General features: G+C 42.7%; 3 protein-coding genes across 3 annotated transcripts; 1 reads left to right on the top strand and 2 right to left on the bottom strand.

Moving 5' to 3' along the window:
• Positions 1–28,503: 28,503 nt before the first annotated feature.
• Positions 28,504–31,069, bottom strand: LOC136495544 (two-component response regulator ORR42-like). The gene is made up of 3 exons (XM_066491448.1): positions 30,954–31,069; positions 28,884–29,103; positions 28,504–28,689 (listed from the first exon to the last, which is right to left on the bottom strand). Exons 1-3 carry the CDS (start codon positions 31,067–31,069, stop codon positions 28,504–28,506), a joined length of 522 nt encoding a protein of 173 aa, XP_066347545.1.
• Positions 31,070–36,440: 5,371 nt separating this feature from the next.
• LOC136495545 (protein FAR1-RELATED SEQUENCE 5-like) lies at positions 36,441–36,881 on the top strand. The gene has a single exon (XM_066491449.1). It carries the CDS (start codon positions 36,441–36,443, stop codon positions 36,879–36,881), a length of 441 nt encoding a protein of 146 aa, XP_066347546.1.
• A 6,042-nt stretch (positions 36,882–42,923) lies between these two features.
• On the bottom strand, positions 42,924–46,874 carry LOC136497944 (thylakoid lumenal 15.0 kDa protein 2, chloroplastic-like). The gene is made up of 6 exons (XM_066493845.1): positions 46,587–46,874; positions 45,889–45,992; positions 45,375–45,465; positions 44,551–44,619; positions 43,862–43,971; positions 42,924–43,312 (listed from the first exon to the last, which is right to left on the bottom strand). Exons 1-6 carry the CDS (start codon positions 46,852–46,854, stop codon positions 43,220–43,222), a joined length of 735 nt encoding a protein of 244 aa, XP_066349942.1. The 5' UTR covers positions 46,855–46,874; the 3' UTR covers positions 42,924–43,219.
• Between the last annotated feature and the right edge of the window lie 25,215 nt (positions 46,875–72,089).

Here is a 72,089-nt window from a genome sequence, read left to right on the forward strand (position 1 = left end):
TGGGCCGGGTTGGGCCTGTCTGGCCCGAACACATGTCGGGCAGGTAGGCTATCCATGTGGTGCTATTGGGTTCTAGATGGGCTAGGTCTGGACTGTGCATGTGGGAGCAGCTCATGGTGGATCGATAGGCGCTGGTCCATGGACCGCGCACTGGGTTCGTGGTGGACCATGTTTAGTGCCCTTTTTGCCCTCACTTGTGCATGTGGATCAGGCTCATGTTGCTGCTTCACTTCGGGGCTTTGGTCTATGGCGCTGGTCCATGGTGGGCTAACACGTGCGGTCCCACTAGACCGAAGGCCGGGTTGGGCCGGAATGGAGCAGCGCCATGGCGAGCGTGGCGGGCACAGGGCGGTGGCGCTGATGTTCCCGAGCGCCATCGACCTAGCAAGGCAGGGCCTTGGCCATGTACGTAGTTGCGTGCATGTGCGTGTCTAGGGGGCTCGCGGGCGCAGACCGGCCTGGAGCAGAGGACGATGGAGCGGCTTGGCATGGCCGTGGTAGTTCTACAGGCTCGAGGCGAGGGGGTCATGGCTACTAGCATGGCGAGGCACCGCGGACTCCAAGAAGGCTCTGGGGTCAAGCCGGCATCAAAGGCTAGGACAGGCAGGCATCAAAAGCATGAACAAGGGTGGGGGCTTGGGAGTCCAGTGCTCACTGTCGGGCTTAGCGTGGCCACGGCCGAGGACAAGGCGCAGAGCAGAGGCTCGAGGTGGACGTCGTGAGGTGGTGCAGCTGTGTGGACGTCGTGGGGTCCTTGGGCTCGACCAGTGGTGGTTGTCGTGGATGCGCTTGTGTCGCAGGTGGGGAAGGTGTAGGGGATCGTGGTCGGAGTCGCCATGGCCAGGGGCTCCGGCGAGGCAGGGATGGGCTCCTGCCGGTGGCTCGGTCACGACGCGGAGCAGGGAGACGGTGCTACCGTGGTGCACCTTCAGCATGGCGAGGCAACTGGTGGCGCGTCGAAAGGTGGCTGCTCACATGGCGGAAGAGGGAGAGGGATGGTGGCGGCGGTTGCGAATTGGAGGAGAAGGGGCAGCCGGTTGTGGCATCTTTATAGGGCGAGCGGCTAGGGCTATAGGTACTGTGGACAGTGATCCTCGGCTTCCATGCAGAGAAGGGGCACGTGGCGTGCATCATGCAGCGTGGAACACAGGGCAGTGTCAGGTGTGAGCTTGCGTGCGGTGTGCGTGCAGGGCGCGTGCGCGTGTGTCCGAGCGAGCAGCGGCGGTGTCTGGATGCCAGGGCGCGTGCACCCTAGGGTTGGAGTGGGGGCTTTGGCTGCTGGCCAGGCAAGGCCAAAGGGAGCAGGGCCGCTGCCTTAGCTGGGCTAGCAGAGAGAGTAGGTCGTGCGCGCGCGTGGGCTAGAGGGGAGAAGCTAGGCCAAGCTAGGCTGCTGCGCCAGTTGGGCCAAGAGAAGGGGTGAGCAGGTTGGGCCTCCAACGCAAGTGGGAGAGGATGGCTGGGAGGTGAGGTGGTCATGGGCCGAGGAGGCGAGCTGGGCCGACTCTGTTGCTTGGGCTGGTTTGGCCATTTCCTTTTTCTCCTCCCTGTTCTATCCCTTTCTATTTCTATTTTCTACCTTCTAAATAAACCAAGGGAGAAATGTGGGGTCCAGTCAAGGGTTGGCAATTCACAGGCATTGAGTTGATAAAGATAGTTGGTTGATTATAGAATTTAGGTCAAGGGGTTCGAAACTAAAGAGATGAATTGAGGGAGAGAGAGGTAGAAGGATTCAAAAAGATTTGCTATGGACTTGTGCTCTCCAACACAAAACCCTAAACCAAAATAAGGAACTCTAGCAAGCTCCTACAAGCAACACTATATGTATGCAACAATTTATTTATAAATTGTTCTTTGTTTGACCTAGCATCTACATGCTTCACATATTGCAGGAAATTTTTTTAAAAAGTTCATATTTTTGGCTTCTCCAAAAACCCAGGTTGTTACAATAAGGATGAACTTAAAGGTGCAACTCCAATTGGTATCATGCTTCAAAGGTTTACTCTATACACCTTAGCATCATTTGGTAGTAATTACTCTCCCACAATTCGAATCTATGCATATGTGTGAGCTTCAAACCAAACACTCTAGCACATATGTAGGGGGAGCTAATACTACCATTTCGGGTTTGTGGTACTTGTCCAAAATCATTTACACGTGGTAAAATTGCTTGGGCAAGCAACATGAATCCAAAAGAGCTTAATTTCAATATCTTTGTAGAGTTGTCATCAATTACCAAAAAGGGGGAGATTGAAAGGTCCTTGATTAGTTTTGGTAATTGAGTGACAACCCTAGGTGGACTAATTGTGTTTATGTGAGATACACAGGTGATTAGTCCATAGGTATATGTGTGTGAGCAACATATGCCATGGAAGTGGAAATGACACAGAGATGTTGCAAAGCTCACACATGTGATGATGAAGGAGTTTATTGCACATGAGACATGACATTGAGTCATGTGATCAAGGTGGAGAAGATAAAGACATGACTTGGCTCGATGAACCGGTTGCAAGCATGAAGGGCAAGTTGAGTGATGACTTGGTGCCGATGGACTGAGGCAACGATGAAGAGCAAGTGTAATCAAGATCGATGAACTAATATGATCATGTGAAGATATGAAGTGGATCATATTATTGTTGATCATGTTGGTGCATATGTTGCATCGACATTGGAAGAGATGGAATAGAATGCACAAGGCAAAGGTATAACCTAGGGCATTTTATTTCACCGATCATAGGTGTGTAGAGAAGTTGACGACCGGGTTGAGGATAGATGGCCGTACTATCAAGAGGGGCAAACTTGTTTGCATATCGGTCATCTAGTGCCACTTGAGTGATCTAACTTTGCATCATCGCTAGAATCGAGTGGCATGGCATGTTGAGTGGCTAATCCTTTGAAAAATGTTTGAGAAAAGTTAACACACATACACATCATGGTGTACACTTGGTGGTGTTGGCACATTTGCAAAGGAGAAGAAGTTGGAGTTGATGTGGATCAACTTAGTAAAGAAACAGAGGCGAGAAGGTGTCACTATGAGTGACCGAATGCTGGCCTCAGCATGACTGGTGCATCCAGTCAGTGGCAGCAGTTGAGCACGTGGTCTCGGTCTTGTGACTGGATGCTAGCGCGAAGAGTGACCAAATGCGCAGGGCCTACGTCTAATCAGGCTAACATTTGCTGATCCAGGCAGGCATGAGAAGCCAGTGAGGACTAGACCCTAAGATGCGTCCGGTCACCTGTGATCAGACATGACCGGTCGCAAAACAGAGGCTCGAGGAGCTCTCTGGAAACAACCAGACTCAGGCGTTGCAGCATTCAGTCATCCTTGTTGTGTTGCATTTGGTCATCGTGTGACTGCGTGAAGTTACCGTTGAGATCGAGCGGCTCTAGTTGAACATAGAGCAACACATGGATGGTGTAGCACGACCGGACGCTGGCAAGGTGCATTTGGTCGATCTAACCGGCATATCCGGTCATCCCAAAAAAATCCAGTGAAGGGGTAACGGCTATTTTAGTCTGTGGGAATATAAATAGAAGTATTGGTCGGCCTTTGGCTAGAAGTTGAGCACACTAGAGCCTTGGTGGCTTATGTGGTTGTGCTTGGGAGCCCTCTAACTCACTTGAGCTCGATAGTGCTCATCTAATCGAGTGAGTGAGTGATTCTAGTGCGATTGCACCATGAGGTTGCATCGAGTGGTACTTGGAGGTTGTCTTGCAAGATGGTGGTGCTTGTTACTCTTGGAGGTTGCCACCTCCTAGACAGCTTGGTGGTGGTCTCCATCGAAGCCCGCAAGAAGCTTGTGCGGTGCTCCGGAGAAGAGCTTTGTGAGGGGCATTGTGCTCGCCCCGTGAGAGCCACGAAGAGTAACTCTAGTAGAGCGAGATGCGAAGGGCGACAAGTGATCCAGCCAAGTCAAGTGCTAGAGCTTGTGGTAAGCACTCCACGTGGGAGAGTGTGACTTGCGGGTCACCACTAGCAAGAGGACCGGTGGCAACCTTGAAGCTTGTCTCAATGGGGACATACAGTGTTGGCAAGCACGTGAACCCCAGGAAAAATATCACTGTGTCAACATTATTCTTCCCGTTGGTTTGTAATCCCCTTACACAAGCTTGTAATTACTTGCATATACATTGTGCTTGTGTTATTGCTCTTGTAATTAGTCAGCTTTTGTAGCTCACTAGTTACCTTCTTGCTTGTGTAGCATAGAAGTAGCTCCCTTGCGTGGCTAATTTGGTTTGTGTAACCTTATTAGTCACATTGCTTAGTTTGTATAGCTAAGTATTTAGTGCTCTGTAATTTGGCATTGGTTACCTTGTTATTGAGCATTGCTAGTGAGCTTAGGATCTTTGTGCTTTTGCTTACAAGAATTGTGTAGGAGCTCCACGGTGTGCAAAATACTAGTGGCATAGGTTTGTGTGACCTTGCTCCTAGAATTGGATAGGTGAGCTCTAGCTAGACTAGCACCTTTGTTGCCTAATTAGGATCTTTATAAGGTGGTTGTGAACTTTGATAGAGGGGTGTAGTCTTGGCTAGACCGATTGTTGTAATTCCGCATTTGTTTCGGTTAGCCGGCATGATTAAATTTAGAAAGGACTATTCAACCCCCCCTCTAGTCTGCCATCTCGACCTTTCAGAAAGGTCCCATAGGTACACGTGACATGTGAGCCATTGGGTCCCACAGGTCGGATGGTCCCACAGGTACATGTGACACGCAAGTCATCAGGTCCCATAGGTCGAATGTAGATGGAGAACGGTCCTAGAGGTACACGTGACACGTAAGCCATCGGGTCCCACAGGTCAGATGTTGAAGGGTCCCATAGGTACACATTGGATAGAGAAAGGACCGAGCAAAGACTTTTATGATGAATTGCAAGTGTCACGGATGAGTAACTGTTGGTCCCATAGGTACACGTCGGATGGAGAAGGGTCCCATAGGTACACGTCGCATGGAGATATAATCAAGCGGAGACTTTTATGATGAATTGCAAGCATCACAGATGAGTAACTATAGGTCCCATAGGTACACATTGGATGGAGAAAGTACCATGTGGAGATCTATGATGAAGCTGTTCATTATAGATCGAATATTGTTCATCATAGATGTGTAATTAGTTTAATGACGAAGCCCTATTCATCACAGTTTTAAACTAGATCATCACAGATGAGTCACGCAAGTGATCTGTGATGAAACCCTACGCTCTTCTATGATGTTTTTTGTGATGGTGCCTGATTTCATCATAGAAAGGGAGGGTTGTAGGATCGTCACCACTGATCTATGATGAAACGGAAATATTCATCATAAAAAGCGATCTTCTATGACGATTTCGGATTCGTCATTAAGATTTTTGTCTTAGAAGTGGATATTTCTAGTAGTGAAAATCTCTCACGCTTGACGGCAAACCAGTGCTCAGAGATCTCCCCATGTATCTTAAACTTAGTTCTAACTCAACCATATAACTTGTATGATCATTAACTATTCTTTGTACGGCTATATTTGAACATGCCAGCTCCACGTAGGAATATTCTTTTATTCTTTATTTTCCTTTTATCCTTGAGGTTGGCTTAGACATGTGTCCACTATCCTTGATATACCATTTTTACCCCTATCATGAACTATTGGTCCACTATGCAAGTATGTAATCTTGTTCATGCTCATGCTAGACTCTCATACCTTGCTTTCCTTTGGAAAAATCTAAATAACGATACCTTGAATACTTTCGGGTGAAATGCTACAACGATAGATCCGTGCGCTTGCAGATATTTTCTATAATCATTAAGAACTATCGTAGTTGGTGCTTCTTGGTGGTGTCGCTAAGGTTAATTCAATCTTAGTGATGGTGTTCAAAAATACCACCACACTTGGTGATTGCGCTAAGAAATGCCAACCAGCATTTCTGGCGCCATTGCCGAGGATGGACTTAAAACCACCACACTTGGTGATTGCGCTAAGAAATGCCAGCCAGCATTTCTGGCGCCATTGCCAAGGAGGGCATAGGTTAAAAATCTAGTAGGACATGATCATGAGCACATGCATGTAATGGTAGCCATAGTTTATGTAGGCTAATTCTACTTGTTTTCTCCCTATTATGGATGAAAACAGGATAGTGTATGAGTGGTTTTGATCTGCTGAACAACTACACCGATAATTCGGAGGCACTCCTAAGGAAGAGCCGGTCCCATACCACTTCTTCTTCTGCTACTCTGCCAATAGTTGAACCAGTCACCCTCGTACCATCCTCTACTACCAAAATGGCCAAGTCACTCCATGACTACTCCACCCCCAGTGTTGACAATGCGCCCATTGGGCCTGCTGTCAACATGGGTACTAGAAACTTTGAGCTGCGCACTAGCCTCATCATGATGGTATAGGCAAACCAATTTTGTGGTTTGCCAAGCAAGGAGGCAAGTGCACACTTGCTACACTTCCTAGAGCTGGGCGACACCATAGTCATCAAAGATGTCGCACCAGCCAGCATCAAGCTCCATCTATTTCCCTTCTCCCTAGTGGGGAAGATGAAGCAGTGATTCTATAAAGAGAAGGAAGCTGTCAGTACGTGAGACAAACATTCCGTGGCATTCCTTGTGAAGTCTTTCCCCATGGGCAAAACCAATGCCCTAAGGGGAAAATTTTCAAACTTCTAGCAAAATCACATGGAATCCATCCCAGAGGCATGGGAGAGGCTCTAGTGTGGTAGAACCTCCTAAATTATAGGGCCCACATGCACCTGTCACTGTCCAAAGACCTTTGACGACTATGCATATGTTCCCAGTAAATTCAGAAGACTGTCGGGTGTCCACGGGGAACCCCGAATCATCCACGATTTTCTGAGCAGGATCCCATTACAGAGTCATTGCAGTATTACAACAGTTTATTTATTAATATACATCAGAGTAAAATAGCAGAAGTCTTACAATAACTTATTTTACAAAACAGTTATTTCAAACCTTATAAACTAAGTACGATGATTATTACAAACCATAGTAGTGGAGTGGCATAAGTAACATAAAATATAACACACAAAGGAAATACCCTGCCCAAGGGTCACACATTTACTTATCATCATTGACCTGAATAATAGTCCTGCAGCACGGTCCAAGACAGACCTGCCCATGAGGCTCACCTACAATAAGGGTTAATGAACCCTAAGTACAAAAGTACTCAACAAGACTTAACCGAAATATAAACGGAGTATACTTAAGAATGCAGGCTCGGGGATTCAAGGTAGGGCTTTAGCAAGACTCAAAGTTCTTTTGCGTAAAAGCTCTTTAAAAAGATTCATTCAACATTTAATTCTTCATAAAGACCATATATGAATCTGCCATGATCCGTAATGAGATCATGAACTTCATATCAAAACTCTTTCTCAAATCTTCCTCAAGTTTCATTTATTAACTACGATGATGAACAATGAGTTGAGTCTCCATAACCGAGGAGCAACGACGATTCGAACTGATTATAACCCAGCTGGGGATTCCCAACCACACGACATATGCAGGTCCCCGACCTACATATACCAACCTACCCTTAGATCCTCTAAAACAAGAACGGATCCATGCCATCCGAGAATATAGTACTCCACCAATCCAGCCCATTGCCATATGGGTACACGCTACTCTCGCCATCTCTCCACTCCCAGTGCGTGAGTAGCCATTCTTGTAATAGAATAGCCAAGTTAAGGCTTACCGGAGTATGTGATCAGTACTACAAAGTCTCACCTCATGCAATTCAACAATGGACGTGTCTTAATTGACTTAGGGCGGAAAGAACCCGCTCACAAGACCTCCATGTCTTATGGCTCCCATACACCGAGTCCACCAGGTCTAGATTTATTACTCCACATGCTCATATCTCATGATCACATAAATAACTAGTCATATCCAAGGAACCATTTATATCTCATAGGTGACCGGTGATCACTCGACTTGTACCGTTCTAAGCATGGCTAAGCATAAATAAGCATTCTCGAATTGAAATGGATAACAAGGTTGATATTGAAAAACAAGGTTGGTATTACACCAATTAGGTTTTCACTCAACTCCTAATCACTTAATGCAGTATTGAAAAGCAAAAGCGATATAAATTTGTAAAATACAAGGTAGGTTTAAATGCATTCGGGGCTTGCCTTGGTTGACAGAAAAGTCAAGTTCCGTAGATGTTCCACAATTATCAAACCCGACCTCAATAGACAGATTAACTTACTCAACAACTTGATTGACTACCATGTTCTCGCTTTCGTTCACTACACGTAGTAACAATGCCATGTTTAATATGATGCGCGATATGAAACATGATGCTTGACAATGGATGCAAAAATTAATAACTTGAATACAACTTTCCTTCGTGGTACAGTTACAAACAACAACTAATTAAACAATTTCATAAATTCAAACACCTACTTTAAATATCAAGAATTATTCTATTCTAATGATCCAAGGTCATCACTCAATCAAAAATTCAAACAAAACCTAAGTCATTAAGGTTTACTATTTGCTTTTATGAATTAATTATTTAATTAAAAGATATGAAATAAATCAATTTTTCTCCAAATGAACTCAAAATTTTAATGAAGGCTTATCACATGATAACTAAGTGGCAAAACAATTTTCATAATTTTTGGATAAATAATAAAGCCTAGAAAAATCAAGGAAGCTCATTTATTAATTAATTAGAGCAATTTTTATCACATTCAAAATTTACTTAAAATCAACATTTCATATTTTTCCTAAATAGTTTACATCTCAGAGAGGTCACACACAAAAATTCAAAATTTTTGGAGCTCTAATTAATTCTACACAAAATAAACAAAATCAGTACATTTATTAAATTAACAAAACACAAATTAAATGGAAAACAGGCCTCGGGTCCTATTCGGCCCAACTCGGCCCAGCGAAGCAACAGGCTGGCCTAGTGTGACCTACCTCGGCCTGGCTTGGTCACTTTGCAGACAAGCCCTCGGTTCATTTTAGAATTAAGCCGCAGTACTTCAACACTATTTGACACTATTCAAATGAATCACAAGATTCACAGTTAGGCCCTTGCCTTAGTTCTTATTGCTGCACGGAATCCTTGGTCGCGAATCAGAACATAGCACGAGTTGGGTGGCTCGATCCCGGCCAGTGAAGACTCACCAGTGGCAATTGGAGGGGTGGTCGAGCGACGGGTGGCGAGGCGAGCCTGAGGGTGGCCTCAGCTCGGCAGGTCATGGCCCGTGATAGCCTGGCCACACGAGCCCATGGCTTAGCGGTGGAGTGGCACGACGGTAGGGCACGGAATGGCTACAATAGCCTCAGAAAGGTGAAGATAGGGTTCGTAGGAGATCAAGCATGCTCACCACAACATGATTGATCAACTGATAGAAGCCGAGACGCGCTGGAGCTCCCTGCCAACGACGGCGGCGTTCATGGCGGCCCGCACCGACATCGCGACAACGTTCTGGCAAACACTGTGGTTAAACGATCAACCAGTAAGCATTACAGCTTTATGGTGCCAAGGGGAGTACAAAACAACAAAGAGAAGAGCAAGAACTTAGCCCGAGATGGTTGGCCACGTTGAGATGGAGCTCGGCGGCCATGGCAGCTTGACCACAATGAAATTCGAGCGCTCCAGCAATAAAGACCAACAACTTTGCTTTAAGGTTCAAACCCAAATTCCAATTGGTTTAGAAAGTAAAATTTTGAAATTCAAAATAGTTTGGAAATTATGGATTGAGACTCAAACAATGTGCATTGTTCATTCATTTAATTGAGAATTCAAATTAGTTGTTAGCTATTTTTGAGGAATTATCTAGTAATTAATCCTATTCCAAACTATCCAACCAACTTCACCATTTCAAAATACAAGTTTTGTACTAATTCATAGAATCAAATTTGCCAACTTTGATTTAAGAAAATTGATTTGAAAATTCCCCAAATAATGAACTTTCCAACATTTGAATCAATGACTTAGGCAAATTAACAATTTGTAGAACTTGATATTAGATTCAAATTTGAAACTCACCATTTAACATATTTAACTAAATTTCACAATCCAACTTTGGTACTATGGTGAAGTATACACTTTGCACTCGACAACTTGCATACACCAAACTTTTAACTGTTGAAGAATTTCTTGCTCCATAAATTCACTAAATTTGTAATGATTGAAAGATTCCTTGCTCCATAAAAATAACAAAACACTTAAATGGATGTCTTTTGGTAACATTACAAGAAATTATGTCACCACTCCTATGCAACATGTACATGGTACAATTTGAATCATGAGATGCTTATATTCCATGATGCTTGATGATTATGCATGATAATGACCATGATTAAAGTTTTATTAAGTGCTAAACATCTGGGATGTTACATCTAGGATTACATCTAGACCTGCCCGCACCACGGAATCGAGAATTGGCTCGTGCTCCAGAATTTCTATGTAGGGCTTACGCCCATGTCAAAGGGGCATATAGATGCCGCTGCTAGAGGAGCGTTTCTCTCCCTCACCATCAATAGTGCCACAGCACTCATCGAGAAGATGTGGCAAACCAAAGCTGGAGAGAGGAATGCAAACAACAAAAAGGCATGCATACCATGAAGGAGATGGATTTGCTTGCCACAAAAATAGACTTGTTACTCTCAAGACTAAACGCAAGGGCCCATAAAAAAGAAGTAATGAAGGCCACCGTTCAGGCCACGGATTCACAAATGACTTCCAAAGTCTATGGCAAAGTTGGACACTCAGGGAACAACTGCCCCAAGACCCATGAAGAAGCATCATACATCAACAATGGGTTCTAAGAAGGAAACAATAACGGGTGGAACAATCAGTCCCGCCCACAAGGAGGAAATTCGAACTTTAACTCAAATTTCAATTTGAATCTACCTTCCTGGAAAGGTTGGGTCCTTGGCCAAGCAAAAATAAATGAAAACCTTACTAGAAAGCTTTCATATAATGATAAAACGATAGAAAATATTAATTCAAAACTTGAAAATTTAGCCTCCTCTATGAAAAACCAATTAAATTTTAATAAAATGATAGAAGCCTAAATTGCTCAAATTACTACCGCTACACCTATCAACCATTCGGGGAAAATCCTGAGGCAACCCGAGAATTCCCCCAAATTTGTTCATGCAACTGTAGAGCAATGAAGAAGGGGAAGTCTTGCTGATGGACTATAAATGTCGAGCCCTTACCGAAGGTAAATCGGTAGTTATCTTTTAAAAATTCAAAATTTCAAAAAAATTCAAAATTTAAAATTTGCTTCAAAATAAACTTTTTAGAAAAATAAAATAAAAATAATTTTTGATAGTATAGATTTTTCTGTTATCATTTCTCATTTTTTAAAATATTTATGAAAATTCAAAACATTATAAAAGTTTTGTGCAAAATCAATTTAGGGAGCAAAATTTTGAAACCGAGGGAAGCACCAACGACTATCTCACCTAGAGAGCCGTTAGAAGCAGCCATCCAAAGGGGGCCCGAGCGGGCCCACATCTGGTGCGGGCACACCAAGGGTGCGGCTACACCCTGCCTAGCATCGATGCGGCTGCTACTGCTCCAATGGCTAGGAGCCGTTGCTCCCACCCCCTCTCGACTGGTGCCCGGAGCTATAAATCCTGAGAGCTCAAGTGTGAACCCTCACCCACTCTCTACTCTCCATTTTCACTCCCTCTCACCCTCACTTGCTCCACCACTTGCAAAAATATTTTCCACAAAGCTCAAGTATAAGAAAATTCTGCACAAATTTCCCAAGCTCATCACCTCCAAGCCAAGCTCATGGGTTGTTCGATTTGTTTTCACTAACATAACCCCATTTGTGAGTTTTGTTGTTGTCTTTTTTTGCCATGGGCAAGTTCGGGAGGAAGCTCGCCGATGCTTTCAAGAAGGCCATGGGAGTGAGCTCGAGTCAGTCCCACAGAAGCTCAAGTGCACGCTACACTGAGCCTAAAGAGAGCCTGATGCATGAAGAAGAAGAAACTGAGCCAACGAAAGAGCAAGAAGAAGAGCAAGAGCAAGAACAACCGATGGAGGAAGGCGACGATGATCCACACCTTGATTTGGAGGGAGCCTAGGAGATGCAGAGGGAGCCTAGGAGATGCAAGCATACAACCTCATCAAGAATCGTGAGTTTGTCCACACGCCGGCATATGACCCCGACCTCCTCCAAAAGATAGGTATGGACACTAAATTTGCCACCATCTGGAAAGCCGTTGGATGGGAGAATGCTACTCTCATTGATGATTTTGGTTCCCGCCTCTTAACAATTCAATTATTATGCTCTTTGCAAGAAGTTGAGGATGGGATTACTTTTTGTCTTTTTGAGAAAAAATATTATCTTACATGGAGAAATCTCAGCTCTCACTTAGGCTTTAGTTCAAAATACTCAATTGACTTGGATCATGCTCTTAGAGGTTTTAATCGTCATGAAATTTGAAGAATGATTTCTAGTCAAAATGTAGTTGGCAAGTTTCAACCTCAAAATATGAATATTCATCATCCTACTTTGAGGTTCATGCATCGTTGGATTGTCATGACTTTGTTTGCTTGGCAAGACATAAGATTTTTTTATCATGCCGAATTGCAAATTCTTTATGCGATGCTTAAAAAGATTAAAATTGCTCCTATGAAAGAAATGTTTAAACATTAGATAGAAACTTTCAAGGCCTCTACATCTATCTCTTGCATGTCCCTTGTGACTCGTATTGCCGCTAATATTGGTTGATTGGATGGACAAGATGTGACATACATCTCTACTCCACGCATTGATATTAATGAGCACTATTTAATGCAAGGGCATCATTTGAAATATGATGATGCAGGGAACCTTGTATTTTTTTCTAGGATGTACAAATGAGATCCTGCTCCCTAATCTGAGATTCTCTTTGTATAAATCCCCATCACTCACCTTCACTCTTGTCGAACAAGAGGAAGCACGTAGGAGTTCTATTTCTCGTAGGGGAACAAGAAGTAGGGCTAGGGACGAAGTTGGTAGCTCTCAACAACCACCGACACCGACAACACTTGTGCCTTAGGCATACCATACGGAGTGGTTCCTGGCCATGCAGACACCCAGGTTCACCCTTGGGTATCACCCAAGATAGGACACACCCCACAACCACACGAGGCCGGTGGATCAGGATGGCACAAGGCCAATGATGTGGCATGGGTGCATCACTCATCCAACTCTGAGTGGCTACCACCACCCGTCCATCCATGATAGTCCACTTTGGATCGTCAAGAGTTGGATGGCATCAACACTAGCCTCAGAGGATTGAAAATCTGCACAGGTGAAATTCAAAATACACAACACTCATGTGCAAGATACGAGACAGTGGCACCTACAGCAGCAACAATAGTCATGAACATTAGCGTGCCACTGAGACAACAACAGGAAGCACAGGCGGCCACCTAGCGGTCCATGGGATACAATCCCGGACCATAGGCCTGGAGCTAGCTTGGGGGAGGACCCCGCAGAAGTACCCTTGTATCTTTTAAATTTCACACTTAATTTTCGCATTTCTTTATTATTAGCATATAAAAAACACAAAAATCTAAAAATTTAAAAATACCAAAAAAATAAAATATGATAAAAATACCAAAAATATTTATTCCACTCTCATATGTGTTTTAAGGAATGTTTAGTTTCTCCTAAGTTGAAATAATGAATAGTTGCTCTGTCTATAATTCATCTGTGCCTAGGTTATAACTTAGTATTCCCCAAGATTTAAGTTTGTTGGCTAAGAATGTCTCATCCTAAAACTTAAAAACTTGTGGGTTGCAAATGCATGTTCCTTTTCTAAGTTGTTGTGAGTTATGATATGGTACAAATAGAATATACTATGACTTTGTTCTAAGAGAAACTTGACATCTGGGGTTTTATTTTTAAAAAAAATGCAAAAATTCAAAGTTCCTCAATGCTTATGAATACCTACCAAGGCCATATGACATGATATTCAAATTCAAAACCTTAGTCATATGCTACTTGCTGAGCATTGAGCTTTGTCAAATTGTTGTGACCCTTGTTGAGATCCTCGTCATGCACCCATGATCAAGACACACGTACACCCACAAATAAACTACTACCTCTTACATTGAGAGTTACGTAAAAACATGCCTTTTTGTTCACCAAATAATTACTCTGTTCACTTTATCATGTGTCTCTCTCTCAAAATTTTCATCTACCAAAAAGAATAGTATAGGCTATGCTAAAAAAAGAGAAAGAGAGAAAAGAAAAAAAGAATATCCATGCCAAAAGGCATGAGAGAAAAAAATGCATGCCAAAGAGCATGAAGAAAAGAAAAGAAAATAAAGAAAGAAATAAAGATAGCCCATACATTCAAATAAAAGGCATTCATTCAAAAAGAGAGATTCATGATTCAAAGGAGTACCAAAAATATTTAGAATTAGGAAGTTATAAAAATTCCACACACTTGCATGTCTTGATCAAAGTATATGACTTGCATCTCCTTGAGGTCCGGTTTTTGACTTATCAAAATATGTGATGCAAGTATGCCCCACTGTTGGTATTTATTAACTTGTCACTTGTTTAGTAGCCACCTATTATAAACCTATATCTCCTAACTTTACTTTACTAGGTTGTCATCCCTAGTGACGATGCTAGAGATGTGTGTTGGTACTACATAGCATTACTACTAGAATAATATTAAGTAGTTCTTTAATAATTTATGTGACTAGGAAGAATATATAAATATATGAATGAAAAGCATTTGCAAGCGCACAGATAATTATATCAATGTAGCACTTTACCTGGGAGTATTCTAGGTATCGTTATTTATATTTTTACCACATGGAAGGTTTAGCATGGACATATATTGATAACTTATACTATCAATGGAGAAGTAAACCATAACCAATATTCTACTCATAACATGGGTAAGTCAAAGGATAAGATATATATATGATAAGTATTGATGAAAATCACTCAGGGTACTCCTTTCTATGGCATTAGCATGGTCAGGTGGAATATTAGAGGAATAATTCCTAAGTCATTCTTAATTACAAGTCAAAGCATACATTGATTAGTGCAATTACACCTAGTAGTCATGGCTAAGGTTATCTTTATATCTACACATAAGGGATATTACTAAGGTAGATCAAGAACAGAGCTTGTTCTTCCATTGTAACCAGACCCTACTTGCACCTATATTCGGGGAGTGCACTACAAAGGACTCAATGAGAGTGTCACATCCGTGATCTATCACATGACCTAGAATATATGGTGTATCCATAGGTAAACAACGTATAAGCACCACGCTTACACAATGTCAACCAATCACCCCGTGTACTTTATAGTGAGTGCTATATGAACTTATGCATAAACATAATGATAAAACTAGCTATACTAAGTATATAATCAAAGTAGATGTTGAACATTATAACAAAGAACATGAATAAGATGAATACTAATATTGTCATAACAATTGTAACTAGCATATAAAAATAATGGAGGTACAAAAGAGAGGGGGTACAAAGATTATATCAAACCATGCTCTTCACACGATCGGGAATCCAAGCGAAGTCTGCTTGCCTCCCTCTAGACCTAGCCTAAATAGCTATGCCCTAGAATATGGTGGAGCTCTAAGGATGATTAGGGTTTCTATCTTCTCAAATGACTTATGCAATATATGCCTCAGGGGGTGGTAGGGGTTAGTATATATAGGCTGATGCATCCAACGTGAGCCCTTGGATCAAACGGACTTAAAGGACAGCGTAGATGCAACCTAGGAGATGGTGGAGAATCGACATAACAATGGGGGCTAACATGTGGGCCCTAGGGGCTGACCGGCCTGTAGGTGGGGCCGTCTGGCCCCATGTGGTGGCGTATCGTCCTCCAGTTCAGTATGGAGTCCTCTCGAGTCTTCTAGAACCTTCTTGTGTCCATTTCGCTATAGATAAGCACAATTAAATCTGACATCTTGGTGCACCTTGATGGTTTTCTGGATAAAACTTGCGGAAAATATAGATTCATCAAAACTTATAGAATTTATTAGTTTAAACCCCTAGACCTTCATTGGTGATAATATTTATGCCCTTATGCATGTTATATTGATGGTTTATAATGGTTGTTAACTACCGTCAATACCCACTTTTCATACCTACCTAAAACTCCACTCAATAGCCTTAGTGGTGGGATATGAAAAAGAAGGCAAATCTCAAATGCCTTTGGTGAGGTTTCATACACATTGAGCGATCGAGAGAATCATTCGAGGAACTTATATTTGTTTTACAAAATTCATAAAACCTCTGGATAGATGGTTAATCAAGGAATGAATGATTGGTGATTCTGTTATAACCGTTCTATCTTGCAACCGCCCAAGAACAAGGAAAAGCTATATGACCCATGGGGATCAAGATAAAGGGTGGATAAAAATGCCGACTTATTTAAATTATGGAAGAATACTTTGTTATAGGAATGGCACTTATGAAATATATTTGGCATAGTAGCAACTCCTGATCAATAACTAAGTACTTAGCTATTTGCTCGGGATGAGCAAAGGTTAAGCTTGGGGGATTTGTTGGTGGTCACTAACGATCATATCCGACCACAATTAAAGTCCAAAATGGGAGAAATAAACAATCTTTTGACACATATGCCTTTACTATTAACATAGTTCCACTTGTATTGGAGAAAACATGTTTCGCAGGACACACATTCAAATACAAGTGGAAAATAAACAAAACCAAGCAAAAGGCGCAAATTAGAAAGCGTAATGCATAAATGTGCAAAGGGAATAAATGGAAAAGCCCATCCAAAGGCCAATTCTAGGCCGAGCACCGACTTGGGGAGGATCTAGGCCCACCGAGGTACCGACCACACGAAGGCAGTCATGGGACAGCCCCACCAGTGTGTAGGCACACTAGGGGTGCGGCTGCACCCCTGCCACTGCCACCTAGGCCCGGTTTCCACTGGTGGTTGCATGCTGCCATGCTACGTCGGTTTTGGCTGGTTTCCTAATTTATTGAGGCAAAACTGACCATGCCTCACTATATAAGAAGAGGAGGTGCTCACCATTCAAGACACACCATCTGGAGCTACACACCTCACCTCTCTCTACTTGTACTCTTTTAGCTTTAAATAGTAGTTTGGAGCTAGCAAGAGCTATCAAGGAGGGCTTGGCTCCTTGGAAGAAAAGAGAGAAAGCTTGGTATGAATACAAAGAGAATTTCTTCCAAAGTCATGCTCTCATATCATTTATATAGTAGTGCATATGAACTAGAGTATAGTTGTCTTGTTATAATCCTAATATATGAACTAGCATATAGTTTGTGTGTTATGATCTTAACATGCTCAACTTCATGCTTAATCATTCATATGGTTTGTATGAGTAGAAGTAGGGTTAAGCTGAGGTGGTGGTTTGTCTTTCCATCGGGTTTGCCCATATCCTTTACCTGTCAATCCATAGGGTAGGGGACCCAGGAGGATATGGGTAGTTTCTTTGTACACGGGCATGGTGCTCGGGTGCATGGGAACCTTCAGATATGACAGTGCCCCATGGTTGAGGGGTAGGTGGTGACAGCCCTGTTAGTCCCTTGTAATCCCCCACATTTCGGTATTATGTAGGAGTTTTAAAGTCTCTCGCGCTTGCTGGCAGACTGGTGCTTGGAGATCTCCCCGTCCACCTTAAACTTAGTTCTAACTCTAATCATATAACTTGTATGATCACTAACTGTTCTTTGTATGGCTATATTTGAACATGCTGGCTCCACGTCGAAATATTCTTTTATTCTTTGTTTTCCTTTTATCCTTGAGGTTGGCTCAGATGTGTGTCCACTATCCTTGATATACCATTTTTACCCCTATCATGAACTATTGGTCCACTATGCAAGTATGTAATCTTGTTCATGCTCATGCTAGACTCTCATACCTTGCCCTCCTTTGAGAAAATATAAATAACGATACCCTGAATACTTCCAAGTGAAATGCTACAATGATAGAACCGTATGATTTGGGATATTTTTTGTAACCATTTAGAACTATCATAGTAGGTGTTTCTTGGCAGCGTCGCTAAGGTTAACTCAATCTTAGTGATGGTGTTAAGAAATACCAACATGCATTTCTGGCACCGTTGTCGAGGATGGACTTAAAACCTCCACACTTGGTGATTGTGCTAAGAAATGCCAACACCAACTCATGAGTGGCCACAGCTAGGTTGGCGCTTGGCATCAACTCGATGTCATGGCCGCCAAGCTAGATAAATTCATGATCAAGATTATGGGTTATATGTGGATTAGCTCTCGGGTTGACTAGATCACCCCCGCTAGCGCTAGCTATAGCGGCAGTGGCATTTGCTTCGTCGAGATGGTGCCTAGCACGATCGGTGTTCCTCACTCCCCTAGCATTGTGCTTGGAATTGGTTTCCCCATTAAGGGTGGTGCTATTGTGGCTGACCATGAACAGCTCCCTAATAAAACACCTAGGCGGTGTAGAGCTAACGATGGTGGTCCTAGAAGAATCTTCTGAGGAATCTGGCTTTCCTCTAGGATGGTGAGCAAGGAATCATCTGGGAGCTAGCAGATGTGCGCCATGTTTACCAGTGGTGCGCATAGATTGGCCTTAGGTAGATCAGACTCGGTGAGTTGCTACACGGCACTCTGATGAACAGCCACCGCATTGACTAGCCCAAAGGAATGGGCCTTCATGGTACCCTCCATTGGGGCTTCCCAACCAGCCTTAGGAAAATCAAATCTAGGGAGTGGTCAATGCTAGACTATATGCCCTCCAGAGTGGCCATGATGATCAAGTCTTCATGTTGGCACCTCGGATGGCTTGAACGAGTGGGGTGCTTAGTGCTGACTGTCTGATGGTGTTGAAGTGGTGGAAATTTGTCGCTCGTGGGAGATCAATCTAAGACTGACTCCACAAGGGACAAATAATCTACTAAGCCTTTGTTGACCCGATCGATAGATGCGATCAGATCATCATTAGCAAAGGGCTTCCTTGGCTAGCGAGGCACCAATGGGTGAGCTCATGGCAAGGAAGATGACCCTAGAATAGATTCTAAGATCAGATCTGCTAGTGCAGGTGCTAGGACGATCGGCGTAGGATTATCCTGCACTGCCTCCATGATCTCCCCTTCACCATTTGCGTTGATGACCCAGGAGACAAATTCAACTATGAAGGACTAGTTGGGCTTGGGGGAGAATGGAGAGCTTGGAAGATGCACCATCTGGTTCACCATGGGAATAGCACGCACACCCCTACCTAGCGCGCCAACTGTCAATGAGGTATCACTGATAGTCCACTGAGGGTATACCCACGATGGTAGATTGTGTTGTAGAGGTGCGCATGATCAACTAGATGGTAATAGAGACAAAAGATTTAGATAGGTTCAGGCCATCAAGATGATGTAAAACTCTATGTCCTATGTTTTGTTGGTTTCTCTTGATTGGATATAACCCTAAGCTAAGCCTAGGATTTGTATCAAGATCTAGATGGCGATTAGGGGACCTCTGCCCCTCCTTATATACTCTAGAGGGGTAGGGTTACAAGGAAAGTATCCTAATTGGCTATATGGTAGGTATTCTATTTAGATTACAAAATCTATAAGAGTCCTAGCAAATCATATCTTCTATCATCTTGTGGTACCTAGGGGTATATCCCCCACACCTATGCACCCTCCCCCCTCCCCCATAGATGGTTGACACCTAGATCTATAACCAAATCAACTGGCACTGAGCACCCCAACGTGACCCCAGTTGTGTGTCCACGTGTGGAGCCATGGTGATGTGAACATATCCCTCTGATGAGACATACAATCTTCTTAGTAGGCCACATTTCAACCATCCATGATAGGATGCATGGGAGAGCAAATGGACCTAGGGTCCATCCAATTTATTTTTGCTTCCAGTAATTACCCACCACCTTCAAGCCTAGCTCCATTTGTTGCTTGGGGACATTTATTTTTGTGTTATCCACAACCTGTATTGGACCTATTCATTTTTCTATGAAGGAATGATGACTTATATGAAATCCTGGCATAGTACATCACCAAATTACACATAAAAATCTAAAATAAAAAATATATAATATTCAATCTAGATTCTTTCATTGTGTTCTTCCCCAATGGCTTCCCTCGAATGTTGGAGCCAAAGTGCAGTCCTTATGTCGAATCCAATGATCAACCCCAAAACATTAGACATGCCACAAGATCTGACACTTCAGAACTATTACAAAATGCATCTAAATAGCTAAAAGAATATTGGCAGTTACATCGTCGGGTAGGACATAGGATGTAGATTTATCACCTCGAGACCTTGATTTCCTCTCTGCGACCATCGATGATGAGATCGATGACCCTGAGTTGTTGTCCTCATAGGGGCTCCTAAAAGCATCCCTCCCCTTATAGATAAAGGTCACAAATTGGCCGTCTACCTATGAAGTCGACGCCTGCAACGGCGATCTCATCGTGGCAATCACCGAAGTCATCATAGGACACATGATCCTGACCGAAAATCATCTGATTTCACCGGAAATTTATTTGGACTCAACCCTAAGACACTAGAAAATTGTGGGAATGAAAGCCCTAGTTTAGTTTTGGCTAATTGATGAAACCTAAGTGTACTAACCATTACTCTAAGTGTATATGAGATAGGTTGGTACACACCAAGGGGTGGAGCTAGATGATGGTGTCCATGGTGATGAAGATGGACAAAGATGAGAATTAAGTGCTCCAACTTGGAAAAGAAAAAAGAGAAAAACAAAAATGGGCTCAAGGCAAAGGTATGAGTAGGGCCATTTTTGTTTTGCCAATCAAGACACCATAGAGGGTGTGATTGGGTTTAGGATAGATAGCCATACTATGAAGAGGGGAACATCATGGTTAAGACGGTTATCAAGTGCCACTAGGAGAATTCATACATGCATATGCATTAAGACCTAGTGTGCTAACTTTTAACCCTTGAAAATGCTTTCAAAAATGCTAACACACATGCACAAATGGTGAGACACTTTGTTGTTGGCACATGGAAGCAAGGATTGAAAGAAGAAGTTGTTTTGGAGAAGTTAAAGGGACCGGACCCTAGGGTTTTGGGTGGTCCAAACCATCATTGATGGGTCTGAAACCATACCCAAGGCTGGCGCAGGGGAAACCCTAGCTTTGGACCCCATAACGCAGGGCATCCGAACCAATCGGGCTTGGTCCGGTTGGTCTGCCCTGGCCATGTGGCGCTCGGTGATGGTTCGAACCCAGTCCGGTTGCTGGTCTGGACCAATTCCATAGTCAAAGAATTATTTATTGTGAATAGAGGGGAGCTAAAACACTTTGGACTCAGTGGGGCTTGGTCCGGACCATGGGTCTAGACTAGGTCTAGAGCTATTTTGAGGGTTCTGGACCTCTCTATATAGGTCCTTACTCTAGTGCGCATCAGTCTGGACTAGGACTATTGAGTCTAGTCCAGACGCTCTAACACAGAGACGTTGCGCGCGTCGGCTACATTCAAATGCGTGGTAAAATGGCGACATGTGTTTGGGCATGGTGGTGAACCGGACCTAGGAGCATTGTCTAGACCCCTTGGTCCATAGCCTTTGCGCCAGTCCAGTTGCCCCTTCAATAGGGTAATGGCTCTTTGAGCCCATGGGGCTCTATAAATAGAACTAGGCCGGCTCTAGCTCACTCTCATGGACATTTTGATCATTGTTGCATCCTTGTGAGCTAAGCCAAACCTCTCCCGCTCATTCTCTTTATTGATTCATCATCCAAGTAAGTTGGGAGTGATCCAAAGTGCATTTGCTTTAGTGATTGTATCTAGTGGCACTTGGGGATCGTTCTAGCTATGATTTTCTCGTTACTCTTAGTGGTTGCCACCACCTAAATAGCTTGGAGTAGCTTGAGGAGTCCTGGCACAAGTTGGTGATTTTTCATGGCCACTCCCGGTGATTTGTGAGGGGGTCTTGGGCTTATTCCCTAGGAAAGCGCCAAAAGTCACTCTAGTGGAATGCTTGTGAAGTTGAGTGCCCTCTCTTGTCTTGGTTCTAACGACACCCTTGTGCATGGTTTGGCGATTGCATGCCAATTAGTGAGTGAACCACCATGTGAACCATCCTTCACAACGAGGACGTAGATTGCCAGCAAACAAGTGAACCTTGGGATAAATCTTGTGTCAATTGGTATTCTTGATTGATTTATCTCTTGCCGACTCGGTATATTCATCGACCACTCTTGTATATACTTTTGTTCATTCTCTTGTGTAGTGGTAGTAGTCCTCTTGCTTAGCTAGTTAGTTGTTTTAGTGGTAATTAGTTTCCTAGCTAGCTAAACTAGAGTAGAAGTAGAGACATAGCTTCTTGAGTGTCTAGAGATCATATTTAACTAGAATTGCTTGGATTGGTGGCATGCAACCCAAAATAGAGCTAGAGCAAAATTGTATTTCGCCATTTGTTATACTAATCAATTTGCTCTAGCGATCTTGTAGAATTTTTTCTAGGCTATTCACCCCCTAGCCATTTAGGACCTTACAGGGAAAAAGATGCGTCTCCTCCCCTTGTAGAATTTTTTATAGGCTATTCAATTTTCTCAAGAGCCATGTCTATCATCTCCCACTATCAACTTGATAACAACAAATACTTCTACTAGTAAGGAAGGTTATGATTGTGGTGAGATTGAACCCTATAAGAATGATTGTCTTGAGGAGTTTGCTGAGAGTAATCAAAGCCAAAATCAACAGCAGCAGGAGCCAGAACAGAATGTCCATAAGGAGCAGGTGCAAGGCAATAAGCTAAGGCAAAATTACATTCAAGGCAGGTTGAACAATGTGGATCTGATTACCACTCATGGAGCTAAGGAGGTCGTTTCTGGTTTAATTGTAGTAAGCTCAGACACTACTATGGTGTTGTTTGACCCTAGTGCGTCACATTCATTCATTTCTAGGGAATATGTGGAAGAACATAAGATAACTATGCTTCCGATGAGGAAACCTCTAATAGTTAACTCTCTAGGAGGAGAAAAGAAGGCAAACCGCATATGCCCAAAAGTTAGTCTTAACATAAAAGGGAAGAACTTTGAGGCAAACCTTATAGTTTTGGAGTTAATGGATATTGATGTTATCCTTGGAAATGGATGGTTATCTACTTGTAAAGGAGTAATTAAGTATGCTCAACATTTGGTGCTACTAACAACACCGTCAGGAGAAAGAATTGAGTATGAGGGTATTCAACCTGCACCTGAGGAAGATGAGAACGACCTATTAGAAGGTGTGTCCTATGAGGATAGTAAAGTGGATTGTGAGTTTTCAGATGTCAATGTAGAGGAACAAACACCTTTGGAGGAGATCAATAAGATAGATGATCACACCTATGCAAACTATCCAACTAAGAAGGGTCCGAATGCTCAAGGTGCCATATGAAGTTCAGTTATATTCTCTAGCTCTCACTTGGAAGAATTGGTTAATCTGATAAGGAAGCATGAGTTAAACTACCTAACATGTTATCTGGAGTTATCCATTGTGAAGCATGGAAATACTGTCTTTTGGAAGTAAAAGTGACATATAGGAGGATCACAAGAATCTACAGGACATCTTCACTAAGTTGGTCTTGAGCTTGTGTTATCCTCATTGGAATGAAATTGATTAAGACTTGGAAAAGCGTTATTACTTCAAGGAGCAAAGTCATGGCCGATGCCTTAGCAAAGGAGAGTTGTGCTAAGAAGGCTCAGGTGACACCAAGGACTAAGAATTGTATTTCAAGTTTGAGCAACTTAATCGGAATCATTAATGTTTTGAAGAATGGTGGTAAATTCTCCTTCTGACTAAGAGATTCGTAAGGTTCTGTTGGAAGGAGAATATTTTAAGAAGAAGAATTGATATTATGGACTAAAAAGGAAAGGTGGCCTAGTGATTAGAGTTAGCTGAGAATTGTTTGGAGTACCTTTCAGAATCTTGGAATCAGTTTGCCAAGTTACTTGGAGTATGGTTATCATATGGAAAGCAAGGCGGAATCCTTATCAAGAAGATGGAATTACACTATGAAACTACACGAGGAAGTAAAGAAGAATCCAAAGGTAGAGAATATGCATCTCTTTTGTCACCCTCTCCGCGAATCTCAAGGATGAGATTCATCTTAAGGGGGGTAGAATTATAACACCCTAAAATTTGTTCTTTTCAAAAAGGTATAAAATGATTTAATTCTATATTTTTATGCTCATGAAATATAGGAAAAAGAATATTTTTTCATTATATTAAAAATACATCATAACGAGTAGCAACTTGGACCATGTCGGTGCATTTGATTTATTTGGGTGAGTGGTTTTGATTAAAATTCAAAATGATTTAGATTTCTTTTGGAAATGAATTTGAAAATGGCTTTGAAGTAAAAGAAAATTTGAAAATAAAAGAATTTAAAAAGTTGTAAAATTTATTTTTAGAAAACTTACCAAAATTTCTCATTTTTATTTGAATTGAAAAGTATATTGGAAATAATATTTGAACTTGATTTGATTCATAATTGAAATTGGTTTTGAAATAGGAAATAGAAAAGGATTTGAAAAGAAATGGAAAAAACCTCCCTTCTCCCCTTAGGCCCGAAGGCCTGCTTCTCTTGCTCCTCGCGTGGCCCGTTTCCCTCTTCTTCTTTCGTGTTGCCCGGCCCAGTCGTACGCCCTAGCCCAGTCAGCCCAGTAGCACCGCGCCTTTCCCTTTCCCCCTCTTTCTTTCACTGACAGGTGGGCCTCGTCCATCAGGACTTTCTTCAACCCGTCGCCGCACTAGACTTCATGGAGGAGTCCGTGTCGATGCCGACCGGCCGTTTTGGCTTGTCTCACAAGCTCCCCCGCCTTATAAGTAGCAGCGGTACCCTGTGCCACCCTGCCCCGAGACCTATCGCAAGCCACTGCGTTGCTCAAGCCCTAGCCACGCCGTTGAACCCTAGCTCGTTGCCGCAGCATGCGACTCCGCCGCTGCTGTGCCCCATCGTTGATCAGAGTCGTCTTCTAGTCTTCGTCGTGAGGTAATGAAGTCCAGGTGCTGCTTTTGCCCTCTCCCTCGCCCTCTCTGTCTCTCACACCGCCGCCGTTGCTTCACCGAAAGATCCAAGCCGCTGGAGCAAGCCTCGCGCTGCCCCTGTGCCATCTCAACTCTCCCAAAGCCCTAGATCGAGTTCGCCTCGCTCCCCTCGTTCTTCCTATGCTCTCGCTTCGTGCAACCCTGGCCTCTAAGGCCACTTTCCCGTTATGCTGATGAGTTTGATCGCTGCCGGCCATGGCGCCACCGCCTGGAAGCAGCACGCCGGTGACCTCATCTTCTCCTTTCGCTCACAGCCATCCGATCTGAGATCTACGGCCCAGATTAAAACATACCGGAACGCCGGTATTTTTGCTAAAGAGCCCCTAGGTTTTTCTATTTTCTAACCCGCCATCCCTGGTTTCTTTCAAAAGGGCACCTATCTTTCTTTAAAATAGGATCCACAGTCCTCGTCCAGATTCAGAATGCACCTTCACCAGCACTTTTGCGAAAAAGACCCTGAGTTTCCTTGAAATCAACCCGTAGTCCACTCTCTGATGAAAATAATTCAACATATGCCCCTAGATTTCTGTTTTAGCCCTTGTAGTTTTCCAAAAATGATGCCCGGTCCACAGGACTGCTTTAATTCGGTTTTTAATTATTTTAAATATGAAATTGATTTCAAAATATTTACGAAATTGCCACTATCTTCATTACGCCATATTTTCTTCGTTTTAGCTCCGTTTTGACCCGTTCAACTTGCGTTAGGTTCATAATTGCATAATCTACATGTTCATCCTACTGTTATACATGTTTTCCACTTTTAAAAATCAAGGTTAGATTTAATCTATTATTTTGTTAAAGGAAATCTTGTTTAATTCATAACTTTTTTGTTATAGCTCCGATTAGAGTGATTTTCGCGTCTGTGTTCATAGCGAGACGTAGATTCGTTTTACAAAACTTTTCATCTTAATTTTATATTTGGTGTACTGTTCTAATTTAGTTCTATTGTTTGCTTCGTGTATGATTGTATGGATGCTTGTGTGGTGCTTTATTATCATGTCTAGGAGGTGAGCTTTGAGTTGGTGATATAAAAGAAGTTGGTGATCCAGAAGAAGTCCTTTGTATGTTACAATTCAATAGAAGAAGGATCTAAGTTTAAGGCAAGTATAGCATGGGATCTTCCTTGTTGTCCTATTCACTTTAATAATTTAATCATATGTATGTGTCTACCTCGGCAACCGTAGTAAGTTTCTTAGCTATTTAATATCCTGGATTCCTTGTTATCTATGGGGTATTGCATTGGGTAGTATGATGCTAGTACTCAAACTAAAGCATGATCTTGTAACTTGACCAATGGATTATGCAATAAACACTAAAAGATGCTTTTTAGCAATATGGAACAAGGAGGCTAGAGCATTGGGCTATTTTTATGGTGCTCTAGATTCCTCTCCCTAAGGACTTATCTATAAACGAACATCCGAGACTTATAGTACAGCTTTGAGGGCTACATGGCTCTGGCTTTAGCTCAGTATGAGGACCTTTTCTAGCTTGTTAGTGGTTACCTTTATGGCGTAAGAGGGGCTCCAACAGGTGTGATCTCAGCCTACCAAGATGGTGCACTTTGGTTTCTTGGTATTTTGTTAGTCACTCCTTAGAGGGGGGTTCATGCTTATTGATGGGAAAACCTTAGCGGCCCTAACTTGTTAGACGAACCTTTGAAAGGCTTCATAGTGAACCCTACTGACCTTCCTAGATAGTGGGTCAAGAGGCTGATCACCTTAGGCGAAAGGGTAAATCATGATTCACAATGAAATTGTACAACCTCTATAGAGTGTAAAACTAGTATATCTGTCGTGCTCATGGTCACGAGTGGACTTGGACCCTTACGGAATAGATGATGAACACTGATGATACTGATGATAAAGATGCTCATTAATGGTTAATTGTTTATGCTATTCATTATTCATGTTTACCTGATCATGTGTTTATATGGGCTTACGAATAAACTTGTTGCCACCCAATTGCTAAAAGATGACTCATTAAAAGCTAATCGCTGTTAAATCAGTGTTAGCCTTTTGAGCCTCATGAATGTCATGTTATATTTGTTGAGTACGACATGTACTTACGCTTGCTTTACTTTTTAAATCTTTGGAAAAATCCTGGATGGGTACCAGGTTGCTAGAGTTTGGGGGAATTAGGCTTGTAATCAACCAGTCAGTTGTCCCTGTGAAATTGGAGTCTTCACCCAAAAATCGGAGTTGTCTTTCCGTTGTTTGCTGTCTAAGGTTATATCATTTACACTAAGTATGTTATATATTAAGCATTGTCTATTGATATTTCCTTTATTTGTAGCTATATGTGAGTTTGACTTCCTGGGCTTACATATTGTGTGTATCTGGTTTTGTCCTTAAAACCGGGTGCTACAGTGGTTAGACCAACATATAAGTCTTCTGTTGTCTATACAACAAAGTGTACGACGTGACACGTGTTAGGCACTTGAAGCATAGTCATGTGTGCCAAAAGGGGACGTTCATGGTTAGCATTTGACAATTTGTAGTTGTTTTAAGCCAACAAGGATATTGGGCCCTTTGAGAGGCTTGTATGTGACATCAGGCCAGTTTGAATTTGGCACAATGGCTCATGTTGTGTGTTTATATGAAAATGTGAGGGTTTATTGTCCCTTTGATTATTGAGAGTAGGATAGACCAATATAATAAGAGTCCATAGAGCAACCCCGAATTAACCATTTTACATGAAACAACGACAAAAGCGTAAGAGTGTTTGGTTCACTCACCGTGTAATTTGATATACTTGAACTCTAAGGTGTTAAAAAAACCCGAGGATAGAATATACAAATGCTTGCCAAAAAGACATTATGGTTTTATTCATTTAATTATCTTGTCATCTATGGGACCTTCCCTATTTATACGGAAGTGGAACTGGCATGTTTATAGCTTGCCCTCACCTAACTGCACCCTCTATTTTAAATTAAAAGATGTTTTAACTCTTCTAGATATATTACTGTTACTATATATCTAGACATAATGTATATCTTAGTGTAGAACAAAAGCTATATATCAAGAGAAGCCAAAATGTCTTCTAGTTTAGAATGGAGGGAGTATTATATTAACAAAATATTTGAGGGCAAAGGTGGACTTTATTTGCCTGGAGGGCACTATTGTCTTTACAATTCCCTTGAGCCTAAATCCTAGTTACATCTTGATCTCTTTCTCAATGGGCTTCATCTTGGCAAAGCTCCTGGGGTCTCATCCGGATGGCTTGGCGGTCTGCCTTCCGAGGGGCTTCGCCTGAAGCTCCGAGCGTCACCTAAAAGACAAGACAAAGGCATATTCGCGAAGCGGACCCTAACATAACCCATCGAACGATAAAGATCAGATTGTCTTAAATAAAACATAAATTAATTATCATAGAAAGTATCCAAATTTGTCCCAAACTATTACAACTTCAGGGTTCTCGCCCCAACAAAGCATAACTGCAATAACCTATAATAAAGCATCAAATTCGAATAAACCACAAGCAAATATTATGTTGTTGCTACAAGCTGATGCTAGCCGCTCATGTTCTTCTTGCTAATGACCACCTTGAGCATAGACTCGAGGGTCTCAAGCTTCACTGGTTTGGACACAAACACATCAGCACCAGCTTGCATGAATGCCTCCCGGCCACCGAAATCTGCTGAGACCCCAACGATCTTCACCTCAGTAGCTCCCATGGCACGAATCTTGGCCACAGCCTGCCAAATGATCCACAAATAAATACATTTTCATCAATGAAAACTAATATTAGTAAGTTGAAATGCTAAAAGATATTGCTCACAAAAAAGAAATGCTAAAAGATTTTTTTTTGTCTATAACTTCTGTGAATGTGCCGAAAAAAATTAACAGGAAACAAACATAAATCTACTATATAACAAGTTCAAAAATATACCTCAGGGCCCGACATTATGGGCATATCCTTATCTGAGAAAACAATGTCAAATGTTTTCCCTTCAAGGAAAAGGTCAACAGCTTCTTTCCCATTCTCAACAGCAGTAGCCTCACAGTTAAGTTTGTGCAACATGTGCATGAGAATCACACAATCAACTTTGATATCCTCCACAACTAATGCCCTTGGGGCTGACCCTTGGTTCCTGGATGCCATGAAGATTCTGCAAACAAAATGAGGAAATCAATTTTAATAGTACTCTTCATTTCCTGATACTATCAAGAAGATTAAGCAAAATCATAATATTCTCTATTTTGATTACAGCATCGTGCATGTATTAACGGCAAAACATGTTTATGTTTTACAGTAGATTAGAATGAATGACATATAATAGAATATTACAGTAGTCCACAGAACAATGGCGAAGACAACAATGACAGCAGATTAGAATGAATGACATATATGTTGATTAACAGCTCCGACTCCAGCTTTTATGTGGATTATAGTGACAAGCTGTTTTTCTCTTTTCTCCCAAAATGAAATAGGAACCGATAAAACCACTATTTTTAGATTCGCCGGCTCCTCCATGCACTGTAGCAAGAAGCCGGAGCTGTTTTGAGCCGTGCCGTAAGGCTTGATAATGCAGTATACTAGGTACGGGTCTAGACGAACTGTACATATTCTAGAGAAAATATAAAAACAAAGAGAAGGAATTCAGGACCAACCTTGACTTGAGATGATGATGCACACGTATCCTTCTTTCTTGGTACTCGACTGCCTCTTTGAGTGCTGCATATCACGGTCGCTGGCCCATTTTATAGGCGAAGCCAAGGGCCAAAGTTTGCCTGATCAAATCTGAAAGATTTTTCTATAACTGCTTGAAAACAAATGCGAATCGGAAATCTGATATGCTCAATTAATTCGCTCCTCATTCCAGATCAAAATGCAAGATCTCACGCACCTTGGGTTCTGACACGTGTATATATATGGCGTGTAGCTATTGATGAATATTCACTCCTGGCCGTCGCATGTGAATCCGCCATGGCCATGAGCAGGCCGCTGGCGCATGAATCAAGCTGTAGCCATTCTTCATGAATCGACTCCAGTTTTGGATGAATCTGGAGAGATTTCTCATTAAAACTTTGATTGGATTTGTGACCAAAATGGCCGCTGGGGTTTTAAGGATATCACAAGAGATTTATTTTTGCAAAGATGCAGATTTGGAGAGTGCATTGGGACCATTTGCATCTTGCATATAAGTGTTGTTATTCCAGGCAAATCCAGCAGGATGCCGCCCTGCATCCTAAATTTTGTTTGATTTGATTCTTTTGCCTGGCCTTATCTTCTCGTTAGGTACACATAGATAACTGGTTACTACTCTTGGAGAAAATAACAACTGGTTTGCCAAATATTGTGAGCGGGCCAAGGAAATTACAAATGCACTTATGTTGGTGAAACACAAGCCAAAAGATTTATGTACAGAAATATTCAAATACACAATGGAAATGTCGCTTTCACTATTCATGAACGCATTCTGACAAAAAAAAAAGATATTCAAATACATATACAAATCATGTTAAGATAAGGTGTTGACTGCTTAAAGTGAACTAAGCATAGCTTAACTCGCACTACTACAAAAAAACTTTCGGGAGGCGGTTGTTTTTTATTCACAGAGGAGGACATTTTTTATTTACAGAGACGGGTAAAGCAACCACCTCCGTCTAAAGGTCTCCGTATGGAGGCGGGCAAAGCAACCGTCTCCGTAAATCAAACAGGAAAAACATAAAAAACCATGGACAGGCCCGTCAAGACCATCTAAGGGCCGCCGCCACAGCTAGCTAGAGACCATCCAAGGGCCGCCGCCACAGCTAGCTAGATCTGCACGCTGTCGCCATCATCATCGCTAGATCCGGTCGCGCCAGCCCTCAATCCACCACCGGGGACACCACCACCCAAGATCTACCACTTGGAGGATGGGCTCTCCCTGGATCTGCCATCGGGGAGCGCACCCGCCCTCGATCCACCGACGGGGGACACCACCACCCTAGATCCATCGCTGGATGACAGGCCCACCTTGGATTTGTCGTCGGGGAGCGCGCCCGCCCTGGATCCACCGCCTGGGGGCGCGGCCACCCTGGATCCACTGCCGGGGGGGCGCCGCGCGTGCCGCCGCCACAGGTACGGGCCATCACACGCGCTGCCAGGGGGTGGTGGTCGCCCCGCGGGCCGCCCCGCACGCCGCCGCCACCAGTTGGGGCCGTCCCGTGCGCCGCCGCCAGTTGGGCCGTCCTATGCGTTGTCGCCACGGAGGAAAGGTGGGCAAGCGCTACCACCCCAAGCGCCGCCGCCACGGCACCGAGAGATGGAGAGAGAGGTAGGCATCAGAGGGAGAGAGAGAGAGAGAGAGAGGTGGGCGAGTGAGGGAGAGAGAAAGGAGGGCGAGTGAGAGAGAGTGTGCCGTCGGGTGAGAGAGAGAGAGCAGAGGTTGGATAAGAGGGAATGAAACCCTAAATCTTCATATATATACACTAAATGATATCGGGCCTGATATGGGTTTTGGGTAGGCCTCGGATATGGATTTATGGAGGCAGAACCTTAAGAGAACCGTCTCCAAAAATAGAACATGGTTGTCTTAAAATGACCGCCTCCGTAAATCCATTTTCAGAGGCGGGTATTTCCTGACCGCTTCCGTAAATAAAACAACCGCCTCCGTGAATCGATTTATTGAGGCGGTCATTTTTTTGGTGCCTCCATAAATAAAAACGACCGCCTCCGTTAATCGCCTGGTATTTTACGAGTCGATTGGATTTTGTGACCGCCTCGGTTAATGTTTGGATAGTGCCTCCTAAAAATCATTTTTTAGTAGTGTCATTAGATTCCTTATGGTGGGGTCAACAAAGCATCAGTATCTCTAGCTTCCGTATGACCCAGCACCGCCACGCCGCTAATGCCTTGCCGCCTAACTCTACTAGTGCCGCCAGGAAGGCCGGACAGCTGCAAGGATGGCGTCAGCCGGGTGATCTGCCTCCCTCAACCCTTGGCCTTTTCTCAACTCATCCTTGTCCTCTTTTCTTGCTCCGGTGACAGATCGGTATGGCATTGGACCGAATCTACATGGATCGCGCACTATGGTAGGATCATCCAGATTCGATGGTGAACAGTGAGTTCTTGATGATCGGTTCGGTGGCGGTGCTTCCCTCCACCTATATGCAGTGCGTCAATCACAGTGGTGGAGGCACGGCCAGCCTCCCCCTATGTGGGTGGTCGTCAGCACCTCCCCCCATGCTCCATCCTGACAAGGCTTGTCCCTGTGTTGTGGTTGTCTGTCAGGTCCCGGATCAAGGACCCAACGGAGACTGGAACTAGATAGGGTTCAGGATGAACCAGATAGAGTCTGGGGAAGATTGAGATAGAATACAGAAGGAAGAACAGAGTTCAGATAGGAGAACAGAGTTCAGGGATGGTTTCTGTATTCATTCGATCGATGATCCTTTCGGTTACAGGATGGCGCCTTTTATAGACCAAGGCCCAACACAAACAGCTGACTCACAGCTAAGCTAACGGGGTCATACGCCCGCACACAACCGACTCAAACTTCACCTAACAACTGACGGCCGTTACACTACTAACAGCGCGCCCAACTGACGCTTATCCGACAACAGGCAGTCGGCTTCTTCATCAGAGATTACCCCACCTTGTGCATCTTCTTCCTGAACCTGACAATGTCCTTGTTACGGGCGTGATCCGGTGACCCAATCGTGCATGACATGGCTAGCAATAGGCGCCTAGGGCCTCAGAGTACCACCATGGTGTGTGATATGGGACGTTCTTCGTCATCTTTGAGCTTTGGGCGCTATGTCCCCAATGTTTGGCAATAGCATGGTATTGGACACGCTTCATTGACTCTTTTGCCTTTGTTGTGGTGGGCGGGTGTGTGCTGGTGAAAGCCATGTTGGTCTCTGTGTCAGTCCTGGCGGTGATGACGTTTTTGTAGATATGCAAGGCGGATTGCCGGTGAAAAAACCTGTGAAATTAAGCCTATTTGCGGGTTCGCGGATGACCCACCTTGCGTCCTTATGTTTTTGGGTGTCGTTGTTCTCAATGGAGGTGACATCATCCACTGGGTCTCTAGGTGAAAACTTTGCCCTACACTAGACAAATGGTTGTGATCACTATAGTTGTGTCATTGTTGGAGGCACTTTGGAGGACTTTTGTATGGTAGTGCTATTTATGCGTATAATGTGGTTGCCCAATCCAGAGTCTTCAGTAGCTATCGGTATCCAGCATATTCTCACGGCCTACTTCAATCGAAACGAGAATGCTTATATCGGTTGCCTTTTTTGGTAATTAGAGCTTCAAGAAGCATATGGAGTTGTTTCTCTTCTCTTATACTAGAAGTATACCCCGTGCATTGCTATGGGAATAGCGAGTGAATTTTAGTGGATAATATGTGGCATGATATGACATGGGTTGCTTGCATGAATAGGTAAGTGTTGTAATTGTATATACCAGTGGATTGCTGATGTGGATGTCTTGCATGTCGAGATAGAATTGTAGTGGGATTTATGATTATAGATATAGATATACACCATGTTCGCTTGATCGTATCAGCCATGCTTATCCGCCATGATACAGTGTTTTTCGCTCACAACAAAACAGTATCAGCCGGCTTATAAGCCACAGAAACGATCGAGCGAACAGGGTGATAGATATAGATATATCTCATGTCAACATTACGAGTGTCTGTGTTGTACCGTGTAATTTGCAACAAAAAACATTATGGAATAAGCCGTGAAGGAGGATTTGTCAGATGCAATTTGAAGATTTCAAATTTATTTCTTTTGTTTTATTTGTTGTTCTTTGGTACATTAGAGTTTTTGATGTCCTATATGTTTCATTGTTGCGACAATTGTAATGTCTTCGTAATAATCGTGGTATGACGTATTTTTATTAGAAGATGTCTAAAACCCAAAACCCTCCAATGTCTAAATAAATTTCTTGTGGCAAAATCGGTCCATCTTAGTTTTATTTCGGAATTTAACTGTCTTATTCTTTCTGGAAAAAAGGCAGCTTAAATAGCAAATGTAATTTGGGTTCTTTTTTTTCTCTTGTTTAACCTTTCTTTGGACTTTTACTTAATTTATTCTAACAAGTAGGTGGCGTCTCCTCCTGTTTCATAAATAATAAAATATCAAAATCTACATGGCAAAAGCGATTAAAGTAAACAAATATGCAGGATATATCTACTTGGGCTATCAATTTGCCTTGACGTGAGGACTGCAACAGCGATCAACTCGCGTTGTCTGTTCAATCCAAAATCAAACTTCTAGGGTCCGGACGTCCGTTTTGGGGTGCTAGCATAGGATGCTGCCACGCTTCACATGGGGGCCTGCGTCTCTCCATTTCCTGTGCCTGGACGGACCCATGCGGGGGCCTCGTCTCGATCTGTGGCCCGCTCTGTTTCCCGCGCCTGTCGCTCACGCCCCCTTCACTGCCACGCGCATGCACGTGGGTCCAGCAGCTGTAGCAGGCGGCTACAGTAGGTGGGTCCCACTGAAACACGTGCAACACCAGATCTATACGTCCAAAATAGTTAAAACACTTGCAACATCCGTCTGAAACACATGCAAAAACATCATAAAAAACTTGAAACCACGTGTGTAGCCATTGCAAACATCCAAATGAAAACACTTGCAATATACGTATGAAAACATTTGAAACACTTGCATATATATATATGCAACATCCAGATCTACCTTTGCAACGCCTAGATGAAACACTTACAACATATATCTGAAACAGATAAAATATTTGGAACCTACACTTGAAACATACGTGTATAGTCATTGCAACATGTGCAACATCCCGATCTACTTTTGCAACATTGATGTGAAACACTTGCAACACACCTCTGAAATATCTCAAACACTTGAAACATATGCTTGTAACATGTGCTTTCAGTGCAATATCACCTTGCTTAGACGAATGGAGGCTCATCGTTGCGGAGCTCAATGCCCCAGCGGAAGCAGTGTCGCCCGTGCCCTAGCGGAGGTAGTGAGCTAGGCGAGCACCCCCTATAGCACCCCTAGCGAGCGGCCGGCAGCCGATGAGCCCGCCTAGCGAGCACCCCTTGGCTAGCAAGCACATGAGTTCGAGACGAGGAGAGTCACAGGCTCCACGACATCCTTCCTCTCCCTATTGCTTTGAATGGAGAGGCGGAGGAGAGAGAGAGGAGATGCAACGGGAGAGGATAAGTCTAGCCACCTGATGGGAGTAGATATTGGTGTGATGAAAAAATACATGGACCACATGAGGCCACGAAGCATCCGTTGTCCGGGTAGCGGGTAGAGCATTACCGATCCAAAATGGATGACTCAGCAAGCTACACACTATTGTATTTGTTATGTATACTCTTTGAATTAATTTAGATCATTAGATGATCACATAGTCCTAACTAGCTATAGGGAGGTTTAGGAGCGGCAAGGCCCCACTTGTCATTGGATGGAATGGACGATGTTCAAAAAAAAATGCTCCTGCTTTTAATATTAATGTTAGGATAACTAAAATTCTAAAAACCTTTGAGACATTTAGGGGAACCCAAAGGACTGTTGGTAGTTGATTCCAAAAATAGTAGAGGGCAGGTATCCAAGAAGGTGGAAAACAAAACAGTATTAGGCTTAATTGAAAGTAATTTCAATTTTATGTATAAAATGAGATATAAATGTCATGTATATATCTAAAGGTAACATATCAGGTGCAAACCAAGCAACCTGTGGAAACTTGGAAACTACCGATCAGGGACACAGGATGTCAATCCAATGGATAGGATGAGAGGCGGCACTATTTTGCGCTTAAACCCCCCCCCCCCCCACCTGCCAGCTTTTTTTCCAAAAACCCCCTGCCCCCTCCCGTGCAAATTCACCGTCAGAGACCTGCGCCGCCCCAGGCGATTCACATCTCGTCGCCCCAGCCCTCCGCCGCCAGAGACCTACGCTCCGTCATCGCTAGCCCTTGCCCTCTGTCGCCCCTTGGTCACGTCACGATCAGAGGGAGCCGAGACTGACGTCAAAAAGATCTTGAAGACCACCAGCGGCACCCCCTTCATCATCCTGACCACCGGTTCTTCATCTGCCTGTGAGCTCGATCGTGTGAGCACTGAATTGTATGTGAACAACTCTGACGTCATGCCATGCACACAGGCACTAAGACACAGCACACCATGTTGTGGATCGACCAGCAGCGCCTGGGCTTCGACGTGGACGTGGTGGAGAGAGACTGATCATGTTTGTGTGCGCCCGGCCATCTATGAGGTCCTGCGCGGCTCCGGCGTGTGTGAGTTCCTTTTCGTGACCTTTCTTTTCATTTTCGTTTGATTGCAAGTTCTGTCAATATGATTGCCAGAGGACATACTCGGACGGCGTGACGATGTGGAATGACGGCGATAGCCAACAGCAGTAAGATCTACAGCAGCCATGGACAGGAAACGACGCCGTCTCTGAAGCCGTCGTCGTTGATCCCGCCGTCGCGGGACTAACAGGAAGAAGTTTTGAGGCCGCCGCCATGGATCATTTGAAGCCTGTGGTTGGAATGATATTTGATACACTTATAGATGTGGAGAAATTTTACAAATCGTATGCACATGAAGCTAGTTTCTCTGTTCGTGTTGGTCAGCACAAGAAGCCAAATGATAAAATATTATTCAAGCGGTATTATTGTTCAAGGGAAGGATACAGAAAGGAGAACGTAAAAAATGCTATTGATGAATCCAGAAAAAAGAGAAAGACACATAATGTGATGGAAAGCAGATGTGGTTGTGAGGCACATATTGTTGTCAAGCTTGGCAATGACGAGAAGTATCAGATAGCTTCAATGGTTGAGGAGCACAGCCATGGTTTTGTGTCACCAGATAAGAGGCATTTGCTAAGATCCAACCGTAATGTTAGTGAGAGGGCAAAGAGCACCTTGTTCAGTTGTCATAAGGCTAGCATTGGCACCTCATAGGCATATAGACTTCTCCATGTTAGTAAGGGTGGGTTTTAGAATGTTGGGTGCACGCTGAGGGATTTGCAAAACTATTACTGTGACCTCAGGAGCAAAACCAAGGATGCAGATGCACAAGTGTTTGTGGCACAACTTGAGCGAAAGAAGGAAGTAAATCCTGCCTTCTTTTATGACTTTATGGTGGATGAACAAGGACGACTTGTTCATGTGTTTTGGGCACATGCCTTATGCAGGAAAAACTATAGTGTTTTTGGTGATGTGGTTTCGGTAGATTCAACATACACCACTAACCAGTATAACATGATTTTTGTGCCATTTACTGGAGTCAATCATCACTTGCAAAGTGTTTTCCTAGGGACAACATTCTTGGCAAATGAAAAGATCGAGTCATATGAATGGTTGTTTAACACCTTTCTTAAGGCTATGCGTGGAGTAGCACCTCATCTAATCATAACAGATGAAGATGCGAGCATGAAGGCTGCTATTGCTCATATTCTACCGGATACAACTCACAGATTTTGCATGTGGCATATCATGGAAAAGGTTCCTGAGAAGATTAGGCCCTCTATAAGAGAGGATGAACAGTTCTGGGATAGACTACACACATGTGTTTGGGGCTCCGAGACTGCAGATGATTTTGAGTCACAATGGAATTCTATCATAACAGATTTTGCACTCATGGGAAACGATTGGTTTTCCACAAAGTTTGCCATGCGTCAATCATGGATTCTGGCATACTTTATGGACATACCTCTAGCAGGAATCCTTAGGACTACATCACGATCGGAGAGTGCAAATTCTTTTTTTAACCGTTTCATTCATCAAAAATTGACTTTTGTTGAGTTCTGGCTAAGATTTGACACAGCTTTGGAGTGCCAACACCAAGAGGAGTTGAAAGTCGATAATGCAAGTCTTCACACCACTCCTAAATTGATGACACCATGGGCCATGAAGAAGCAATGTAATGTGATATATACACATGAAGTCTTCAGTAAATTTCAGGAACAAATCGTAGCTGTAAGAGACCATTGCATTATTCAAGGCATTACAGAGTGTGAAGATATAAAAATTGTCACCATCAGCAATATATCTGAAAAAGAGCGAGTGGTTCAGTTGAACAAGTCAAACATGTTTGGTAGGTGTTCCTGTAAATTTTATGAGTCCTAAGGCATCCCGTGTCGTCGTATCGTACAAGTACTTAGAGCTGAGAAGCAAAGTGAGATACCATCTATTTATATTACGAAGAGATGAGAGAAAAGATGTAAAAGGTTTGTATTGTATGATTTTTTTTCTATGGGTGTTTTGTACAATAGTACTAATCAGATATTCAATTTTATAGGGATCTATTCTTTGATGAAGAAGATAACCTGCTAGATGAAAAGCCTGAAGATCATATGGAGGTGTCAATGCAGAAAAAGATTTTAGATTCACGCAACCAGTTTGAAGATCTTATCCAAATGGCCCAGAACTCTGAACAAGGGATGGACTTTTTATTTTGAGTTAAATACATGGGTGGTCTATCAACTTGCGCTCTAGTTTCACTTAGGTTTATCAACTCTTAAAGTGGGTTTTTGCGTCCATAATCTTTGTTAGTGGCGCATTCCGCACATTCCTAGTCCATACCCTTTTGTTTCAATTTTTTTATCCGACGTGGTTCCGCCCGCGTACCTCCGGGTCCAGGTGGACGCCGCACTATATCTTCAAACGCACACACGCATGCCGCTGGGCACAGGTGCATGCACGTCTGCTTCGGCGCGTACAGCAGCCACGTCCGGAACCTGGTTCATCGGACGTCCGGTCTTCATGTGTAGGTACGCCTGCCTCCGTTCCTTCACGCGCACGTACGGCAGCCGCGTCACACAGCTACGCTCTCGCCTTCGTCTTTGCCTTTGCATCTTGTGCTCTGCGACCGGCGACTGGTACATCTCCAATCGCGGCGTCCTCCTCCAGCTCCGTGTGACTCTCCGGTGGCCGGCGGCTCTTCCGGCTTTGGGCGACTCTCCGGCGGCGTGCGCGGCTCCTCCGGCTTCGACAGAACTGGGCGCATGCACGTACATACCGCAACCAACTCTGGTCGTATGCATGTGCATGAATGCTGCACTTGCTAGCTTCTTCCATTTAGCATGTCGTGAACACGCTTACGTGCATGCATGGCCCTCGTGTACAAGCCCATAGACTTGTTGGCTGTTGCTAGCTTCTTTCCCTTTAAGCCAGTAACCGGCCGGCCGTATGTACATGGCCAAGGCTTCTAGATGTTTGCGGACTACGCCGGCCGCGCGTAGGCTTACACCATGGCGACCAGGAGCGCTACCGCCCCGCACGCCTTAAGGCTTAGCCAAGCTCGCGCTCGCATCCACTCTCTCGCCCTAGCCCTATTCTTCTCCATCTCGCTCTCCCTGCTCGTCGCGGGCACAGCCGCCATGGTCGCCGGACGCGAGCTCACAATCTGCCGCCGCCGATCCACCCCGCGCCTCACGGTCAGCACGACCAGCTGCAACGTAACGAGGCACACCCGGAGCACCCATCCTCGGCCACGCTCTCCGCCACCGCCATGGGTGTGCGCACCCGGGCAGCCGCGCTCTGCCCGCGGCCGCGGCCCCGACCGCGCGTCACCGCCACCGCGTGGACCTCACGGGCCCTGCAGCTGCCGCCTCCGTGCTGCCGGCGGCCATCTCCGTGAACGCGCGCGAGTAGGCGTGCGAGGACACGCGAGAAGGCGCCGCCGCTGCGGGCGTGCATGTGAGCCGCCGTGGCCACGCGAGCGAGTAGGAGCAGCCAGCGTGTGGGCGCGCGTGCGAACAGGGGTCGCGAGAACCGTCACACAGAGAGAACAACCGCCATGCCACTGCACGCCGCGAGCGCCGGCGGCATGCTCGCGTACGTCGCCCTCGCGCTCACCGGTGCCAGGTGCTGGTGCCACGGCGCCGAGAACCCACTGTTCCGCAAGGCCGCCGCGTACGAACTCGGAGAAGGGGCGGCGAGCAGGCGCGTGTGGGTGAGCACTGAGCAGCCATGTGAGCGGGCACGTGCGATTGCAGGGTCGCGCGAGGAGGAGAAGCGGGGCTTGGTCGCGGGGTCCAGCCGCGGCGCATGGAGCGCGCGGGTCAGAGGCGGCACCGAGGCTTGGACGTGGCGCTTGTTGATCCAACCTGGACGCCACGATGGACAACCACGTCGGTTAAAAAACTGAAACAAAAAGGTATGGGCTAGGAATGCACCACTAACAAAGATTATAAACCCAAAAACCCACTTTCAGAGTTGATGGACCTAAGTGAAACTAGACTGCAAGTTGATGGACCACTGATGCATTTAACTCATTTATTTTCTAGTTTATCCAACCTAGTGGAACCTCTCCAAATGATCATGCCTGCTACGAGAGTTAATACATAGGATGAGTATGAATCTTTCCTTGATAGTAAATTCCAAATCAAGTCGATATACATCCACCAAATGATATCAAGTCCAAAGGGAGATGCAAACGAATTAAGAAGAGCATGGAGATGAAGGCTGCAAGCAAGGGTAAAAATAAAGGGACGTGTGGAAAATGTAAGCAAGTAGGGGATCATGATGCACGCACTTGCCCAAACAATTAATGTTGTTGGCTGATATTTCAAGTTCGTGTAAACACTTTTTTTACTAGTGACATCATTCAGCTGCCAATTTTCAGTGTTACATTTTCCTATCTACAAGCTTGTGATTCTACAATTTACTGATATACAGGTACTGATATACTTAGTTCCAGTTTATATTTTCCTATCTACAAGCTTGTGATTCAGTTACAAGGTACTGATATTGCATTTTCCTATCTACAAGCTTGTGGTTCTAGAACATCCCTTATGCATTATTATAATATCTGAAAAGTACTATTGATTTGCTTAGATTTGCAGTGGGACTGAAGCATTACTGATCTTCTGTATTTTTTAGTGTTGATAACTATTGACACTCACCAAACATTATGATTTCTTCCATTTGGGATCAACATGATCAGTCAATCCTACTTTTTGTCTCTTTATTTCAACAACTACAGAATCTGGTTGTGCTCACATGTGCTTTCATGTCTCAATTGATGTTCTATTTTGTCAGCCCAAACTTCTTGTATACATGTGCTACTTTCTACTGATATTTGCAGCAGGGCCTGCTTGATCCGAAGTAGAAATTCCCAGTAACCAGTACAACATTTTGAGTTCTGCAAATTTCTGTTCATTCCAGTGATAGCACAATTTAAAATACAATTTGCTATCTATACAATTTCTATAGTCTTTGATGTGTCCTATACAATCACAACTTACCCAACTTGCTACCACCTGGATGGTTTACAGAACACCAGGCAAAGCACGATTTACAGAACACATGCTTCAATGCATCTCAGGATCAACACACAGCTTCAGAATGAAGCAATCCTCCCCATTCACCTTCCTCTCGCCAATGCACCTCAGGATCAGCATAGCTTTAGAATGAAGCAATCATCCCCATTCACCTTCCTCTCGCCAATGCACCTTGCACCAGCATGGCAGTCAACGGATACAAGCCCTACAGAGACAAGGAAGAACAATTTTCAGTCACAAATGGCCATTCCAGTAGGCGGCGGAGGGCCAGGGGCGGAGGGCCACGGGCAGCGGCGCCCTCACCAGGCCGGCGGAGGGCAAGGGGCGGCGGTGGGACGACTCGTTGGCGGAGCGCAAGGGGCGGTGCAGGGCAAGGGGCGGCGCAGGTCTCTGGCGGCGAAGGGCTAGGGCGACGAGTCCCTGGCGGAGGATGCGAATCGCCAGGGGGCGGCGTAGGTCTCTAGCGGCGGAGGGCTGGGGCGGTGAGATGTGAATCACCTGGGGGCGCCGCAGGTCTCTGGCGGCGGAGGGCTGGGGCGACGAAATGCGAATCGCCTAGGGCAGCGCAGGTCTCTAACGGTGAATTTGCATAGGAGGGGGCAGGGGGGGTTTTGGAAAAAAAATGGCAGGTGGGGAGGGCTTAAGCGCAAAATCATGCTGCCTCTCACCCCATCCATTGGATTGACATCCTGTGTCCCTGATCGGTAGTTTTCAAGTTTCCACATGTTGCTTGGTTTACACCTGATATGTTGCCATATCTGAAATCATCTTAATATAGGATTACACGTGATAGCCGAGGTATCATGAAACTATCATGAATGTACAAAGGCTTGGAATTTCTACTTAGAAATTACGGATCTGTTTTACAAATTCAACATATATAAGTCTTGAAAAGTAGGATATGAAACCCCACTAAGACTACTAATAATAGATATAAAATCCAAAAGATTGAATATTTTCCTTAAGGGACCGTTTGGATCATTTCATTTGGAGGAATTGAAATATACTCAATAAATTAGGTTATTTGGTTTGGAATTTAACATTCCACCACTTTCCAAAGTTCACATATAAGTCTATCTTAAATTCATAGGTTAAGAGATGGAAATTGATTCTATAGATCATTATTCTATGTTTCTACTTTGCAACTTATAACACGCTCCTCAACTCACTCCCCTAGGATAGAAATGCAACACTCTCTCTCGTATGGCCAACAATAATATACAAATATATTAGCTTAATTAATATGTGTCTAAATTATAATTCTTAAAATGAATTCAATTACAAAGATCCAAACAGGGCCTATGATCTAGACAAGTTCATAAAGGACAGTGAAAAACCTTAATACACTTCTACGCCTAAAGATCTAATTATGATTTTATCCCACAATATCATTTGGATAGAGAGGACCTAATTGTCAGTCTCCCAAGGGGAAGAAGGTTTTCTCCCTCTTGAACCTTGGTGAGATATATAATTACAATTAGCCCTTAGAGCTAAAAGTGGGCTTAGTTCTTTCATGGACCTAATAATATGAAGATGTCTAAGTTTGATAAGATATTCTGTAATTCGCGAAAGGTGCCCTCATTGGTCATCAGCAATAATCGGTTTGATGATTGCTTTCAAGCATTAGTGTTTTGATCTGCAAATGGGGTGCGGCTACAAATAGCGAAGAGCACAGGAAGAAAAGATGACCTAATTTGATGTAACCTGTACATTTCCGTGGAAAGGAATGTGCTATTTCTCTAGATTAATATAATCCCAAACAATTCCAAAAAGAAATGTTGCATGCATAAAATGTTCTAGCATGATTGTTTGTACAACTTTTTAAAGTCCACACTTGCATTGTAAAAATAACCATATTCACAACCAGATAAATGCTCTCAATTTGAAAGAGTAAAGCCTTTAATTCTCTGGAGACGATGAGACATCTATAGTCTCTGTTGTTCTAATGTTTCACTTCTGTACACATGCAGTTGTCCTTTCCGTGTTTCTTTGGGCGATATAACTCTTTACTTTCTATAATACCTCCGAACAGTTATTTGTCCCCGTGGGGTTTCTTAGACAGCGTGATATTGCTGTCACAGCAGCTTCAATTGAGGCGTCCTCTCCCTGATTCATGTTCAAGATAAGCAACGACACCAATAAATAAAGACAAAATTCCATCCATAGATGTAAACTACAAAATAGAGAACGAAAATATAAATAACATTGTTTTGAGCAGCCCTCCTTTTAAATATTTTGTAGTTTACTTGTAAATCTGTCAGGAAGCTGCAAAAATGGTGCTCAGTTGTTTCACCTACATACCAGTGGCATGACTCGTCAAGGTCTCATTTTCATTGATTACATACTTCCTGCATGGTGACTCCCTCACTAGTGTTTCAACATGATGATGTATATTTTCCTCAACATCTATAAGTCTCCTATTGGAAATTTAGGTTGTTGATCTTAGTAGAGTTTACGGCAATGAGACACAAGGTATAAACGGTCCCCATGACAAATTCAAGACTTTATAAACTATGGTAGGATTCCAAGGCTAATTTGGCATTTAAAACATATTTTGTCGATGAATTGGGAATACAAAAGTGATGCAAGGAACAAGTACTGCAATGCAATATGAATATATTACGACAACTAATAGGTCAAATAATAGAATGTCACCTTTTCTTTCCAGTAGAACATGTTCCCATACTTCCCTGAAACCTGACTCCAAAAGCTCCGAGGGATGTCTAAATCAACTAATGGACCAATGTTGAAATTTATTATGTTACCTACCAAAAGATTCACAGATTCAGTACATATGACTCACCAACAAATATCACATCGAATAAAGTTAAAGTATTTTTATGGTACACATAAGAATGCCATGATATTGGGTGCTAAAATTCTATTTGGTGACATCGTCATATAGACACAGCTATAGATTCTTATTAATAACATCATATTCAATTTGAATGGATTAACAGCATTGCTATGAAGCAAGAGTATGCACATTGACAAAGCCTGACATAGATGGATCACCAGCAGCAATAGGGCAATATGTTTCAAACTTACGTGGATCAGTTGCAAGGAATGGATTTATAGCTTTTCAATTCTTCAATTATGTAAAAAGAAAAAGTAAAATTGTGCCATGCTAACTATAGCATTTAGTGCAATACAGAAAACTCTCCATAACTGGATTCAGCGAACAAACCTTCCAATTAGTTTGTTCAGCCAGTCCATTAATTAAATTCTTCAAATTCCATTTTATTTTTTTCCCTTTTGCACTGATCAAAAGTGACATTCAAGATAAACAGTCGCAACATTAAGAAGAAGAAAAAAACTTGGCCATTATGCTGCAAGTATCTTACCAAAGGTTGGATCAGCAACAAAAACAATAGTACGCTCATCAACCTGCCAAAAATCTTTGATAGCCAATCCTGGAACAATACAGCCCAAACAGCAATGAAACAAATTGCAACAATAGGACATCACATGCAGAGTCATGACAATATAGGGATTTGCATCCTGCTAGTATTTAGTTCAGTCATGGACTAATGGTACAATTAAATGCTTTCCCTTAGATGAAAGAAGGGTCATATGAATTATTCTAAAAGTACAAGAGAGATGTTTGGAAATTTAATTGAAAGGATGTAGCATACTATATAGGAGAAAAGGCCACATCATAAACTAAACTGCAGGTCTCCAGGGAGTACAGCAGTACAGGATACCAACTTAGCTGATGTGATAAACCAAACTTGGAACCATAAACTAAAAAGAGAGAACATATAAAGACCAAAGAAACAATCATGAATGGGGTTGTGTTGTAGTCGCTGGGACTTGAAAATGGTATTTCCAGAATGTTCTAGCAGAACTTGGCTTAGGAGCAACAAATATCTACAAGCCTACCCATCTCGAGAGTTTTTTTTCTTAAAAAAAACTGTGTTATAGTTCTAACATTTCTATTGTAGTGCAAAAACAACAATACCAAACTTCATTAAGGTAATGATATTTGGTCATTTTCACGTGGTTAATTAAGACATCGTAAGAAGAGATTGACTATCCAAGTTAGGAAACTGCAAGTAAGCATACCAAGATTGTAAGTATCTCTTAATGAAAATAGTGATGAAACAACAGAAAGCAAGCCAAGGGTGTACCATATATTGGACCATATATATAGTTAAAGAAAGCTCACCAGGTGTATCAGGATAATTTTGTGCAAGAACTCGCAGTTTGTATCCTGTATCCTTCTCCAAGTCTTCTATCTCTTGGCGCAAACGGTTTTCCTAAGAACAAATAACCATCCTCGATGATTGATGTGTAGCTAACAAGACAGAGTGCATCTCAGGTAGAACAAAAAAGCTATCAAGGCAAGTATTCCTCTTCATATCAATATAAGACATAACATGAGAGATAAGACATTTTAGGAAAGACATATATGGCAAGATGAACGGATCATGAATAGTGCCTCAATTAGACAATTTATATGCTATATAAATGTTTATTTTTTCCCTTCTTCCTGGGAAAAATATGCAGGACACTCAGGATATCTAATCCTAGAAGAATAAATAGTATTGGGATCTAGCATTTGTTGATTTTGATCAGTTTGATTCTTCCATCATCTAGTTATCAATATTGTTCATCTGGGACTAAACTTCATGCCTGCGAAGAAACAAAATACTGAGTGTAACGTAATGGGCTGGAAATACCTGGCCTGACGAGAGAAAACCAGCAACATCGATGACGGTAGTAAATTCTTTAGGAAGCAATTCTGGTTTGTTTACCCCAGTTCTGGCATTGGCCAAACCAACAACTGCAAGTACCAGATGTTAACCGACACTTACTAGAGAACAAAAGGAAAGTTTACCCCCAAAAAAAATATTTTATGCTTCGTTTTTTTACTAGACATGCCAGAAAGAAAAGAGGAAAAACGACAGATTAATGAATTGATAAAAAACGGTACCAGCACTGAATGGCAGCATATGGAGTGAAATATAAAGCCAGAACTTGATCAGGGCAGCTATTCAAGTTATAGTTTAATCTCACAAATATTTAGGTACTCCATTACTCTCCTTCACCATACACCTGTTACAATACAGCTATGTGCAATACCCCAGCAGAGTTAATTAAAATTCAGCTGTCGTATCTCTGCATTTTACTTGAACAGCCTCCCCTATTCTTATCCCAAACTTTTCCCCAGTTCATATTTCTCAACTAGGCATAGGCAGCTACAAGCCTACAACAAAAGTATAGATTGGTGAAGAAGCGAGGGCATGTTCTAGTTCTACACACAAATAACATTCTTTACTGCAATTCGGAACCAATGCCCTTCCACCTCCTTCACTCGGGAATGTTCCCCGAAGCATTGTAAATCTAAGTGCCGAAGTAAAGACCAAGCAAAGCTTACGGCAGGTGAAGGAGACGGCGACGGCGAGCACGCCGGAGACCGCGGCCTTCCATGGCACAGCGCCGGCCAGCTTCCCGGCCCAGGAAGCAGCAGCATCCCTAGCAGCGGCGAGGGGGTGCGGGGTCCGGCTGGCGCAGCAGTGGAAGCGAGGGAGGGAAAGGGCTCTTGGCCGTGGACGGCGAACGGATAATGGCGACGAGGTTGGTGCTGTTGTTCTGCAGGACGTTAGTGGAAGAAGACGAACGGTTGGGAGAAGAGCCATCGCCATGTTTTTTTTTCCTTCCTTTGTTTTGTTTTGATTTTCCTTTTTCTTTTCAAGAAGACAGGGCAGGGGCTGGGACAACAAGGTTTCTTTTGCTTAGAACCTATTTTATTACTAAAAAAATCATTAGAAATATTTTTCCTCTATTTTTTAAATAAATCATTTCATTAGGCCTATAGTGTGGCTAAGGCTGGATAACGAGTTGGCTTGGCTCGTTCTGGCTCGTTAAGATAACGAGCTAGTTCGGCTAGGCTCGTTATCCTAACAAGCCAGAAAGCCGATTTGGCTCGGCTCGTTAAAAGCTTGAGCTGGCTCGTTAAGCTCGCGAGCCAGGTATAAAAAATACAAAAAATATAATATTTGTATTTATCTAAAGTTTGAGAATAATAATAATATAAAAAATACATCTAGATCAGTTACCAATCAATTTATAGGGTCTAGACCAGTTATCAATCAATTATAAAGTGTAAGACATGAAGTAATACAAAAACTAATATAAGTTTTGATACTTTTTTCCCTGAAAGCTTGGCTCGTTTAGCTCGTGAGCGGCTCGCGAGCTAGCTCGAGTTGGCTCGTTATAGCTAACGAGCTAAAATCTTGGCTCGGCTCGACTCGGCTCGTTATCATAACGAGCCGAGCCGAGCCGAGTCGAGCCAGCCATGAACCGAGCGAGCTAACGAGCTTCGAGTTTTTCGTCCAGCTTAAGTGTGGCTAAATGATGCAATTAGCTCGCGTGACAACCTGTCTAGACTAGTTGTTGGAAAACAAATTTGTGTTCAGTATATAAATGCAAATGTTAAAATTGGTTTATGAAAAACTAAAGGTATATTAAACTATGGTTTGGCTAGTAGTGCCGCTGTGTATTATTTGATACTATATACGCTCAGACAGAACGGCGGTTCATGATTCATGCACGCTGCACCCGTCCAAGAATACTCCTATTATCTATCAACTCTCTTCGTCCACAAAAAAATATAATTATAGAAGTCATACCGGTTAAGTTTAATCAAGTTTGAACAAATTTGTAGTAAATATTATTAACATTAATGTTTCTAAATAAATTTATTATAAAAATATATGCTATAACTAATCTAATGATACTAATTTTATATCGTCAATGTTAATATTTTTTTATATAATTTTGATTAAAGTATAAAATATTTGACTTTTCAAAAAGCGAGAATTGCATTCTTTTATGGACGAAAGAAGTATCTAGCTAGCTATCTACTCCTATTAACAGAACGGCTAGTAGTATATACTTCCTCTATCAAGAAAACATATAATTCTAACGGAGTACCATGTTTTAGTATACTATATTTAACCAATTATAGATAAAAAACTATAAATATTTATAACATCAAATAAATATCATTAAATTAGTTATGAAATATATTTTCATAATAGATTAATTTGGAGTCATAAATATAAATATTATTCACTAAAAATTTATACAAACATGAACAATTTTATCTGGCACGTAACCCAAAGTTATATGTTTTTCTGGACAGATGGAGCATCTATACCTAATAATAAATTGGCAAATTTTTTGGTCGCAAATTTTTCGTCCATCCATTTTTTTTATCCGTCTCTGTAGGATCTCTGGTACGCCTAGAGGGGGGTGAATGGGCCTGTAAAAATTCAACTCAAACCGAATTCAAATTCACCCGTGGCACTGCCGCTCTATGAGCGCAGCACTTCCGTGCCTGCAGGAGAGATTAGTTTACAGTTCAAAATCTATCCAACGAAATTTAGATCGGGTAAATTTCTTAGCTTTCTGACAGCTGAAAGTGGTGGAAACACCACACACAAGTAGATCAGCCTCAAACTCTAGAAATCACCTCAACCACAACATGTCATGCAAGTAATGTAAATCAAGCACAAGTGACACAATGATTTATCCCATAGATTGGCTCGCCACCGAGGCTTGCCTACCTCCACGTCATTGAGGTTAGCCAATAAGGCTTACAGCTTTCCAGCCCTTCCTCGTTCTTAAGTCAAGAGACTTAACTCTTGAGATAAGGGGTGAGTTTAGAAGCTTCAAGAGATGGTTACAAATCTCACGGGGCTACCACATAAGTTGGCAAGCTCCACGGACGACGTTCTAGCCAGCTAGGAGCTAAGCTCCAAGAGTAACAAACACAACCATCGGCTAAAATGTGAACCAAGTGCTCTTTAGAGATTGGGAATAAATGGAGCTGCTCTCTAATTGACTTTTGGACCCTTATCCCTCAAGGATTGATGGAAAAATCAATAGATTTGCTTAGGGGCTTGAGGTCAACAATGGAGTGAGAGAGAGAGAGCTCCTGCTCTATTTTTGAATGTGCTGAAGTGAAGAAGAAGAGAGCAGGTTACCATTGGGAAGGAAGGGAAAAGGTATATATACCCCTAGCCCTCAACGGTCACTTAAATCGCAGATAGCCGTTGTAGAGGAAAGAGAAATATATATATATACCTCCAGCCCACAATGGATACTACACCCAAGAGGTCAGGCAAGACGAAACCCGTGGCCTCAAGGTTGGGCGAGACGGAGCCACAGCCAAGGGGTCGGGCGAGCCAGATCCCATGACCAAGGGGTCAGGCGAGACGGAGCCCGCAACTAAGGGGTCGAGCGAGTCGGAGCCCGCACCCAAGGGGTCAGGCATGACGGAGCTCACACCACGCAAGATAGCAAGGGTAATAGTGAAGTGGAGACTGTCTTGGCTATCAATCTAAGGATGCATGTGGTTGTTTGAACATTTGGTAGCATATATTAGCTTAAGCATTGTGCCCCCTTTATAGTACGGCTTTTTCTATACTCAAATTCAGTATATAAAAGAATTTAAACCTCCTTTGAGTTTGAAGCCATCTACATTTGTAAATGGGGGCTCCTCCATTTCGTGTAGCATCCTCGAATATAAATTCCCTGCTTGTCATCTAGAAAAGTCTCATTAGTTCTCTAATTGCGTGGTCATTATCACCAAAACCCATAATTAAGGCTTGATTGCACTTTCAATCTCCCTCTTTTTGGTGATTGATGGCAACCCAATTAGAGCTTACAAAAAATATGAAATAAATACTGAGATTTTTGAGCCATGGGTGTAGAGCCTCTCCCTAAGTAAGTGAATAGAGAATTGAATTCTCAAATTTGGCATAAGAAGCCAAGATTCACATTTTAGTGAAGGTGATGGGGCTCCCCCTACATCCATGCTCCTGTGGGGTGCTGCATACTGTGTCAGGTATGTAAAATATGGTGTAAATGATAGTTTATGCACAACATGGTTTGTTGTTGCAACTGGGTGCGGCACTGCCGCACTTACTGTAACAGCATAGATCAGAACAGATACCACACAGCATATGATACATATAAAGATATATATTCTAGCACAATTGTATCACAAGCGACAGCATATATTAATATATGTTCATATCCCAAACAAAAAGTCAAATAGTAGCATTATTTCATAATTTAGAGTTTTGAGCGACTCTCAAACTTTCTACCTAGCGAAGACTAACACTCATCGAATAGGACATGAAGCGCAGCTACTGACCATGGCGTCAAAAAGTTGTTGACCCCTCTAATTTTCTATTGAAAAGTTGTTGACCCCTCTAATTTTCTCCCCCTTTGGCATAAAGCACCAAAAAGAGAAGAAAAGAAGAAAGATCAACACATAAAAGCTCTAGTTTGGTTTTGGTAAATTGATGAAACCCTAAGTGCTAACCTAGTTTATCAAAGTGATAATGAGATAGATAGCACATTCTAAGTGGAAAAGCAAATGAAGATCATGACATGATGATGGTGATGCCATGGTGATGATCAAGTGCTTGGACTTGAAAAGAAGAAAGAGAAAAATAAAAGGCTCAAGGCAAAGGTACAAGTGGTAGGAGCCATTTTGTTTCGGTGATCAAGACACTTAACGAGTGTGATCACATTTAGGTTCGATAGCCATACTATTAAGAGGGGTGAAACTCGTATCAAAATACGGTTATCAAAGTGCCACTAGATGCTCTAACTCATTGCATATGCATTTAGGATCTAGTAGAGTGCTAACACCCTTGAAAATGTTTGTGAAAATCTGCTAACACACATGCACTAAGGTGATACACATTGTGTTTAGCACTTCGGAGCAAGGGTTCGAAACTTCATCGGTGGAGTGTCCGATGGTGCCACCAGCGCCCTATACAGAAAAGACAGGGTTTCACAGAGTGCACTGGACGCTAGCCTCGACAGGACCGGTGCGTCTGGTCAGTGACAGTAGTTAGGTGTGGTCTTGGTCAAATGACCGGACATGCACTGTAAGGTGATCAGACACGCAGGGCCTGTGTCTGGTCGTGTGTGACGTATGGTGACATAGGCGACGCTGGAGTTGGCGCCCGGGCGCAGAGCTGATCAGACGCTGGTCTGCGTCCGGTCTTGTAGCACCAAAAGCGCCCGGTCACAAAACAAAGGCTCAGGGAGCTCTTTGGAAACGACCGGACTCTAGCTAGTCTGCATCTGGTCGCGTAGGAGCAGACGCGTTCGGTCACAAAACAGAGGCTTTGGGAGCTCTCTAGAAATGACCGGACTTAGGCGTAGCAGCGTTCGGTCATCCTAACAGTGCATTCGATCATGACTTAACCATTGGGATCGGGCGCTCAGCATTTGAAGAGAGGGATGACATGGTAGCCATCCATTGATCGGATGCTAGCAGGGTGCATTCAGTCGTTCTGACCGATGCATCTATTCGCCTCGATTTTTTAGTGAACAGAGGAGCCAACGGCTCTATTTGTGGGGGCTCTCTATTTAAGCCCCATTGCTGGCTCTAGCTCACTCTCTTGGCCATTTGCATTAACATAGCAACCTTGTGAGCTTAGCAAAAGCCCTCCCACTCATCTCCATCATTGATTCATCATCTTTGTGAGATTGGGAGTGAATCCAAGTGCATTGCTTGAGTATTTGCATCTAGAGGCACTTGGTGTTCGTGTTTCGCTACGGGATTCGCTTGTTACTCTTGGTGGTTGTCGCCACCTAGATGGCTTAGAGAAGCGAGGATCATCGAGCAAAGGTTGGTGATTGTCTCTAGCTCCGATCATGGTAATTGTGAGGGGTTCTTGACCTTTCCCCGGCGGAGAGCCAAAAGGTACTCTAGTAAATTACTCATAGCTTGTGTGATCCTCATCTTGTGTTGGTTGTACGGCACCCTACTAAGGGTTTGGCGTGTGATGCCAATTAGCGCGTGAACCTCTAAGTGAGTGAATTGCCGCAATGAGGACTATCTTGCCAGCAAGCAAGTGAACCTCGATAAAAAATTATTGTGTCAACATTTGATTCTGAGGTGATTGGTATTCATTAGTATTCACTCTTGTGATTGATTGGTTCATTCCTCGACTTGACGGTATAACCATCTTGTTCTCTCTATTTACAATACCATAAACTAGTTGTCAAGCTTTTTAGTGTAGCTAGTCATGAGAGCTTGTTAGTTTGGTTAGTGTGGCTCTTTAGTTAGCATTTGAGAGCATACTAACATAGTGTAGTCACATAGCCATTGTGTGGATAGAGACTATAGAAAAACTAGAATTGTGGTAGGTGGCTTGCATTTTTAGTAGGCTAGCGCAACACTCACTTCGCCTCATATTTGTCTAACCGGTTTGGTAAGTGTTGTTGTAGAAATTTTAATAGGCTATTCACCCCCCTCTAGCCATTAGGACCTTTCAAAACCTACTCGTCATCTCTCTGGATGTCCATCCAATCAATATCATCACCTCCTACAGCAGTCCTGGCACCACCATCATTGTCATCGGAGTCAATACATGCGCGGCCCTGACGGTGAGGAGTCACGGTGTAGCGAGTGGAACACCTCAGCTCCTATCTCTAACGGTATCCCTCTAGGGTCTCATCCTGATCTGCTGCTCGTCCCTGCTCCTCCTCCTCATCATCATCCTCATCATCTAAATTTGTGTTGGAGAGACTCAGAAGGTCATACTATGGAGGAGGTGGAATAGGAGGAAGTGGTGGAAGGTCATGTCCACGCTGCTGATGCTGCTCAAGTTGTGTCTCATACGCTCTGTCAGCTGCATAGGTGCACTTACCAAAGATTGCCTTCAACCACTTGCCAAACTTCTTTATCTTGCCTCATCTACGAGACCTAGAGCGGGAAGACTCGGGGATATCTACATGAGCATGAGAGCTCCCTAAGTAACTACAACTGGCTAGGTCTTCTCAATTTTATAGACGGTGTGCATCCCATCCTTCGAAAAATAAAATCAAGTGACCCTCTCAATCATGAACATGAGGTAAGGGGCATAGGGCAGCCCCCTCCTCCCATCCTCCACTGCAAATCTCAACTCAATCAGCATGAATCTAGGGACATTAAACCTATCCCCACCTGGAACAAATCTAGCAAACACATTTCTCACATAGCCATTAATATCTGAGGCTACTCCATCCTTTGGGTTGATGGTGTTCCTGATGAGGTTATTGAGGATGTAATAGAAGTTATGTAGACCACTCCTCTTGCAATCCTTCTATCTCTCCACATGTAACTGATGTCATGGATCTCAGCTCGAGGCTCATCATAAATGTAAGTGTAACCTTTGTGCTCATCCCCAAAGCAAAGAATCCAGCTGGAAGTGACAAAGTCGACTCAGCAGTGCCGACCATCAGTTATCTAATGAATCTCATCAGAGGTCTAGTCATAGAAGTATGTGGCATGAAACTATGCAAGGACCTCCTCATTCCAGTTATACTGGAAACCCATGATGTCTGAAAGCTGGAACCTATCGCAAATTTTGATTACCTTATCAAACTCAGGCTCCTCCTTCTCCTACATCTCATCCCAAATGATATACTGCATCTTGATGATCTTGGTTTTCTTGGATGTAGGAATGGCAGTGGCATAAAAGTTGGAATGAAACTCATTCTAGAATCTATAATCAGTGCCCAAATCCTTGCGCACTGCATAGGGATTGATCCCCCTTGCCTCTTCCACTAGCTTCCAACTCTTGGAATAGTTGACAACAGCATGCTGGTGGGAGTCATCTAGAGGTCTCATGATGATTTCACCCTCAAAATCTCTCATGTATCTACCATCAAACTCGGAGAGATGCTGTGGGGTGTTAGAAATGGCATCAGTGGTACGACCTATCATCTCTAGCCTCTCCTCATCTTCAATGTATTGCAAGCCCCTCCCCCTATCACCAAGTCCCCTTGGAGCTGCACTACTACCTGATGCTGTTGACCTCCCTCATCCACGGCGAGGTGGATCCTTGTCTCTTTGCTCATTCATCTTCCTTTTTTCCCCTTTGGTCATAATCTTCATGCTCCATCTTCTCAATCAAGGAATGAAGAGGAGAGGGAAGAAACTGCTCAGCACAGGGGCAGTAGCAGCCGTCAGCAACATTGAGGGAAGGCTGGCAGCTACCGTGGCACTGCTAGAGATCAGCAACGCATGGCCAAGCGATGGCAACACAGCTGACCTGAGGATAAGAGGAAGAATAAATGGGCCCCGTAGTAAAACTATTTGGGCCAAATCTCAATTGAGATTCAAAGTGCGGCACTACCGCAACCCTAGCCCGGCATTGCTGCACTCCCCAAAATAGTGGGGGTTAGCTATAATCTATATGACTCTCTATGTAAGAGATATGGACACATATCACCTATATACCATGACCAGAAACAAATAATCAATACAGACCATGATCATGATACATAAGTTACCTTTTATAGATCATTTTCATGCACAATATGAAATTTTCAAGTCTTTTGCCTAGATACTAGTTTATCAAATAGAGGCATCCTAAAATTCAAACCACGTTATGAGAATCAAGTATATTTAGCTCACTATGCAAAGCACAAAAACTTGACTCGTCGAGGGGCTTTGTGAAGATATCGGCTAGTTGCTTTTCGGTGCTCACATGGCGAATTTCGATATCTCCTTTGGTTTTGTGGTCTCTCAAGAAATGATGACGAATGTCTATGTGCTTGGTTCTAGAGTGGCTTACGGGATTATTTGCAAGCTTAATGGCACTCTCATTGTCACATAATAATAGGATTTTGGTAAAATGACATCTGAAATCATGAAGAGTTTGCCTCATCCAAAGTAGCTGGGCACAACATGCACCGGCCGCAACATACTCAGCCTTGGCAGTGGAAAGGGCTACACAATTTTGCTTTTTAGAACTCCAAGACACTAGGGATCGTCCAAGGAATTGACATGTCCCTGAAATGCTTTTTCGATCTACTTTGCAACTGGCGTAATTGGAATCCGAATACCCAAGTAGATCAAACTTAGAGCCCTTAGGATACCACAAATCAAGGTTAGGAGTGTGTACTAAATATCTCAAGATTCTCTTAATAGCCACCAAGTGACACTCTTTTGGGTTAGCTTGAAATCTAGCACATATGCACACACTAAGCATAATATCGGGCCTAGATGCGCACAAATAAAGTAGAGAGCTGGTCATGGAATGATATACCTTAGTATCCACAGCTTTCCCTTCATCATTGAGATCTAAATGTTCATTGGTTGGCATGGGAGTTTTGATAGGCTTGGCATTCACCATGTCAAACTTCTTGAGCATATCATGGGTGTACTTCATTTAGCTAATGAAAGTTCCATCCTTCACTTGCTTGATTTGAAATCCAAGGAAGAACTTCAATTCACCCATCATGGACATCTCAAATCTCTTCATCATGATCCTACTAAACTCCTCACAAAAAGTATGATTAGTACTACCAAATATTATGTTATCGATATATATTTGGCACACAAATATATCTTTACCAACTTTGTGAGTGAAAAGGGTAGGGTCGGCTTTGCCTATTTCAAAGCCTTGTTTAAGCAAGAATTCCTTAAGGCGTTCATATCATGCTCTTGGTGCTTGCTTAAGCCCATAGAGCACCTTTTGGAGTTTGTAGACGTGGTTAGGGAACTTGGGATCTTCAAAACCCAGTGGTTGCTCAATATAGACAAGTTCTTGAATGGTGTCGTTGAGGAATGCACTCTTCACGTCCATTTGATATAGCTTGAAATTGTGATGAGCGGCATAGGCTAGAAGCATTTGGATTGCTTCAAGTCTTGCCACCGGTGCATATGTTTCCTCAAAGTCCAAGCCCTCTACTTGAGTGAAACCTTGAGCAACCAATCTTTTCTTGTTTCTTGTCACCACGCCATTCTCATCTTGCTTGTTGCAGAAGACACACTTGGTGCCAATGATATTGGTGTTGGGTCTCTCCACCAAGGTCCATACTTGATTTCTTTCAAAGTTGTTGAGCTCATCGTGCATGGCCATCACCCAATCCGGATCACCAAGTGCTTGCTCAACCTTAAGAGGTTCCAAAGAGGAAACAAACGAGTAATATTGGCAAAAGTTTGCTAAATGTGAATGAGTTGTTACCCCTTTTGAAGACTCCCAAGGATGTTGTCAATGGGATGATCTTGTTGTATTGTTTGCCTTAGCCTTGGATAATCAATGGCCTCTTGTCCATCTTCTGGATCTTCATTATCTTCTTGCTCGAATGTATGTTGTAGGTTCTATCCTTGAATCAAAGTTGGACTTGTTGCTGCTATTAGAGGGAGTGTGGCACTGCCGCTCTTATGTGCGGCACTACCGCTCTACTGATTTGCAATAGGGGTCTGCTCCCCCTCAGCATTAGGTACATCAGCGAAACTTTGTTCATCAGCAGCTTGAGGAACCTCTACTTCAGTGACTTCATCTTCTTATGGTCTTATATCACCAATAGCCAATTGCTTGATTGCTTCACAAGGTGGATCCTCCTTTCCTACAACACTGGAATCAACTTTCTCCACTTGAGAGCCATTAAATTCATCAAATGTCACGTCTATCGCTATTTCAACTCTCCCGAAGGTTTTGTTGAAAACACGATAGCCATGCTCATTTGATCCATAAAAAGGAAGAAAACCTTCATCAACTTTAGGTGCAAACTTAGAGGTTTTGGGTTTCTTATTAAGTATGAAACACTTGCACCCAAACACTCTAAAGTAGGACACCTTTGGTTTGTTACCGGTTAGAAGCTCATATGAAGTTTTCTTCAACTTCTTATGTAGGTAGAGGCGGTTGATGGCATGGCAAGCGGTATTGATGGCTTCGCACCAAAAGAGGTCCAGCGTCTTGTACTCATCTAGCATTGTCCTTGCCAAGTCAATTAGTGTACGATTCTTCCTCTATACTACACCATTTTGTTGAGGGGTGTATGGAGTTGAGAACTCATGCTTGATGCCTTCTTCATCAAGAAACTCCTCAACTTGGGTGTTCTTGAATTCGGTCCCATTGTTGCTTCTCATTTTCTTGATGGGGAGACCAAACTCCTTTTGAGCTCTTCTAACAAAAGTCTTCACTTTGTCTCTAACTTGACACTTATCAAACAAGAAAATACCCAAGTCAAACGGGAATAATCATCAACAATAACAAGACCATATTTGTTACCCTCGATACTTAGGTACGCGACCGGTCCAAAGAGATCCATGTGTATGAGCTCCAATGGTTGCGTCATGGTCATGATGCTCTTTGGTAGGTGAGGTACGCCAACTTGCTTTCCAGCTTGACAAGCGCTACATATCCTATCTTTCTCAAAGTGAACATTTGTTAGCCCTAGGATGTGTTAGTCCTTTTGAAGTTTGGTCAAGTTCCTCATCCCAACATAGGCTAGTCAGCGATGCCAAAGCCACCCCATGCTAGATTTTAGCACTAAACAAGTCTCAAGATTAGCTTTACTTTTGTTGAAATCAACTAGGTAAAGCTTGTTCTTTAAATGACCCATAAAGACAATAAAGGAATCATCCCTTCTAAAGACTTCCACACCCTTATCGGTAAAGAGACAATTGAAACCCATCTCGCATAATTGAGAGATGGACAACAATTTATAACCTAACGAATCAACATGTAAAATATTTGTAATTGAATGCTCAAGGGTTATAGCAACTTTACCGAGACCAATCACATCCCCCTTAGAGTTGTCTCCAAAGAGAATATTTTCATTCGAGTCCATCTTTGGGGTATATGATGATAATATACTCCTTTCTCTGGTCATATGATTTGTACATCCACTATCAAGCACCCAACTTGACCCACTAGAGGAGTATGCCTGCAAAACAGATTTAGTTGCTTGATTTAGGTCCCCAATTTGACTTGGGGCCTTTCATGTTAGTCACAAGAAATTTAGGAACCCAAATAGAAGTATTCTTGTATGTGTTGGCTTCCTTTCCAACATATTTGGCAACCACTTTTCCACTGTTGTTGTTCATAGTGCCCCACACTGATTCCTTTGGCTTCTGCTGAACCTGTTTCTACTGGGACACCTTCTTCTTGGGCTTAGTTTGATCAGGAGCAGAATTGATAGCCTTCCCATTTTTGTGGGGAGTAGCACAATCGGCCTTCACTATGGCACTGCTGCTCTAGACTGCGGCACTGCCATTGTCTATGCAGAATGATCTGTACCCACTCTTTCCTTCCTCTCAAACTTGACATGCTCATAGCCATTTATGATCTTTCTTCCATTTGTCTTGGCTCCTGTAGTGTGCCCTGCTTGATTGAGGGGTGTCTACCTTGCTTGAAATGAGGCACTTTTGAATCATTTGTCTTCTTGTCACTTACTTGAGCCTTACCACTCAAGTAGCCCTTGCCAATGATCTCATTGAGTCTAGCAATTTCTTTTCTCATTGCCTCCATGTTTGCAAGGTTAGTGGAATAAGCATTCAAATCAATTTTATAACATTTTCCACAACCTTGACTAGTGGAGGTAGTAGAGGCATCCTTTGCCTTAGAGGGATGTGAGTTGCTATCCCAAAGAATGTTATATTGCAGCTCAAGTTCTTTGTGCTTTTCATCTTAGTCACAATAATTTTTCTTGAGAGCAATATTTTCTTTATTTGTGATAGCATGGTCCCCTTGTTCTTTGGCCAAGGCCTTGTGCAAGGATTCCACCTCACTTCTCTCTGATGCAAGAGCTTCCTGGCTAGCAATGTAGAGATCCTCTTATTGGATAAGAGTTTTCTCTCTAGATTCTAGCTCATCTTGGACACTCTCTAAGTCCTCCATTAGTTTAGTGATGAATAGTTTGGTCTTTTCATCTAAGTTCTTAGTTAATTTATTAATTTTTTCATCACTAGATTCATCATCACTAGAGCTATCACTAATATCACTACTAAAGATATCACTAGGAGGTGGAGGTGGAGGAGCTTTGGCCTTGGATTTAGATTTTACCTTCTCACCCTTTGCCATAAGACAAATGTGAGGGGAGTAGTAGTCATCATCGGAAATGTTGGTGAAGAGTCTTGGTGAAGAAGATGGTTCATGGATAGCAATGGTTGCAACTTTCTCACCTTCTTCACTTGAGCTTTCAATAGATGAATCTCATTCATGCCCAATATGAGCTTCTCCCATATTTTTCTTGCTCTTTCTCCAGTCGGCCTTGTCCTCCTTCTCTTTCTTATACTTGTTCTCCTTGATCTCATGTGGGCACTTGGCAATGAAGTGATTGGTGCTTCCATAATTGTAGCATGTCCTCTTCTTCTTGTTTGGAAACTTCCTCTTTACTATCTTGTACCCTTGCTTCTTCAACCCTTTGTGAAACCTCCTCATAAAGAGAGCAACATCATCTACTTTCTCATATTGGTCATCATCATGTTCACTCTCACTAGAGGATGAGGTGGTCTCTACTCTTTCTTGAACTTGCTTGCTTGCTTTAGGCTTGCTAGTTGAAGCTTGTTGGTTGATCTTGGACTTGCTTGTAGAGCCTTGCGTGCTTTATTTGTTGGCCTTGAGAGCTACATCTTTGATCTTGATGCCCTATAACTTTGCTTGCAATTCTCTATGTTTCTTCCTCTCATTTGCTTCTTCTCTTTTCATATCAAAGGTCAAGATCCTCCCAAGTACATCATTTGGTGTGAAGTACTCAAACTTCTTCTTGTCTCTAATTAGAGTGACTATGGTCTTATTTCTAGGTAAATAAGCTTCCAACATAATCTTCACAACTTTATGATCATCTAGCTCATCACAACCATAGCCTCTAATCTTGCCCACCATTGTCATTAACCTATCAAACATCCCTTGTGGCCCTTCTCCATCTAAGATAACAAATTGGTTGAGCTTGGACATCAACAAATCAATTCTTACCTTTCTCACTTTGTCAACCCCTTCATGTGCAAGTTGCAAAGTATCAAAAATTTGTTTGGCAATATCCACACCAATCACTCTATTGTACTCATCACCATCCAAGGCACTAAGTAGCACACTAGTAGCTTGACCGTTGAGGTGGATGATTCTCATTTCTTCTATGGTTGGATTCTTGGGATCAACTGGTGGCTCAAATCCATTGCAAACAACCTCACAAATGCCAAGATGAAGACCTATAAGATAGGCTCTCATCAAGTGCTTCCACTTGGCAAAGTTAGTCCCATCAAAATGAGGTAACTTGCCCGTGGGCACATTGATGAAAGACTTGCGATCATGGTTAGTCATAGACATAGAAGAATAGTTAAAGGATACGGCGTCATATTTGTTGTCATCATTCTTCTTGCCCTTTCCTTTCTTGTCCTTCTTGCTATGCACTTGGTAGGACTCATCATCATCACCATCTTTGGAGCTGCTAGATAGCTCACTTGAAGATGCATTGGAGGCTTTTGCTTCTTATTCCTTCTTCTTTCTTGCTTCTTTTCTAGCTTCTCTCTTGAGTCCTCTTTCTTCTTTTCTTGCTTTCTTCTCTTCTAACCGCTGCTACTCCTTCCTCTTCTTCTCTCTTGCTTCTCTTTTCTCTTTTCTAGCTACCCTTCTTATTCTTCTTTCTTCTTCATTTTGAGATTTTTCGCCATCGGTTGCCTCTAGCTGCTGGAGCATGGAGTTGATTGCTGTAGAGGCGCTAAGCTCACTGTTGTCGGTGTCATGTAGCCCAACGTCCTCCAGATCGATGTTGATGGGTTTCACAACACCGGATCCTCCCCTTAGCTCCATACATCACGCGGTGAAGCGCACACGAGGTAAACTACCTCTGATACCACTTATAGGATCTCTGGTACGCCTAGAGGGGGATAAATAGGCCTATAAAAACTCAACTCAAACTAAAGTCAAATTCACCTGTGGCACTGCCGCTCTGTGATGCAGCACTGTCGTGCCTGCAAGAGAGGTTAGTTCATAGTTCAAAATCTATCCAATGAAATTTAGATCCGGTAAATTTCTTAGCTTCCTGCAGGGTAGTAGATCACAGATCTACAGTTGAAAGTGGTGGGAACACCGCACACAAGTAGATCAGCCTCAAACTCTAGAAATCACCTCAACCACACAATGTCATGCAAGTAATATAAATCAAGCACAAGTGACACAATGATTTATCCCGTGGTTTGGCTCGCCACCAAGGCTTGCCTACCTCCATGTTATTGAGGTTAGCCACTAAGGCTTAGAGCTTTCTAGCCCTTCCTCGTCTTAAGTCAAAAGACTTAACTATTGAGATGAGGGGTGAGTTTACTAGCTTCAAGACATTGTTACAAACCTCCCAAGGCTGCCACATAAGTTGGCAAGCTCCACGGGCGACGCTCTAGCCAGCTAGGAGCCAAGCTCCAGGAGTAACAAACACAACCGCCAGCTAAAACGTGAACCAAGTGCTCTTTAGAGATTGGGAATCAATGGAGCTGCTCTCTAATTGACTTTTAGACCCTTATCCCTCAAGGATTGATGGGGAAATCAATGGATTTGCTTGGGGGTTTGAGGTCAACAATTGAGTGAGAGAGAGAGAGAGAGAGCTCCTGCTCTATTTTTTAATGTGCTGAAGTGAAGAAAAAGAGAGTTGGTTACCATTGGGAAGAAAGGGGAAAGGTATATATACCCTAGCCCCAAATGGTCACTTAAATCACAGATAGCCGTTAGAGAGGAAAGGGAAATATATATATACCCCAAGCCCACATGGACACTGCACCCAAGAGGTCGGGTGAGTCGGAGCTCGCGGCCTTGAGGTTGGGCGAGACAAAACCCGTGGCCTCAAGGTCGGCCGAGATGGAGCCACGACCAAGGGGTCAGGCGAGCCAGATCCCGCAACCAATGGGTCGGGCGAGACAGAGCCCGCTGCCTCAAGGTCGGGCGAGACGGAACCCATGGCCTCAAGGTTGGGTGAGACAGAGCCATGACCAAGGGGTCAGGAGAGCCGGATCCCACCACCAAGGGGTCGAGCGAGATGGAGCCCGCACCTAAGGGGTCGGGCGAGTCGGAGCCCGCACCCAAGGGGTCGGGCGAGACGGAGCTCGCACCACGCAAGACAACAAGGGTAATAGTGAAGTGGAGACTGTCTTGGCTATGAATCTGAGGACGCATGTGGTTGTTTGAGCATTTGGTAGCACATATTAGCTTAAGCATTGTGCCCCCTTTATAGTACGACTTTTCCTATACTCAAATTGAGTATATAAAAGAATTTAAACCTACTTTGAGTTTGAAGCCATCTACATTTGTAATTGGGGGCTCCTCCATTTCGTGTAGCATCATCGAATATAAATTCCCAACATGTCATCTCGATAAGTCTCATTAGTTCTCTAATTGCGTGGTCATTATCACCAAAACCCACAATTAAGGCTTCATTGAACTTTCAGTCTCCCTCTAACTACCGGACAATAAAGATTTATTCGGTCTGAACTTATTTATATAATAGCCCGTGCTCATACGAGTTTGAATAGCTCTTGTATAGCATGATAGGAAGTCTGATTCCAAAACATATTGGGTTCATGCTCATATGTGCAAAAAAGGAAAAAAGAAAAATATTGTGGCAGATGAGGACATGATCTCTAAGGCAAAAAGAAAAAGAAGCCGTATTTAGATTAGAATAGGATCCCTAACTATAGTTGTGTCCAATCCATATATATATAAAATATAGGAGGGTTGTAGACAAACAAATAGAAACATATGCATTCATGGAATTAGTTAGAAGGAGATGATAAAAAATTAGGTTGAAATTTTGGCTCTTTATTATTAAGGTATGATAGAGATGGTAAAACATAAAAAGATAGGTACATTTCTTGTTGTTTATATGAACATTTGATAATTTTTTCTCCCGTTGTAACATACGAGCATATTTGCTAGTATACTACTAAAAAGCCTCCACGACAATCGTTCACAAGTAGAAGGATGTCAATCCGTTTCTCAAATCTCAAAACAAAAGGCTTCGAAGAAATCAAAATCAATATACGTAAACACGGACACCTAAAAAGACTCGGACATGCCAACGAAATCAATCCGCCCATCTACCAAATATGTCTAATTATTCAAAAATACAAACCTCACCCGTACCTTTGACCTTGTAGAAATCAACAAATGCAAGGTTCGGAGATGAAATTTATTTTAGACTAATCTATATTTTATTTTTTAGTTATTCTCTTCTATTCTCTACCCCTAAAAGGACTCTAAAGTCATCATCTATCCGGTGATATCAAATTCATTTTGATACCTGCTCACGTGTTTGCGTCCGATACAAATTGTACTCTACTTGAGCTCACACGTCCGCTTCCTACCTAGTTCTGATAGGAAGACCACGTGTCTAGGAATTGTTCACAAGTATAACGAAGTCAATCCATTTCTCAAATTCAAAACAAAAAGGCTTCAGAGGAATCAAAATCAATATACGTAACACGAACACCTGTTTACACCAAAATTTGGTAAGCTTGTCCTAGAAAGGAAGAGATCGGCCGATGATGTCAAAAGCAAGAAAGTCTCCTAATTAAGGGATATGTACGAGTCGGCTAGGAAATATTATTTTATTTTATTTGGAGAAACACGACATCTAGGTGCATATCACGATGAAAGAAACAAGGACACGTATCAAACAAGGAAGTTTCATCAACAAGGATTCTGCATAAGGAAAATTAGAATCCATGTATCTTGATATTTCTTTTTGTTATCTAGTCATGTTCGTTTAGGACTCTTATCAGCCCAGGGTATAAATATAAACCCCCGCTATTGTACCAGATAATGAACAAATCAATACAATTACTTTTCTGGCTTCACGCCAACCCTTAGGAGTAGGAGTACTGTAGATCTCGACGAGTTCTTCAACAAGTAGGGCTACATCGATCGATCAACCTCTGACTTGTCTGTGAGTACCATCATGACTTGTATCATACTTGTAAAGTTGCATCAGCCGATTGATCTTTTACGAGTATAATATAAATTTGTTATCAATCTGTATCATTATTTGTAAGGCTGCATCAGCTGATTGAACTCTTGCGAATCATAATATAGATCAAAGTTATCGATCTTGTGTTAAACAACTTGTTGTTTAATACAATATCACCAGTTATTGAATCTGCTAAGATTAGTAAGATTTTCCTTATTGTTTTTGGCTGATTCAAAAGTTATCGATCTTATTATAATTAATATTCCATTAATTATAACAAATCACTTGATTGAGATAGAGATAGATCGACATCATATCATCATAATTGGTCATCTTCTAGTTTGGTCATGCTTTGAATCTTATGTTTGATGACTTAATTCTACTAGATCGACTATTTTATCTCTATTCCAATCAAACATAGTATGCATTCAAAGATATGTTTTAATCCTGAATAAACTCACTAGTTAATGAGATCCAATCTAATGACACTATCATAGCTACATCGATCTGGTCGAACCTCACTAGTAAGACTTTGGGTTAGAGATTGTCGATTAGTGGTTTTGTTCATGGTCGAGATATATACTCTTTTTGTTTGCTATGTCTGCACCGGCTATTTTAGTTGATTCGTCTGTGCTTTCACACATATAGCATGTTTTTCATGAACCTGTCAATATATAGATGGTTTTATAGATTCTTTGGCTTTAGTTTGTTACTGTTATCATAGCTGCATCGATCCGGCCGAACTTCACTGTTGATGGTGATAGATTAGATCTAGAGCGTTTGTAGATTCATTTGTACCAGACAGTCGATTTATTCACAGGTTATATCCCTTCTCGTTAAACTTATCGGCTCAATACTTTACACTGGTTATATCCATCAAGCTGATGATATTTCTTTATATTACTTATACCTAGGTGTATTGTACTTGTTATTATAAATCAATCATGATCCATGAGCATTATAGTCCCTAAATAGTTGATTTCTTCTCGTATATGCTATTTAGTCAATTCCCCTTTTTGACTGCTCTCGAAGCAGCATACTTGGAACTGTCTGGGCAACACCGGCATGTTCCACCCTAAATTACTGATAAAACTTTCTCTCCTTGTCAATTGCAAGTCAAATTGACTGGCACGCCTTTAGGATTTTCAGGATCGACTGGTCCTGTGTTGAAGCCAAGCAGATCTCCGGGTTGACTCCGCCCAAATCGTTCCGGCTTGCAGTGTGTCAGGCACATCGCCACATTTTTACGCCGACACACATTTTGGCATGCCTAGTGGGACCACAATCGTGATCAGAAGTCAGAGATATGGATTCCGAGCATTGAAAAGTGCTTAACTCTACTTGGACGCATGCTGCTAGAAATCACGTATGGAAGAAATTACAGAAAGAACAGGGTGTGCTGTTGTAGGCTTTGTGTCTACTAGTACGTGTCATTACTCCATTGTGTAGATCGTTATGTTTCAAGGAGCGTTCAATGTGGTTACAGTATGAAGATCCAGCAAGTAATTCAGGGTATGTCAATGCGTCTACTGGTCCCAAGGAGTTAATGCATCTACTGGAGACATGTAGGATACATGCTACGTGTGCAAATCTAATTCCAAGGAGTTGGATTTATTGACGAAGCAGACCGATGATCGTACAATAGATGAGTAGCCGATAGTCACGTCACCTTGCAGACAATCGATAAGTCTCAATGAATGCTGTAAAGATACATGAATCGGCTATTGGAGAGCGGAATCGACTTTTCTAAAAAGGAATGGGCTATTGGAGAGCGGAATCAATCTTTCAAGAAAGGAATCGGCTATTGGAGAGCGGAATCGACTTTTCAAGAAAGGGATCGGCTCGATACAATATTTTTTAGTTCAAAATGCAAGCTGATGCCAACGGATCAAGACATCAATGCAAGCCGATGGAGCCTTTTATTCAGTTGGATTCGAGAGAATACATCACCAGACTATAGTGCATCACATATGACTTGCTTGGTGAATGAAGACACTTGTACACATGATAAGAGAAAGCAAACAAGGGGCATGCCAGATGAACAGCACGTAACAGGAGTCATGTCTTTACCTAACTCATGGATGGAGGAGTCTCAACAAATATATGTGATTTCTTTCGCAGTTGGAAATATAAAAATTCAGATTGGAATTAATTATTTGGCCGGAAAGCTCTATACAGATGTCAGATATCAGTATCAACCATGCAAGGCCAAATGAAGTAAGGGGGATTAGGAAAGCAAATTGGACTTATTCTCTCTCATCGATTACTTCTTCACTGTTGTCCATTATTCCCTCACTTCCAACATCTCCAAGACTAGATTTATAGCCGATGGGATTAAAGTTGTCCAATGAAATTTTGAGTCAATGAAATTATTTTATCAAGAGCGACTGATAAATTTCCATTGGATTGGGTTATATGGCTTGTTCATGTTTGACGACATATGTGCAAGAACACGACTACAAGATGGGTGGATGGCTATATTAGTATTTGGCAAGGATACTCAGAAGGATGTTATGCTTTGCCTGAGTTAACTAGAAGGATCTGAGTCTAGCTCATTTTCCAAAGAAACGTGTTGTCTGGTATACGACATCAAGTCAACTACAGTACATTGATCGTTGGACAGGTCATCTGAGATATCGGCTGGGAGAATGGTAAGCCGTAATCTTAATTTAAGTTGTAGTGCAGGCCAATGATATATAAGCATATTATATTCCATTAGCTGAAATAAAATGTAGTATCCGTCTGAATATAATACAATCACATATGGTACGAAGATGCGAGGAAACGAAGCTGGAAGCCATGAGAAACCAAAGACATTACCATTAGCACACATCAGATGAGAGAAGATCGTCAGCTAGTGATTACTATTGGTGTACAGTTGATAGAAGGAGATTGTTAGCCTAAAGTTATTGTCAGCACACAAAAAATTGGCTAGAAGTATTGATAAGTGGTTAGAGTATATTTAAATATCATGGTGGCCAGAATATTTTATTAGCATCTCAGCTGATGAATATATTATGTGCATCAATTTGGCATGGTGTTATTAGCTGGTCACATGCAGATAACTATGGTTAATGGCAAGAAAGAAGCTGATGTTCATGCCCATTGTCTCTATAGCCGATTATAATTATAGACTTGAAGGTAGCTCCTAATCGTCTAAAGTAGGTGAATGGTCAGGAGTTCTAGAGGATTGAATCCAAGCAAGTCATCAAGGATATCGGCTCATGAAGGCCGATTGCAAGATGCAGAGGAAGATCAATTTTGGAGTTATCAAGAACTAAAGGAAGATAATTTTGAAGCATGAGTTCTCACAGTCTAAACTAGAGGGCCTGATTGCACGCCTGGTATGAAAAGCATCGGCTTATGACAACCAACTTTCAAGATAGAAGATAATTTCAAGTGGAAACCAAAGCATCAGGGCTAGAGGTCGATTATGTTTTGCTTCTGATATGGTTGCTATAGTCAAGATACGAGATTAAGAAGTCAAGCTAAGTATTAGGCTATGCTTAAGGAACTTCAACTTCTTCAGGAAGTAAAGGCCGATACTATTGAGGTATTTGAAGATTTACAATTAGTAATTAATCAATTGATTGACCTATATAAATGAAAAGATGATACTTTGGAGGAGTATTTTGACATTGCCAGTCCAACAGTGGTGTGCTTCATCATTATTCAAAAGGAAAATTAGTTATTATTCAGAGGTGGATTTGGTAGTGCTACGGAGAGACATGTTCATAAATTCTGATTAAAATTACAAAAGACGATGAGATATGTCTATCGGCTACATGCTATTCAGGTAGATTTGACGCCAAGTTAATTATGGACAAGATTGACATGAGAAAGGAGGCACGTGGGATCAAGACAGAGCTCACTTCAAATAGGATATGCATTGTTGTTTTCCTAAGAGACACAAGTGACCAAGAAAAAAGGAGAAGTTGTTTAGGGAAGCATATACATGCCCGATAAAATTCGGAAGCAAGAAGAAGGCGGGTCGATTAGCAGCAGCGAATCTCGACAAACAACAATTAGCATGGCTAGCCAATGATGGCGATAGATGTCTTGACTGTAGCTTATAGGGACAAACCAGCCAATGAATGCAACCAGAGCACCCAGTAAGGTGAATCGATCGGCTTTACCACCATCCATTTGAAAGTTACGTATGTAATCCATGGTGAGAAGGAAAGAAAAGAAATCGAGTAATGATTATTTATCAGATTTGACTTGGTGTTGGACTCGTTCATGCAGTGCGGCTTGAGTACAAACAAAGCATATATTGATTCTTTATTAGTTCAAGCCAACATAGAGTAGATGCGAGTGAACAAGCTTGGAAGCCAACATGGACTGCAAAGCGTATCAGCCATCAGGAGACAGAGTCTGACTAAATATGTCCACATACCCGATGCCGGTTAAGAGAAAATAGCAGAAGTCCGCTACCGATTTGCTTATATATTTGAATTAAGAGCGAATCAGTACGTTACAAGGATACTCATCGGCTTCTAAGTGCGAAGATCAAGGCATCAAGCCGATGGGGCCCTTTATGTAGTGATCAGGCATCAAGCCGATAGGTTTGTTGAAACCGGATTAAGTCTCCTTCCATCGGCTATTGTGAAGCAGCAGCAACCAGTGAAAACCCCATCTACTACAAGTTGCTATAGATAAATACTTTCCCTGTGGTGTCATATACTTACATAGAAGGCAAAATCTGCTACACCATACTCCTACCCAAGGCGAGATCAGTTTAATTCAAAGGAAGGACTACACATACATGGAAGGTGGCGTTGGAAAATAGGATAACTTCCAATGTATTAGTTCATGACACCACCTCCAACGCCCAGTTTGAGGAAGGCTAAGGAAGTTAGGAGCAGTTGACCTATGTGTGCAGATATCAGAAGAAGAGTATCAGAGCTGTGATCCTAATTTGGGGAAACAAAAGCCAATGATAAAGCTTATTACATCGGCTAGAGATATCTATTCGTTTATCTCGATATGTCAGATACAAGGCAGGATGAAAATGAATGAGTCCCATATAAGGCAAAAGCGGCCACTATGGATGACTTCTTCTTCAGCATCGTGGCCAAGCCTAATGTCACCAACGATACGATCAGCTCATCATGGAACCTACACCTAGAAGATCCTTGAGATGAATACACTCGGCGTCTCGAGCTCTTGCATGAACTACGCATCGGGGGGCCTGCCGCTGCACACGCACCTACGTGCCACGGAGCTCATCTTCATGTTCTATGGCATGCTCAACATTGGTTTCATCGCCATGATGTTCTTTGGGGCTACCCGTAAGCGGCCCAATGGCATGTTCACCTAGGCGCTCCAGATCCCCAACGAGGAGAATCGACAAAGGCTAAGCTCGCGCCCAAGAAGGACTAAATATAACAAAGGCCATTACGTATTCGTTAGCAGTAGAGATGGCTACAGGAGTGTGATGTAAGCACATCGGTAATGCCTGCACATGGTCCAGCCCTGGAATCACCATCAGCAACCAGCATCACCCATTATGTTGTTGGCATCGTCACTGTTGTTATTGTCTTGCAAGTTGCGGTCATCCTCAATTCCGTTAGTAGCGGCTGCTGATATTGACAAAGCTCGGATGGCATGGCCGTCGCAATCTTGATTTTCCTAGCAGATTTGTAATTTGGTGGTTGACACAGAGAAGACCAGAGACAGATCGAGCAGAAAACAAATAAAGGTCAATCACTTCTCTTGAGATAGAATTGGTTGTTACTTCATGACCTTACCCTTCAAGCAGATGGAGTCTATAGCCGATTGGCAAGAGCATAAAGCCAGTAAGATATCAATTTCTGATACAATAGTGTAACTTCAAAATAATCAGGTGAAATCAATAAAAGATCGACATAGCCGATGACCATCTCTAGAGCCAATGGGATTGTCAAAATCATTTTCTTCCATGGGTTATTATCATCGGCTGTTCGACCAAGCATATTTTTCAAGATAAAGAAAAAGTCATCATGAGAGGTTGCGTCAGAGATACAAAAGGAAGTTAGCAACCTGATAGATGATAGGAGACCATTGGCTGGGAGTTATTATCTATAGAAGTCACCATCAATTAGTGATTATCTTACTGCTATGACTGAGTTTAAACACTCTAGCCAATTGAGGGCATTAACACGTACGTGAAATGAACTACTACATACCTATACACAAGTCATCGGAAGACAAAAAAGGAAATAAACAAGTTTAAAGAGTTTCCACGGTTCGATGATGTGTTCAGCGGATGTTCCTATGCAGCACTGTAGCAGGGAATAACCGAGGGATTTAGGAGTTCGATTAATAATCATGGAAGCATATATAACAAGGACTGCTCAAAGGTTGATCTAATGAGCGCACAGGTGATGCATCAGGGGAAGTTGAAGCACGTTCTTGTTCTAGCATCTACAAAATAAGATTAGCATACATATAGTAAAGGAAGACGATCGTACTCTTCTGAATGTACATGCATCGGCTATTGGTGTTGGGAGTATGCCCTAGAGATAATCATAGAGATGATTATATTGCCTTGTATCCATGATATATTATAAGTTCATTGAATTTCCATTAAAAACAACCTGTATCGATTAGCAATTATGTGAATTGTTTGTGAAACTCTTTTACTTGTATGGTTATTCTAATATCGTCCCTGGTCAGAGTTCGTGTGAGGACACACATGAATAATGGATCAACACATTATTAGTTGATGACTATGTTTCACAAGTCATAGACATGGAGATGTCAAACTAATAATGTGGGCACATGTATGACATGGGGCTGGACTGACCCAACGTGAGATGTTGTAATTATCTCTATTTACATCATGTACGTTATCTCCGTAACAGGGTAGTTATAAAGGTGGTTTTTGGTTTTGTCGGGAAACATGCTATGAGACATAGACAATCTAGATGGAATTTGCCCCTCTCTATATGAGAGAGATATCAATGGATCACTCTAATGATTAGATCAAGAAATGCATGGCCGTGCTTGGGTTAAGTGTTAACCTATGAGTTGGACCAAATATCGTGAGGCAAGGGAATAACAAGTATGTGGTTTTGTGGTAGTTTGTCTGATATGATCTTTGCGTATGCATAAGAGTTGACATGCCTTGCTAGAGGCCGCTATCAACTAATGGCCAAGTAGGAGTACTCGGGCCATGTCTATGTGTGCGTGAACCCATAGGGTCGCACACTTAAGGGGCTGGAAGCCTAATTCGGATTAGATCCGAGTTAGACAAGGCTTAGGGTTACTAATGAGTCTCCAACTCAGGAGCTCATTAGGGACGCCTATAAATAAGTGGGGTGGGCAACGGGGCTAGGTATCCCATGCCTTTTTGGCAGCCGCTGTAGCCCATCCTATGCTTGCGCTTGCTGCTCCTCGCGGACCTAGCACTCTAGAGGTGCGATGCTTCCTCCCTGTACGTGTAGATACCTCAGAGGTGCTGCATCTGGAGCACAAGGACGAACCACACGAAGGGGACGGACGCACGGACGACCTTGCAACTGCACGACACTGCTACGATGCGTTCGACTACATCGAGTCGCTTCCGCTGCACCTGCGCGTCTAGTGGTAATCCCGTGATCTATAACTAGCAGTAGATCATGGTTTATGAGGTCGAATTTTTGTTTTCCGGCTAGCATAGCATCCTCATAACCCTACAGTGGCAATAATGCAAGAGTTGTTGCGTTGAACGTTGGGACAATGCAACTCCACCTCCCGTCAGGATTTATTATGGAGTTGAATAATTGTTATTTTGTTCCTAGTTTAAGTCGAAACATTGTGTCACCTTCATGTTTGATGAAGGATGGTTATTCATTTGCGAGTAAAGACAATGGTTGTGTGATCTCTAAAAATGGCATGTCTGTGGCTTCTGCATCCATTCTGAATGGGTTATTTATTTTAAATCTTGAAGATGCTCCTGTCTATAATATAAGTGCTAAAAAGCCTCGACTTAATGAGTTAAGTCCTACCTATATGTGGCATTGTCGTTTAGGTCATATAAGTGAGAATCGCATGAAGAGGCTCCATTCTGATGGGCTTTTAACTTCGTTTGATTTTGAATCATACGAGACATATGAGGCTTGCCTGCTGGGCAAGATGACCAAGACGCCTTTCATAGGTTTTCCTGAGAGGGCGGCAGACTTGCTGGAACTCATACATACTGATGTGTGCGGACCAA

This window comes from Miscanthus floridulus, chromosome 12 (assembly GCF_019320115.1).
Source record: "Miscanthus floridulus cultivar M001 chromosome 12, ASM1932011v1, whole genome shotgun sequence".
Lineage (NCBI taxonomy): Eukaryota > Viridiplantae > Streptophyta > Magnoliopsida > Poales > Poaceae > Miscanthus > Miscanthus floridulus.

Excerpts from the sequence above, each read along its gene's own strand:
- LOC136495544 (XM_066491448.1), bottom strand. The coding sequence starts at position 31,069 with ATGGCCCGTACCTGTGGCGGCGGCACGCGCGGCGCCCCCCCGGCAGTG. Across the intron at positions 29,104-30,953 it reads TCCCCGACGACAAATCCAAG|AATCTTCATGGCATCCAGGA; the intron begins GTGGGCCTGTCA and ends TTTTGTTTGCAG. Across the intron at positions 28,690-28,883 it reads CCATAATGTCGGGCCCTGAG|GCTGTGGCCAAGATTCGTGC; the intron begins GTATATTTTTGA and ends ATCATTTGGCAG.
- LOC136495545 (XM_066491449.1), top strand. The coding sequence starts at position 36,441 with ATGGATCATTTGAAGCCTGTGGTTGGAATGATATTTGATACACTTATA.
- LOC136497944 (XM_066493845.1), bottom strand. The coding sequence starts at position 46,854 with ATGGCGATGGCTCTTCTCCCAACCGTTCGTCTTCTTCCACTAACGTCC. Across the intron at positions 45,993-46,586 it reads CGCCGTCTCCTTCACCTGCC|TTGTTGGTTTGGCCAATGCC; the intron begins GTAAGCTTTGCT and ends TGGTACTTGCAG. Across the intron at positions 44,620-45,374 it reads AAATTATCCTGATACACCTG|GATTGGCTATCAAAGATTTT; the intron begins GTGAGCTTTCTT and ends GTATTGTTCCAG.